The sequence below is a fragment of the Cavia porcellus genome, unplaced genomic scaffold (genome assembly GCF_034190915.1).
Source record: "Cavia porcellus strain 051 isolate PalLab524CR breed Dunkin Hartley unplaced genomic scaffold, mCavPor4.1 scaffold_26, whole genome shotgun sequence".
NCBI lineage: Eukaryota > Metazoa > Chordata > Mammalia > Rodentia > Caviidae > Cavia > Cavia porcellus.
Window position 1 is genome coordinate 15642975 of NW_026947509.1, and position 71185 is coordinate 15714159.

Below are 71185 nucleotides of genomic sequence, written 5' to 3' on the forward strand. Positions count from 1 at the left end.
CTTTCATTATTAGGACTGTTTTTCACCACTGCTGGTAAACAACAAGTCCCAGAACATCTCCTTTTGTAGCCACTTTTTTTTTCTTCTTCTTCTTCTTGAGACAGGGTCTTGCTGTGCAGTTCAGGCTGGCCTTGAGCTCACTTTGTAGCCCAGGCTGGTCTCGAACTCACAAGGATCCTCCTGCCTCAGCCTCCAGAGTGCTGGGATTACAGGCGTGAGCTACCACGCCCGGCTTTGTAGCCACCTTTTTAAGAGCTTGTTGGTATTTAGATATACAAGGTTCAGAATGTTTATCGTTAAACAGTGAAGATTTGGGTGTGGTAGTGCATCCCTGTAATTCCAGCACTTAGGCGACTAAAACACAAGGATCAACTCGAGTCTGAGGCCAGCCTGGGCTACAGAGCAAGACCCTGTCTAGAAATACCAAAACAAACAAACAATCTGGAGGTGCAGGCTGAGGAGTTTCTTTAAAATTCTCACCCGATTGAATGATTTGGGAATGACAATGTGCAATGTAGGTACCACTGTTGCCCCCTGATTATTGATGTGTTTTGAAATTTTGTTGTAGCTGTCTTCTTCTTCTCCTCTTCCTCCTCCTTCTTCTTCATTTTATCCTTGTAATAAAATGGCTTTAGAAAAAATAAATACATAAATACATAAAATAAAATTCTCACCCAGCTTGGATCTCTCCCCGGAGCCAGAAGCACAATGGGCAATTTTTCTTTTCCTTTATATCTTTTTCCCTTGTTCTGTTCTAAGAAAGAAACTTTGGGAATACGAACACTTAATGGGCCTAAGACAGACTTTACCAAGGTCCAAGCTGGGAAGGTTTTAAGAGAAACAGTTCCTCCTCTGCCATGAGCTCTCTTTAAATTTTTTCCCACCTTATCCCAATGTTTAATATCCAAGATTCCCAGCTGTGGAAACCATGGATTATATTTAACAATTTCTTGTAACATTTTTGTCAACTTGTGGGTTCCAAGTCCAGTTCCTGCCTGCTTCAACAATATATGCAACAGTGCAGTATCTCTGTTCTTTTACTGACAAATTTTACCCCATTATACCAGCTAACTGAAAAATTTCCATGGTGCCAAGTGCTTTACCTTCCACTTTCACTAGAGTGATAAGATTATATCCAAAAGATGAGAAGTATAAAACAAAAGAGGCCTTTATTCTGAGAACACAGAGAAAGAAAACCAAAACCCCGACCGCTGGAGTCCGACTTTCTCTCTGGCGTCAGGGGTATGTAAGTAGCCTCGGTTTGGGGTGGAACCTAAAGGGGCATCAGGGATGCACGGGTAGCTCATTGGTCTTGGTTTGGCACCATAGGCAAATTTCTAAGGGTGGGCGAGATAGGAGCTCCTTGGTTCCGCCTCTTAGGCTTCACTGGCTACAGTGTCCTGTCTGGTCAAACCCTTTCATATGGCATCTCCAATTTCACCCTGTACAGTCCTCTATCTCCCCCACCCCACCACCTCAATTTAGGTAGTCCTTGTTCAGGAACCAAATATCAGGGACCTGGCCAAGATCCCCAACTGCCTGCGGGAGGGATATGGTAAAGGATGAAGAAAAACAGAAAAAATTTAGTAATTCATAGAGGGGAGCTGAGAGGTCGGTGCTTCATGATTAGCAAAGATCATAACACTCCAAGATAATAATTATTTATTGGGTATGCACAATAATTGTGGGGAACCACTCAGATAACTCTCCTTGATTTCTCCTTGAAAAGAAGAGTAATTATCTCCATTTTGGATAAACTTGGTCCTTGATAGAACTGTGGGGGACCGGCGGCAGCTGAAAAGAAGTATGAAATATAAATGACCTTTATTTTGAGAATTCGGGGAGAGACACCCCTGACCCCCTGGAGTGCAGCATCTCCCCCTGGGGTTGGCAATCTCTCCGTGGAACACGTGGAGTGGAGGCATATAAGTAGCCTAGGTTTGGGGTGGAACCTAAGGGGCATTAGTGATGCACAGGTAGCCCACTGGCACTCGTTTGGTGCCAGAGGTAAATTCCTAGGGGTGGGGGAGATGGAGCTCCTTGGTTCCGCCTGAGGCTTTACCAGCTACAGTGTCCTGTCTGGGCCAAAACTCTTTCAGTCCTATCTTCATGTATTGATATATACAGAGCTGATGAGGCTATTTGACTTCAATTGGCTTTAAGCAATGTCACTTAGGCTAGCTGAGGAGCTGATGTGTAACCTCTGAAGAAAAGTGACAGGTCAGTGTTATCCCACCCGGTGACTCCCCAAACATGTGGTTGAGCCAGGCAGGATGGAAATCCATGCTGTGGGCTGGGACAGAGCCTCAAGAAAGAGGCTATGACTTCCCAGGGCAAAAAGGGTTGTACATCAGAGCTAAAGCACCGACCCCAAATTACTGATACTACCTCAGTTGTGTTATGAAGATTGCTCTCTCTGCATTTCTTGCCTTCTGCTTATCGCAGAGGTGATCTCAGACCTCCTACCTAGCCCAGCTCACATAGTTATGGCAGTCACGTATTTCCCACCACTCTCATGGTCACTGTCCCCGCACCACTCCCCTCATGAGGAATTAATAAGACCTGGGTTGGACCCTGGGTATGATCTTTGTTCCAGTGAACTACAATCTTGGCTGGACTTAGGACCCCTTGGCTCCCCATAACTGTATATATGTCCTAGTGTCTGTATTCTTGCCTTGGGTTGCACTAGAAGAGGTAGATTGGAATTAACTCGCTAGAATTCCAGTAACTTGTCCTTGGAATTACAAATATAAACCTTCCTGGACCACAAGGATGGGAAAAGGTTCTCTATAATAATCAGAGGAATAGGGCTGGGGATTTAGCTCAGTGGCATAAGCATCTGCCTTGAAGCGCAAGGTCATGAGTTCAATCCCTGGTACCAAAAAAAAATCAGAGGAATTATCTGATGGCTCAGAAGGGAGGGTGGCATTAATTTTAAAATAATGAGACTCTTGCCTTGGATCATCTTTTAGTCTTAGTCTTGGTCTTAGTAGATACGGAAGCATGGGCCACCCCTAATGAGATAATGGGAAATCTCAAAAGGGTGATACTGATAATCCCAAGTCTCTATTCATCTCTAGGGAAGTATGTAAAACTAGCTACTGTTAATTTGTGGTCCCCAACAACATACAACCCAAAATGTTGCCATTCTGTATGGCTGACAAGTACAACATTCCTTAATTCTTTCTACTGTTTGTCATAGTTGTTGTTTAGAAAACCAAGTATGTATTGCATGAAAACGTTATGACTTTTTCCTCTTACTTTAAATAAACTCAAAGGTAACTGGGTTTCTAAATCACCTTTGTTTGCTTGATATCTAGTTTAGCAATAACTTTTTATGATCTTCTGACTAAAAAAAGTAAATAAAAATATAGTTTATAACTGTTTTAAAAAATGCAATAAAAGTGCAAGAACAAATAAAATTTTAAAATCACAGATTCAAACATGGATTGGATAAATTTAGTGCTCTTAGGCAAGCGGAACCGCCTGCTTTGCCCCAATTACAAATATAGGGAAACAAATTAAATAGCGGAAGAGGTGACATAGAATACAATGGAGGTGGCACTTTGAGGTCATCATCCGAACCAACAAGTCATTTACTCTGCCTATTTCCTTGCATTTTGTGCTGCTCGGGTGGAACCTCGGGCCTCACACGGGTTGGGTGTCCGTTGCAGGGACAAAATACCCAACACCCAAAATGAAGGAAAAAAAGGTTTATTTAGCTCACTGTTTGGGGAAGTTTCAGTCTATGATAAGCTGGCTCAAACGAATGCAGGGTGGCAAGGCACTGGGGCAGCACTTCAAGGCAGCAGCCAGATCAAAAGCAGGGTGGGCACAGCAAGCCTCCTTTCCTCCTTTAGATTGCACACAGGCCATCTCCCACTCAAGGGTGGGTGTAATATTCAGCAAATCTCCTTGCCCTCCTCTTCCCCAGGATGAGGATATTTAAAAAGAACCCTAGAAAAGAGCTCTAACCCGGATATAACAGCAAGTGTGTTTAGGGGTGTTAAATAGCTGACTATATTAATGTTTTTGGATCATTGAACACAGCTGTTTGCAGTCTCTCTGTTTGAATGTCTACTTTGTATTCTTTGATACTGTGATGTGAGCAACTATTTCCAAGATGATAATATGTAATCTATTAATAGGTGATTTCTTACTGTTATTTTTTTTTGTAGTTCTGTATTATGTGTAACCTTACACCACTTTGTTTTGTTTTGTGTTTTTCTCTTTTTCCTCTTAAATAAAAAAAAAAAAAGAAAAAGAAAAAGAACCCTAGCTCCCTCCCTGCTGAGTCTTAGTTAAACTTCTAAACTTCTCAAGTTGACACAGTGTATCCCACCATAACATTGGGCCCTTGCTTTCCCATTGAGCTATACCCAGCCTAGCTCTTCTGTAAACCATGTAGATTAGACCCTCTGATGAGGACAAATGCTCCTCTATACTGCTTCTCTACTTCCTTTTCTTTGGCTTTCATTGAATAGGAGTAACTCCATTCACAGGAGCTTACAACCTAGATTAAAAATGTTTTACACACACACATAGTGCATGTTGTATGTTAAAATGTTAGGAAAGACTCAAAGATTTATGGAACTAATCTTTAGCACATTAATACCTATTGTTTGTCTAATTTACTTCATAATTCAGTTTATTTGCTTCCAATTGAACCACTGAACCTCTGAAATTATTTTTTTTGTTTTGTTTTGTTTTCTGAAACAGGGGTCTCATTCTGTAGCTCAGGCTGGTCTCAAACTCACAGCAATCCTTTTGTTTCAGTCTCCCAAGCACTAGGATTACAAGCATGTGCCATCACGTTCAGCCTAAAATTGTAATCATATCCAGGAAGGCACTGTACACTAGTTTATCATACAGTTTGAGGGATGTGTCTTTTTTATTCACACATACACTGTCCATGTAAATATTGTTGGCTTTGCTCGGGAAAATAATTTCAAATGTTGGAGGAATTATGCTGAAATTCTTAAAGCCTGATAGGACAGCACTCTTTTATTGGTGTCTTCTGCAACCTTTTCTCAGGGAGCCCCTGGGAAACACCCTCCCCCAGGACATTATCAGATTTTAAGATATGACATGATAAAATGATTTTCAAAGAAAATCCTTTGCCTTTAAATATATTCATTAGAAGTTAAGAATGATAAAGAATCAGTGAACTAAGTAGCCAATTCAAAAAGCTAAAAAGAGCCAGCTGTGGTGGTGCATGCCTGTAATCCCAGCAGTCAAGAAGCAGAGGCAGGAGGATTGGTGTGAGGTTGAGGTGAAGAGACGAAGAAAGCTCGTTCCATCTGCTGCTTCCCCTCCCCTTCTCCCTTCAAATCCAACTAGGTTAAGTTTTAACTTCCTAAAGGCCATAAAACAAAGGCCTGAGGTACTAGCTCCTGACATCCTGGGTCTTCCCTATCTGGTAGCCCCGTCACAAATTGTGTTAATTGCATCAGATTGTATTAGATTGTACATTCTTCACAGAAATAGCTTCGTTTATATCATAGTAATACCTGTAACTGTAAATGTGTGTCTTCCTTTTTCCCTGGGTAAAAGATTGATATGTTAATCAATGCTCTCTTCTGTAAAGAATTGTAAAATCTTACCCAATTGATATGTTAACCATTGTTGCCCTCTACAAATAGAAAGGTTGTGGTGCTAAAGTAAGGTAATTATGTCAGGAAACTCAGAGATAAAGTCTGCTGACTATGCTAATCAAGATTGGGAAGTATGTCAGAACCAAGCCACACAGGAGCTAGGTGACCTAAAAATAAGCTGTGCAAAACAAGACAGTTAATCAACTCTGACCCACTGGTCGCCCCTCATGATCTGACCAATCACAAATGGACAAATCACCAACTGTTCTGCTCTAACTGCTATGATTGGCTTCTGTAACAATGCTTGCTTGCTTTGCGGTTTTCATCCTTAAAAACACCAGCCTTGCCCCAACTCAGGGTTCTCCGTTTCCACCTGTTTGGAGGACCCCGTGTACACGAAATAATAAAAACCCCATTGTTTTTACATGAGAGCGAGGCCCTTGGAGTCTTCCTCGCGACACCGGTCTAACATTTTGGAGGCCCTAGCGAGATCAAACTGAGAAGAGACCTCCTCGCAGAGGGAGACCCCAACGGCACCTCTCTGGGGTAAGTAGTACGGCCAGTTTTTGTTTACTTTCATTTTGGATCGATCCGCCATTTCCTTTCGCCCCAGGCCGAACTCCGGCTCTACTTCACGGGCAAATTCTGTTCTTGGGTGATCGGGGGACGCCCCACACGGTTTTCCGTGACTCACCGTCTGCGATAGGATTTTCCTATCGATCTGGGGAATTTCATTCCCAATCTGTGGTCCGTCTGGGCCAATCTGGGGAATTTCATTCCCAATCTGTGGTCCGTCTGGGCCAATCTGGGGAATTTCATTCCCAATCTGTGGTCCGTCCGGGCCAATCTGGAGGCACCCCCTAAGGTGACTCGTTTGATGTGAAACTAATGCGTGAGAGTGTTGGGAGCCGCGTCTGTGATAGCTCGCCTTGCGCGGCGGACGTGCGGCCTGTGGTAAAGAGCAAAGCCTGAGGTAGATTACCCCTCCCATCGAATATGTTAGTTTCCTGCTTACCGCGTAAACAACCCGCTCAACAATATAGTCTGCCTGGCAACTGATGATGTTAGCCAATCAGCTTGCCTTGCTTACTTTAACATGATTGGACACTGTACCCGTATATATACCGGTGCCACCCCTGGGCGGAAGAAGAAGCCAGGTAGAAGCCCAGAAGTAAAAGCCCAAAAGGAGCCGCGGAGAGCGGACCGGTAGAGGCTTTGGGGCAGACTGAAGCACAAAAGGAGCCGCGGGGAGCGGACCAGAGGAGGCTTCAGCTGGGAGAACCCAGGGCAGGCTGTACGGAGAAGGAAAATAAAAAGAAAAGGTTGTCCACTACCAGACTTTGTCGTGTGTCCTTCCTGCCGGCCGGGAGCGGACATCGACATGAGAGTGAGGTGGCCGGCCTGTTTGTCCTGTGTGTTGTGACTGTTGTGAACGGTTATTTGTTGTGTCGCGCGTACGCTAACCACTCTTTGTCTTCAGAACACCATGGGACAAACGACATCGTCCCCATTGTCCCTCACCCTCGACCATTGGTCGGAGGTTCGAGAGAGGGCTCACAATCTCTCCTTTCAGGTTAAAAAAAGTAAATGGCAGACTTTCTGCTCGTGTGAGTGGCCCACATTCTCCGTGGATTGGCCACCGGAGGGGACTTTCCACCTTCCCCTCATCTTAGCAGTTAAGAACATCATCTTCCGCCCTGGACGAGAGAGCCACCCCGACTGGGTCACCTACATCTTGGTATGGCAGGACCTCAGGGAGGAGCCCCCACCGTGGATAAAACCCTTCCTTCCTCCGCCCTCTCCTTGGTTGCCTGTTTAAACTTGTTACTAACTTAGGGGCTTGTTGCCCATTTCTGTTGCAGGATCCATATGGCTTATTAGATTCAAGGTTCATGATAAGAAAAATTATTTCCTTTAGCTGACCAAACTATGCAAGAAGCTCCCTTTGTTTGTGTCTTTAATGTTGTGGCACCTTGTTTAATATGTAAGACTTCAATTGATTGCTTGCAACCTCAGCATGCCTTTTAAAAGGAGTATTTTTTTCTCTCTGGTGAAAATGTAAACATGTGCACATATATATGTATATCTATGGTTGTTAAGAGTCATGTCAACTTTGCCAAGTAAAAACCAGGCGATACTATATTTGAGCCAGTTAAAAGGTTACAGTTTTGTTTTTAAAATACAACATTTTTATGTGATAAAAACATATAAAATAAGCATGTTTTAGACTACTAAAAGGTGACTTCAAGGGTTTTGTTGAGAGTTTTGATGTTGTCTGAGAAGTGAAAAAAAAGGTAATTGACTGGTAATAGTAAAAAGAGGGACAAAGAGAGTGGTCTTCAAGTAAAGGTGTCTGGCTATGCCAGAATGTAGAAAAAGATTAAAGCTTAGTTTGAGAGGTATTATTGTAAGTTGTAGAAGGCTCAAGAGGATGTGAATTTTATTTGTCTTGGTTTATAGTACTACAAATAACAGGTTTGACAAAAAGTAAATGTGTTCAGAATTTGACAGTATTAGATCAGTTTTGGTAAAAGTATACATAAGATTGTACTTTGCTGCAAAATGTTTTCATTAAAATGAGATTATAGGTGATATTAAAAATAAGATACAAGTTCTTACATGTGCTGTGAACATCTGGGAGATTATACAGCACAATTTTGTTACCTATGAAAAAGCCCTTTTTGTTAAAAATATAATTTTAATAAAATAATGCCCTGTCATGTGACACCCTTGGACAAAAAAACAGTGTGCCATCCAGATGAAGCCGGCTCTCTGATCCGGAATGCCAAAACCATGTTCTCCTTTTGTGCCACCCTGACTGGACATCCAGAGGTAAGGAGGTTTCCCAATATTGCCAGTTGTTCTCTTTGTAACTCAGTCGGCCCCACATGTTAGACAAAAATTACAAAGGTTTGAGAGGTTTAAAAAAAATGCCCCTCAGCCAGTTAATAGAGATAGCACAAAAAGGTCTTTGAGAACTAAAAAAATTTACAAAAAGATAGCCAAGATGTTAAAATTGCTCTATGAGAAAAAAACTTTTAAAAAACAGACGAGAGTTTCTGGGGGCAGTTGGATACTGTAGGCTAAATTTTACTGAAAAGCTTGCCTCTATATGACTGACTCCCATAAGGGAAAAACTCAAAATTCGCTGAACTGGACTGATAAATGTAAACAGGCCTTCCAACAGCTCAAGCGGGCCTTGACAGAGGCCCCAGCCCTGGGACTCCCTGACGTTACCAAGCCTTTCATCTTGTTCATAGATAAACTCAGGGACATTGCCAAAAGAGTCCTAACTCAGGACATTGGCCCTTAAAAGAGGCCTATAGCCTACCTCTCCAAAAGACTTGATCCAGTAACAGGAGTATGGCCCCCTGCCTAAGAATACTAGCTACTGTGACAATGTTACTTAAGGAGACAAAGAAACTCGCTTTAGGCAAGTGATTTCTGTGGTAACCTCTCACAGTTTAGAGACTCTTATCAAAACCCCTCCTAAAAAAAGGCTCTCAAATGCCAGAATTCTACTGTCAAGCCCTGCTTCTAGACCCAGAGTTAATGATTTTCAAGACTTCTTCAGCTTTAAACCCAGCCACCCTTATGCCTGATGATGATCCGGAGGAACAAAGGACACCTCTCTCCATGAGTGCGCTGACATCCTCGAACTGCAGCAGAACCTACAGGCTGATCTTACTGACCAGCTTTTGGGAAATGCCAACAACTGTTCGATGAAAGCAGCTTCATCCAAAACGGCAAACGAGTGGCCGGGGCAACAGTGACCGCCGAAAAGGAGGTACTCTGGGTTAAGCGGGTAGAGTCTGGCACTTCTGCCCAAAAGGCGGAGCTTGTTGCTTTGACTGAGAGGCTAAAACTAGCCACGAAAAAGAGGATAAACATTTTTTTTACTGAAGACATCCCTTTGCTACTGTACATATACGGGGAAGCCATCTAAAAATGCTCCACAGATTCTAGATTTGCTGGCAGCTGTCTGGCTGCCTCAATGGGTTGCTATTCCTTACAAGGCTCACCCAACCAGAGATGAAAAATAACAACCACATCAGAGGGGTCAACCAAGAAAGTAACTGCTCTGATACTAGTCCTCTGACCTTGTCAGAACTAGTCTACACAAAGAAAGACCTACAGTTGGCATCTCAACTTGGAATAAAGTCTCCCACCCCAAGGGGCTAATACCAGTTACCTGATAAACAAGTACTGTTACTGGAGGCACTAGGGTGGGAGCTGTTTCACCTTGCAGAATTGTTCAGAACTCAGTATTTTATTCCAAAACTCTACAAACTGACCACCTCTTCGAGCTCCAGATGCCCACAGTGCTTGTTAGTCAACTCAGCCAAGAGCTCTGCGTTGGAGACCACCCGACATCAAGAAATTGTTCCAGGAGAACATTGGGAAATAGACTTCATAGACATGGTAAAACTTAATTTACAGGGACACCGCTATCTCTTGGTATTAATAAACACTTTTACTGGCTGGGTAGAGGCTTTCCCTACTAAATCTGAGTCAGCCTTAGTGGTAGTTAAAAGGCTATTACATGAGATCATACCTTGATTTGGCCTCCCACTATCAATGGGGTCCGATAATGGCCTGGCTTTCATAGCCCGAGTCACCCAAAAGTTAGCCCAGGCATTAAAGATTAATTAAAACTCCACTGTGCCTATCAGCCACAAAGCTCAGGGCAAGTAGAACGTATAAACCAAAGTCTCAAGGACATTTTAGCTAAGCTGTCTTCAAAAACTGGCAATAATTGGATGAGCCTTCTTCCCTTTGCACTGTTAAGAGCTAGATATACCCCATATGTTTCTAAAATTTCCCCCTTTAAAGCCATGTTTGGGAGGCCCCCGCCATTGGTTCCAAGATTGTCAAAAGACAAATTAGCTGAAATTACTAATCGAGATCTTAAGTCCCTACAGACACTCCAACCTGTGTTGGCCTGGATCCACCAGCTGTTTAGACAAAAACACTTGGACCTGCCTTCAGAGACCAAGGCCTCAAGGACTCCAGTCTTGGTTCGATGTCACCACCGTGACTCCCTTAAACCCCGCTGAGAAGGACCTTTCACCGTGGTGCTCAGTACCCCCACTGCCATCAAGGTAGCAGAAAAAACTGCGCGGATTCACTACACTCATGTAAAGCCACTGGAAACAGCAGACAACGAGGGACATACTCAGTGGACTACACAACAGACTGATAACCCTTAAAGTTAAAAATTGACTAAAACATAGTTAGATTATGCTGGTTATAAACTGTTTTAGCTTGCTTGTTTTGATTTTAATAACATTGATGCCGACCTTACATGGCGGCTTTGGTCCCCCTGTAAGCAAAAAAAAAAAAACAATTGTTAAAAATCTTTGTATGGGAGCCCCCTTTAAAAAATGTAAAACGGAATTCTCCCCTATCTCCTTCCCTTAATAAGACCATTAGTGACCTTAATCCTAATCCTAGCCATTGTCCCTTGCCTCATTAACTGGATTACCCAATTCATAAGGGGACAAGTCTCTCAGGTCAAATTAATGGTCATACGTCACCAATATGAACCCCTAGCTACAACAAACCTCTAAGATTAGAGGTCATCCACAAAAAAAAAGGGGGGGGGGAATGAAGAGACGAAGAAAGCTCGTTCCATCTGCTGCTTCCCCTCCCCTTCTCCCTTCAAATCCAACTAGGTTAAGTTTTAACTTCCTAAAGGCCATAAAACAAAGGCCTGAGGTACTAGCTCCTGACATCCTGGGTCTTCCCTATCTGGTAGCCCCGTCACAAATTGTGTTAATTGCATCAGATTGTATTAGATTGTACATTCTTCACAGAAATAGCTTCGTTTATATCATAGTAATACCTGTAACTGTAAATGTGTGTCTTCCTTTTTCCCTGGGTAAAAGATTGATATGTTAATCAATGCTCTCTTCTGTAAAGAATTGTAAAATCTTACCCAATTGATATGTTAACCATTGTTGCCCTCTACAAATAGAAAGGTTGTGGTGCTAAAGTAAGGTAATTATGTCAGGAAACTCAGAGATAAAGTCTGCTGACTATGCTAATCAAGATTGGGAAGTATGTCAGAACCAAGCCACACAGGAGCTAGGTGACCTAAAAATAAGCTGTGCAAAACAAGACAGTTAATCAACTCTGACCCACTGGTCGCCCCTCATGATCTGACCAATCACAAATGGACAAATCACCAACTGTTCTGCTCTAACTGCTATGATTGGCTTCTGTAACAATGCTTGCTTGCTTTGCGGTTTTCATCCTTAAAAACACCAGCCTTGCCCCAACTCAGGGTTCTCCGTTTCCACCTGTTTGGAGGACCCCGTGTACACGAAATAATAAAAACCCCATTGTTTTTACATGAGAGCGAGGCCCTTAGAGTCTTCCTCGCGACACCGGTCTAACAGAGGCCAGGCTGTGATACATAGTGAGTTCAAAGCCAGCCTGAACTATATAGGAGAACCTGTGTTAAAAATAAATAAATAAAAAGAAAACATACCACATTTTTCTAGAAAAAATGGAGAGTGGGAAATCAAATTTTAAAAAGTTAATAAAATTAAGGCTGGTCTTTTAAGAAAAATAAGGAAAGAGATCATCAAAACTATGTCAAAAGGAAGCATAGAAACTACTTTCAAAATTATGAGAGTATGTTTTTATTATCAGAGTTAAGGATCTACCTAAATAAAATGAAATTTCCAAAACCTTAAGAGGAAATGTTAGGTTTGACAAGTTAAAAATGTCTAAATTATGAAAGATTCTGCTGACAAAATAAGTAAACTAGAAAATATTTTTACACATATGAGTTAAAAGCAGTAATTCCCAAGGGCTGCTATAAACAAAGAAGAAAATCACATCCACAACTAAATGTATTCATTTAGTTATTTCGGTGGTATTTGTGATCAAACCCAGGGCCTCACACATTCTAGGAACTGAATTGTGAAGTCTCTAATCCCACAACCAGAGTTTTAAAAGCATAAAAGTTATATACCATGAATTTTAAATTTTACTGGTATATACCAATAAATAAAATAGCTTAGGTATATACAATAATCACATTCATCATAGAGAATTTGTACCTGTACATAATATATCTTGATTTATCTTTTTTTTTTTTTTTTGGTCTACTAATTCTTATAAAAAGGACCAGTAAACATTTGAAAGACTGCTCAATCCCCTGCTAACAGTAATCAGGAAAGTTTAAAAAAGCTAGACATTAAAAAAAAAATTTTTTTTAAAGACATTGTTTACCCCAGATTCAGCAAAAATTATGAAACACGATCATAAGCAGCTCTAGAAAGGTGAGGAAAGTCATTTTACACAGCATTAATGGGAAATGTAAATTGGTAGTACATTTGGAGTATAATTAGCTGTGTACTAAAACTGTTAACGTTTATATGCCTTTGAATCGGTTATTCCACGTTCAAAAATCTTACAGAAATTTTTATTTCTTTTTGTGGCGTACGGGATGGAATCAGGGCCCCAGGCTTGCTAAGCACCCACAATAACCAGCACCCACCATCTCCCTACCCTCCCACACCCCTATCCTCGTCCTCTGAAAGTCTTGCACCTGTGCAGTGTTAAAGCTGTTCGCTGAAGCTGTGTGTGTGTGTGTAAAAGTTGAAACATTTTTAAATTTTCTGGTTGTTTTGTTTTTGAGACACGGTCCTCTGCAGTATGCCAGGCTTACTTTAACTCGCTTTTTTTTTTTTTTTTTTTTTTTTCCGTTTTTTTATCGGTACTGGGGATTGAACTCACTAGTGCCTGCTTGCAAAACAGGCGCTTATGCCGCTGAGCTAAATCCCCAGCCCCCAACTTGCTTTCTTGTCTCAGCTTCTCCAGCAGCTAGGATCATAGGCATGCACCACCATGCCCGGCTCCAATCTTGTTTTAATAATTGTAAAGTGTATCCATTCCTGTGATAAATTTTAATCAAGGAAAAGAAGAAAGAAGTTTGGAAAGACCTTGGGCAAAGGAGTGGGAAGGGTGAGAGTAGAGGATTCTTACTCTTCATTCTTACAGGTTTTAAAACAAAATAAAACAAGTCGTCTGCACTTCTTTGTGAAATTAAGAATTTTAATACGAAAGTACACAAAAATACTCAAGATAAATGAAACAGGCCAGATTAAGACTGCTCTGGCAATTTTTCAAATGCAGTAAAAATTAAATAGGGCGACATACTGGTATTTCATCTGGTACTTTTCCAGTTCTCCTTCCTTTACAACATGACTAAGGAACTACATCAAAATAATTCCTCCCTCCTTTATGGAATACTATTACCTTAAGTTACACCTTGCAGAATGAGCTCAGAGAGTAACCGGCAGAACTTGAGAAGAGCACACGAAATTGGCAGGATGTTATTGCTGGGATTGTTTCTATTTCTTAGTAGTAGAGCCTGTCTCGTTTCAAATAGATATTTTTTAAAAAAAAACTGTCACGTATCAGCACACACACATAGCACTGTTTCTGGGGTTGCGTATGTCACCCTGGTTAGAGACGCAGTTGGCTCGGCAATGGACCCCGTACACCTCCCGAGCGCCCCTTCGAGCGGCGCCCGGGCCCAGGACGAGGGGCCCCGTGAACCTGAAAGAACCGCGTCGCCCACGAACACAGCGGCAGCTCGCGGGGCCGCGCGGTGGGGACGGCGCGGCGGCCAGGCTCGGCCCCCGCCCGAGCCTGCGCGCACTGGCGCCCTGCGCGTGCTCCCCCGGGAGCTGCCGCCTCCATTTTGTACCCTGTCCCTCCAAGGCGGGCGGAGCGGTGCTATTTCAAAGCCAGTTATGACGCAAGAACAAGGAGGCAGTGTAGGCCTGGGAGCAGCGAGCGCCAGGGGCAGGCGTGAGACCAATGGCCGCGGCGCCGAGAGGGAGGGGCGCTAGGGTGGCACCAAGGGCGCGGGCCCGTCCCGGCGCCGGAAGGACAAAGGACGCGTAGGGGACGAGGGCCGCCGAGCCGAAGCGAGGCGACTTCCGGGCCAAGGCCTGGCCGACCCCTGCCGCGGGTCCGCCCCGAAGGACAAAGCGGCGGCGGCGCGCTCGCGGCCCCACCCCTCGGCGCGCAGCCGAGCTCGTGCACGGAAGCGCGCGCGGGGGCGACGGTTAGTAATGGCGGTACGGGCTCTCCATGCCCGGGCCTGAATTCGCCGCCGCGCTCCCAGCCAGTTCCCCGAACCCTCCGGCCTGGGTGTTTCCCCAGCCCGCATTCTCCCAGCTCCCTGGCCCTGCGGGCTGTTTTCGGGCTGGGTAAAGAGTGAGACCCGTTCAGCTGAACAAAGGAGGTGGCCACCCAGCCGCCACCGCGGCTGGAGCAGAGCCTCGGGAACATTCCCTAAAATGGCTGCCAGCGCGTGGGGGTGAGGGCGGGGGTGGGGTGGGCGCGCCGAGGGCGGGGCCGGCGCAGCTTCCGCCTGGCGGCCCGGCGGACGCAGTGGGGCGCGGGGACCGCCTACTCGCGGCCATGGCTGCCGCGCCGGAACCCGGGGAGCCCGCGAAGGAGAAGGTAACCTGGCGGCGGTCGCGCGCGGCGGGGGAGCGGGGGTTGGGCCGGGGCCTCTCGGAACTTCTGTCTAGCTCACGTGTCCAACTGTTTGTCGCCGTGGGCTGGAAGCTATCACAGCCCTCCGAGTCCTTGTCCTTCCCTCCCCTCGGCATCCGTGTAGGAATCACCCGGACAGAGTGTCCGGAGCTGGGGAGGAGGGGCCCGCATGATTGATGACTTAGCTGCGGGTCGCTGAGACCGCAGACTCAATCCTGTGACCCAATTCTGCAGATAAGGATACTGCGCTGCATTTTGCTAGTGAAGGTTCCGAGGACGGGTCCCTGGTTTTTAATGATGCACGCTACATTTACATAGGGGGATTCAGTAGATGCCAGGAAATAAAAGCTTTGTTATATTCCGATAAATTTTTGCCCAGAGCATATTAGATGAAATGGTGAAGTCCGGTGTGATGGCGCACGTCCCGCAATCCCAGCATTGTAGAAGGCTGAGGCAGGAACATCCCAAATTGGAGAGGCTGGAATGGGAAAAATCAATATATATCCTGTATAGGCGCAAGCTCCCTGTAATGAAAGTTATTATGTACATCTAAAATATACCCATGAGGTTAATTTTTTTTTTAAAGGTGGATTCTGCTTGGCAATTCCCACCTTAAGGGAGAGGTATAGAAATGTATTGGTTAGTCTTTAGGTTTAGTCTCCTGTACCTCAAAAAAAGAAATGAATTTCTTAGAAGCTTTCACTGAGCCTAGACCGAGTAGGAGCGCGCGACACTGCATAACCCACAAAATGCACTTCCATCCTATAAAATGGGCATTTTCATAGTTTTAAAATTCAATCGCAGTAGCCCGTTCCTTCAAGGAACAAAACCCAGTCTTTGATGTAGTGATTAAAACCAAACTCACTCTGATATTAGAGAGGACCTCCAGTGACCCCCAGAGCCAAAGGAGGGGTTTCTTTCATCTCTGGTGCATCTTAGACAGGCTTTATCATTACTGTAGCACACCGGGAAGGTAGTAACTTTATAGTGGTCCTTTTTTCCTGGGCCTCTTATAAAGGAATCCAACTTCTCCATCCTCTCAATGTGAAGCAAGTAACCGATGTTCAGACAACAGTAAATGATAATGCAGCCAATCCTGACTGCAAATACTTGCTCACTTTTTGTTCTCTGGAGATTTCTAACTTTGGCCAGAACATCAGATCATTTTTATTAAACATAAGTAACTTGTTGGCCAGAATTATTCTGTATTAAAGCCATAACAGATGTTGGTGGGTTTTTTCTGGTTTTTTACCCCCATTTACCAACTATTTGTAATATTTTTTTTTTAATGCTGTTGTTTTGAAAGTTGCATATTTCAAGTTATACCACAAACACTAAATCCTAGATCTGGCTGTGTGATCATGGACTTGTAACTGTCCAAAAGGTTTAATCCACCAGAAATAAAAATGAAAAAATAACCTGTTTGTCAATAGCAAACAAAATCTAATGTAGGATGGCTACAAAGCTCAAAACAGCACTACCAGTGGGTGGAGAGTGCTGTTTAATGACCTACAAACAAGTTTCTCATAAACTACTACATATCAGAGATAACAAAACAGAAGCTATTATTTAACAGACTGGAATACTGTCAGTAAAGGAAGCCAGACTTATCTTTAAAAGAGGGCTTGTTAATGATCATTCCAGTAGGAGGGTAGTTTAAACAAGTCCTCAGAGAGAACTAGCCCATAAAAACTGAGGTTGGCATGGTATACTTAATCCCAGCATTCATGAGGCTCAGGCAGGATTTGAGAGCAGCCTGAGTTGCATAGTGAAAACCTTCTCAAACCCTTCTTTTATCTTCCCTCATTCTTGGTCTTTGACAAACTTTGAAGTTGGTACATGAAGGTAAATTCATGTTCAGGCAAATTCTAAATTCACTAATTTAGTCAAAACATAGGCCTTTCAGTAGGTACTAGGGATATAGGCTTAAGCAAAATAAGCAAAATCAGTCCTTAATGACCTTCCTGGGGGAATGGTACAGTAAGAATTCTATTTACTCAGCCAACCTTGCAAAGCTCCAGAGGCAGAAGCATTTTGCTGGGCAGTAACCATCGGATGCAGTCAGTGTGCCTAACTTGTACCCAAGCTGAGGAGAGATGAGGCCTAACACTGGGGCCCCGCAGAGCTGTACTTAAGGAGCACGTGGTGGTCCAAGCAGTCAAAGATACACAGATCTTGGAGGAATGAACATCTAGACACTGCTGGCAGATGGCAGGTTGGTGGTAATAACAGTTAACTTGAGAGAGTGGTTTGGTACAAGTCCAGACCTGCTGACACAGTGGGCATAGATGTGACAAAAGGAATCAAGGGTAATTTTGGGATCTTCCCAGGCAGAAGACTAGTTGAGATACCATTAAAAGGAAAGTTTGGGGGTGAAAATTCTTTTGGAAGTTCAGGGTTCCTAATTAAGTGAACAAGAGTTATTACCAGGCAGATGAAGGTTTGCCACCACTATTAGAGTATTAGGGTTTGAGTTATAAAGTGCCACTTAACGGAAAGCCTTGAGATACCTATTAAGATTACATTTCAGAGAACACAAAGGGCAGCAGCTAGGGGTTGTGGCACATGCCTATAATTGCAGTCCAGGAGGCTGAGGCAGGAGGATTGCCAAAAGTTTGAGGCCAACCAAGGCTACACAGCAAGACCCTATGTCAAAGAGGAGAAAAAAAAACATACACAGGGTCTGCAGAAGACATTAAAAACTGTTAGGAATGGCTGGTGACAGCACCTTACTTAGCTGTTTTAAGCTAACTGAACAGTTCAAAGTATTTGTCAGCCTGACATATGCTGATATGGGTAAGGTGGCTTTTGCAAAGAGGGGTGTCTCCCTGAAGGCAGTGAAGGCAAGAGTGGGGTGGGGGGGCAGCACAGGAAGACAGGGTGGCAGCAATGGGTGGGTGGGACTTCCTAGCCAAGCCCCTGGCTAGGCAGAATTCACTGCACACCTGGGGAGAGCAGCTCTAAAATAACCCAGGGTATTTTGCAGTAATATGAGCATTGATGCAGGTAGTTTTTATGTAGCTCCAATTTGACTTGGAATTCTTGAGCTTTCCATCAAAGTGAGCTGGTAGTTTTCCTCTATTTAAGGGCTAAGTTTGTGACAAGGCTGCAAGCTGGCATGACAAACGAGTGCATATTTTATGAAGAGCACTTCAGAATTTAGCCCATTAGTGAATCACTGTACATGCTGAAAGGTGGTTCACTGATTTCCTTAACTAGAGGTGAACTGTACAACATTGGCTTTAAATTTTTTTTGCATCCTTCCCAAGTAATCTATGCCCCCCTGCAGTGTTTTTCAGTAGGCTTGCAGCCTTTGAGTATAACTTCAGGGATGGGTAATGCCATTTCCATAGTGCAAGTGGCAGGTGTTTGGCACCAGATGTCCATCTTGTTTTCCTAGTGTTCTTTCAGTTCTTTTAATCAAAGTCCAAGTAAGAGTATCTTAAAGAGGCTGTAAAATTACAGGCTCCACCAGATTTCTTAACTAAATGATCCTGATGTATTGCATCAGATGGTTTTGTTTGGGGTGGAACTGCTGAGCTGTATGAGAGGTCTCTCAAGCCAAAGTTGTTACAAATCTGCTTTTAAAAATTACTTCCTCTAATGTAAGGGCTACCTGAAAGTTTCTTAAAACAGATTCCATTATCTACATATCAAGACACTGAGACTTAAAATAGCTTTGTGGAAACTTCCAGGTACCCATGTGCCTGTGTATAGCATATTGTCTGTGCCAAGAACATGAGCAGACTGTAGTAGGCCCTAGAGCAATACATCTATCATGGAAAGGGTGCAAGAACCCAGAAGCCTACGTGGGGCTCTTTGGTGGATGGTGCTTACTGTGCCATGGCCATCTGTTTATCATAGCTATGTAGCTGCATCTAAGACCTGGTAAAACTAGTGCCAAGTATGTTCCCACACTGTGGTATCCAAGTCCTAAGTGGAGGGGATGCTGCTCACTGCCCTGATTGGAGTACAGCCCAGCAAACCCCCCCCCCCCCAGTTATCCGTCTACATTAGAATCCTCCCAGGCTTTTCATGTGGAGATCTGCATTGACTGCAGAGCTTTCAAAAGCCTTCAGTGAGTTAACAGTCCCTGTGTGGGACAGGTGAAAGACAGAAGAAGAAAAAAAAACAATGCAAGTATATGATTTGTACTTTATTATGAACGAAGTCACATTTTGTCTTTGCCAGCAGATGCTAAAGCAAACATGTAGGATGAAATACAATGGAGTTATCTGTATGTCTCAACTCTTACTGTCCTTTGTTCTGTGTGCTTTCCCTCTCGTAGGCCACTGCTTTACCCTACAGACTCATCCAGCTACCTTAACGCTATTTGATGCTTTTTTAAGCCATCATGAAAACTTGGGGCTCCAACCTAAAGCCCTCCACAAGCTAGAAACACAACCCAGGCCCCTATGGGCCTTTTATTAACAGAAATACTGTCCTCAAGCCGGTGTGGAGTCACACAACTGTGATTGCAGCACTCAGGAGGCTGAGGTTGGGCAACTGCTCAGAGTTTAAAGCTGGTGACTGAGATAGTTTCAACACATTCCTGCTAGTTGCAGGCATGTCTGTCAAACTGGCAGGCCTCTGGCTGATCATACTAGGGAAAAGTCAATAAAATACAACTTAAGACAACTCATTTAAGAGGTTGGAAAAACAATCCCTTTTCATTTTAGATTAAGGCCATGGAGATAAAATGAAGTGGCAAGCCAAGTAAAACTTCACTCAGAGGGCTGGGGATTTAGCTCAGCAGCGTAAGTGCCTGCCTTGCAAGCAGTCAGTCTTGAGTTCGATCCCCGGTACAGGTAAAAACAGGGGGGGGAAAAAAAAACTTAGGATTTACATAGCTGTGGGTTCCATAAGCTACCAATCATAAAATGCAACTTCATGAGACAGGCAGGGAAACAGGTTTGAGGCCAGAGAAACACATTATCCATGTTCATGTTAACAAAAGGTTATAACTGCCAACTGATCTGATTAGCACCAAAACCTGAAATAAAGACATGGAGGAAATATTACAAGCAAACATGGTTCAAGTAACTTTTTTCATTTGCTTCCCAGATAACTGAATTTTGTTTCAGCTGAAAGACAAAATTTCCACAGAAATGTACCTAAAAGTTATTTTCAAATCAGCTGATTATGTCCGGATGTAAAATTGTACCACTGCTTAGGGCTTTGTGATCAAATTTTGAAGGCTTGTAATTATATAGGTTCAGTTGGTTATATAACAGTTATCAAAGAGTGTTAACCGGCACATCTGAGTTTATATCTTAAAATACTACACTGTATTCTTTGCTGCACTACCTTGAACTAAAATACTTTGTTCAATCTAGGTTTTTTCTCTTTTAATCTAGCCCTTTAAGCTCCTAGGAATTTTAGATGTTGAAAACATTCCCTGTGCACGGGATTCAGTATTGTATGGTTCATTAGGATCTGTTGTGGCTGGACTTGGATACTTTTTGTTAACTAGTGAGTATGCTTAGGGTTTTTTTTACACAAAATACCCCTTTTATCTATAGAAAACCATTTTTCTAGATGAAGTAACAATCATGTATGTATTTCTTATTCCTTGCTCCTTACAGGCAGAATTAGAAGATCATGTGATGTTGGAGTAGGAGGATTTATCGTGGTGACTTTAGGATGCTGGTATGTTTGCCATAACCCAAGATCACTATAGGTCACAAAGGTCAAAAGCTCATGTATTTTCCCAACAAATCTCACTGGGAGAGCCACCCTCTGAAAATCTTAATGAGTTTTTAATAGAAATCCATCTTACAAAGCAGTGGTGCTGGGATGCCTTTGCCTTTAAATATTATATATTCACATACTATACCAGGAATACTTGAATAAATCAATAAATGATAAGACGAATTCAACTGTTCCATTTTCTTTCTCATCTCATTCTGATTGTTAATGTAAATTATGTAATGAATCTCAAAATATGTAAGTTCCACAACATTTCAAACTAAGCTAAGGTGGCAGAAATTGTCATTTTATATATTATTATTTTGATCATAGGTATTGACTCTAAAACAGCATTCTAGCATTCATCTTCAGATCTTCATCCATAAGCATTTCAAAATTCTGTGATTATAAAGAATAGTATATATTAATAACAATATTGTTTGATAAGGTTCCATTGCAGGTATAATTATGCAAAGGAAAGAATCCAGCAAAGGATCGCCAGGGAAGGAATGAAAAACAAGATTTTATATGAAAGCACCCACCTTGATCCTGAAAGAAAACAAACCAACAGCAGCAGCTGAACAACCTGAACACAGAAAACCGAAAGAGAACTCTTTGAAGTCAGTGCTAGTAATGTTGGGGTCAGTTACAGAGCATTTTATACACGTGACACAGTAGCTCTCAACTGAGTAAATAAAGCACATGGAAGCCAGAGTCTGTCTTTTTCATACTTGTATGAAAACTTGCCAGCTCATTCTGGCCCTTTGCTGTCAGCGCATCAATTCGAGTTGTCTGTCAGGCATGCCTAAAGTATTAGTACAATTTATTGACAATGTCTTTAGAACTGTAAAATCCAAGGAAAAGTTTCTTAAAAGTCTTGCCTTAAAAAACATCACTAAGTTTTCAGTTGCCCTTAATGCTTTTTGAAGTATGTAGAATTTTAGTAAGTGAATTTAAAGTATATACCACATAAAAAGTTTATTACCTTAAAAAGTCAATCTACTACAGTTCTTTAAAAAAATCTTTGAAGAATAAAGGTACCCAACACCAAAATTCTATTAACTCATGCAGGGAAAACCTTCCCTTTGGCATACACCTAAGATTAAAGCAAAGATCACCTGGGTCTAGAGATTCATAGGAAGCCTGGCCAACACTGTTACAGTAGATGCTTAATACAGCAAGGGGTAAGACCAGCGTTCAGCCGCTAGTCTGATCAATTTGGTGTTTCACAGTAAGGTACTTTGTTTTTGTATCCTTTCTCAAAGGAAAGAGGCAGCTTTATCAGTTCAGTTCACGAGAGGGCATTGTATGACTGTCACTGAGGGTCAGGGTACAGAAGCCATATGGTTTACCAAATGCCACAACTAGCTGTGAATGTTGCCAAACATGCTCTAACAAGTTTTATTGATTCATATTTGGCAGCCACCAAAAAGACTTCTTACACTCATTTATTGTAAAGGAAAATGCAATTACAAAATCTGCCAACTCTTACTGGCACAGACCAACATGTAATGCAGTCTTAACATTCAAATTGGTCATGATTAAAAATGTGTTAGTCTTGCCAGGCATATTAGTCTTGTCTATGCCTGCCTGTAATCCCAGCACCTGGAGGCTGAGGCAGTAAGACTGTTCCAAGTTCCCAGACCAGCTAGCTATACTGAGTTTAGGGTCAGCCTACCTGGCAATACCCTGTCTCAACATGGAAGCTCTTAAGATGTAGCTTGAGGGGGAGGTGGGGAGCAATCAATAAATCTTGACATTTTAACAAGCTATATACACAGGACACTTAAAGAAGACTCAAGACATTTATCTGCAACATGTAAAACCACGCAAACTGGAGTAATTTCCAGTGTCTTCTAGCTGTAACATACCATAACTCCACCTTACCCTGAATAAGATAAAAGAGACCTCCCAGGTGGTAAATTTCCAATGCTTTCTTCATTAACAAGGTTAGTTCATTTTCACATCAGAATGACAGAATGACTGCACAACTGAAGGCCTGGACAGAACAAAAGTTACAAATTGAGTTGCATTACTTTAAAAATACCACTGTATACACATCACTATACAGTCCTTCCTCCTGCACATTGTATTCCCAAATGGTCTAGACACCTTGAACTGCTACTCCCATTTCCACCCTGCCACTCAACTGCAATCTTAGCTCTGGGAGACTCTACCAAACCCCCCAGCACAAACATGACCTTTCCATTAGAATCTATGGCTCCATCCAGACGCCTTACTCTACTTGGAATGCCTTTCCTCACCTGTATCTGTGAACTTCCATTTATCTGCTTAACTTCTGTGGACTTCATTCACTTGTCCTTCAGCTTCTCACCCTATCTTGTGCTTTAGCTCTTAACATTAGTTGGCACTTAAATAGTCAACTACTATATGCTACGTGTGTACCAACCCTTTATCCCCACACTGTGCTGGAGGAATTGAACCCAGGCCCTTAGTGCCAGGCCACCACCTCAACTCCACTCCCTTCAGACAGGGCCTCACTTTTCATCATGCTGGACTTAAAAATCCTCCAAGGTAGGGCTGGGGATTTAGCTCAGTGGCATAAATGCCTGCCTTCCAAGTGCTCGGTTGTGAGTTCAATCCCCAGTACTGATTTAACACTAAAATTACTGCTAATAAATAGGATCCAAGGTTGCCCCTCGTCCCATTCATATACTGCAAATCCTATTAGCAAAACATACCTTCCATACTCCTTTGTGAGCCTCCAGCACACTGCTTCCTTCATTGTCCCGTTAATTCCAAATCTCACACTAGGTGATATAGCAGTAGGTACCAGCTAAGTAGCTGACCAAAATAGAATTGTAGTTGTTAGTTTTGAAAACTTCGGGTAGCTTTTCTATAATACCTACTTTTATTAATCTTCCTAGCACTTGACATTTTCCCCTTCCCTCACCCCTCCTTTTACTTGCTTTTCCATCTCAGTAAAGGGACCTCAGGGAATTTAAATTAGCAGCTCTTCTCTAATTTGTGATTTATATTGACTGGGTTTGGCAACACGAGTTCTTGACTCTACTAGAACCGTTATTTGATTTGCAAGCATCTCTTTAGTCTACGTACCTCTAACTCCATCGCTGGTTTCCCTTTGCTTCGATTATATAATGCGAGGAGGTCTATATAATAAATTCAGGATTCCTGTTTATGCACTTTTCAGCAAAGAGGGATCAAACAGGGTTTGAATCCTCCTATTCCTAGATAAAAATCTGACGGGGTCAAGTCACCCCTTTAAAAGTCATGTTAAAATATACACTACCCTTTGGGTAAGCAGATCTTAATGAGCAAAGTACAAAAATTAAAACGATTGCTTTAAGTCTTATTTGTAGCGGTTCTCTAGAATAAAATAAAACTTTGGAAGCATCTTAAAATAGTCCAGTAAATATAATATCAGGTCAATATGCCAATATTACTACCCAAATACTGGTATTTCCATACAGCTTACTTTATACATTAAGAACTTAAAATTATTTTTTAAAAGGGAAACAGCTAGGACAAAAATTTTACTATAAATATATTCTTCAAAGTATTGCACTTATAAAGTTTGTGAGCACTACAAATGTGTTGTGAATGAGTGCTTTTCAACCATTATATTCACTAGAGGATGACATTACTTCCATCTTAAGGCTACCACTAATTACAGTAACACACAACTCTTATTCACTTTAAAGTATAAATCAAGGCAATGAGTGGCACCTCTTCTTGCACCATTTTTCTAGCAATTAATGTCCCATACACTTTAAACCACCCGTCAAAGGGCAAGGCCTTAGTTGGAATTAAAATAATCTCTGTACATATACCTTAAGTTTCCCATAGAAATGGTTCTTCCAGTATACCATGAAGACAAGTGAAAAGTATGCTTTACCACATAAATTCAAAGCTTACTTTTGCAACAAATTTTATTTCTCTAGTTTCATTAGGTTTTTTCTAGTAAACAGAAAAGGTTACGAAACCTTGAGCTGCCTGCTCTTTAGAAACCATGAGGGTTGTTGCCTTCAGAGGCCACAATGTACTAAATTAAATGTTGATACCTACAGGTATTACACCTGCACCCAAGTCCTCTCATTTTTTAATCTAAAAACGTTACTCTGGAATAGGTAGTAGGAAAATTAATTTCCTTTGAGTGATTCAAAGTCAGATTTATACAATTACATGCTCTGGACTGGCATGATCATAGCTTACACCACAAACCTTTCCCATTCCATCAGTCAAATTCCCAACTGACTTCACACTTTTAGCTCATTATCCAAAAGGAGCTTGATCCGTTTTTCAGATATTCTAAAGCAGTTTGTGTATAAATCCAGAAAAGATTTTAGGGAAACAAGGACAGAAAGTTATCCTACTGTTTTACATTATAACTCACAAGTTTTTATCTCAGATCTCATGTAAGGGAGCATAGTGTAAATACTTATACAGTTACGTGGAAGGACATCCAACTGAGAGGACGCCAATACTCGGTGCAGGTATGCAAAGGGAACTTGGAAGACTTGTTTTTCCCAGAGCATTGTCCACCTGGTTACCAATTTTCCCGTCTTTAAAAACAAATTTTATTGACAGTGATCCTAGAACCCTAACATAACAATCGTTAAATATACAATTAATTTGGAATACCTATTAGAATCACTGGAACACATTTAGTTGGGCCCTTTTACTCTTCCACACAGCACATTCACATGGACAGACTAAGGAAAAGGAGATGAAATTTAAATCAGCATGTTTTTTGCTTTATTACTTTTCACAAGAAAAAAAAAAGTACATTGGAACCTTTTGTTCTTGTACTTAACTCTTCCTTAATAGCTGTTTAGTTGCCAATAAACTATAATCACTATTAATTTATCCTATGTTTTTGCAGTATTTATAATAGCACATAAGCTAGTTGTCTACAGGCCTGTCTATTCTTGGCAACTCTAGTATTAGCGTAGCAACGTTCTGAGTGTTTACCAAGTACAACTTACTCTACCTTATCTAATATGGACTGGGCCTATCAAAGGAAACAGCAGGAAAGAATATGCTACAAATAGTTCAATCAGGTACTGTACTGTGTCAGCTCTACAGCTTGCAATCCATGAAGAATTACCACTATTACAAATAATCAAACTGAACACAAGCTTGGCAAGCAGACTGCGTTAATGGTGCAAAGAACTGAATCTTTCTCTATGATGTTGCTAGACTGGCTACTCCAGACTGTCATTATCCTTATCACTTTCAAGTACTATAAAGAACCCAGAGATTCAGTGGTTTCAAAGCACAATCTTGTGCTATCAAGACGCGGGTACATGAGTCTTGGCATAAAAATAGTTTAACAAATTTTCTAGGCTTGTATTTCAAGCAAATCAGATAATTACAAATCAAGTGTCTGTAAGTCTTCTAACCCTAATAGCATAGTACTAAGTGTCTTACATAAAATTTCATCTATCCAGTCACTCTGATAGTGACCTACCCACATAATGGGTCACAATTACAAGTGAATCCACAAAATAGGTATTAATTTTCCTAATTGTTAACTTCATGAATGTAATCCCTCCATCAATGTCCAACCTACTACTTCATATAATATTCAAGGGCAACTAATTATTCAATCCCATGTATTTCTGGTTAACTGGCAAGGATGGAAAAAGCGTTAAGTATGCAATCTTACATTACTTCCCAGTTAAAATCTGAGGTCCGGTTCACCTGCTTTGCAAATTTGGTAAGAATGTAGATGTTAAACCAAAATAAACTAGCATACATGAATACACTAAATTAAGTGCATATTATTTCAAATCAGCACTATAACTCATTTCCAAAAACAAAACTGAGTTAAGGTTAGTAAGACAGGTCTACTTCTACAAGAGTTAACTGGATCAAGTTCATTTGTCTTTCATGTACCTCTAGTGCTAATACTAAGCAAAAAAACAGGATGACTAAAACCTCAAAAGCAACAAACTGGTTAGACATACAATCGTGTTTTAATGAGTACTAGCCATGGCCAAATAATAAAAATCCCAAGCTGGAAAACGTCCAAGGAACAAAAAACTCACCGTATAAAGGGCACTATAACTTGTTTTCAGCAAGTTTAGGCAACTGATACCAAATTTTTATTTACTATCAAATCCAAAGTTTAAATTTTAAGAATTTTAGGGGAACAACTAGGGTCAGATAAAATAGTAGGTATATCATTTGGTACAAGGGGAAAACTCATGTATGGGGCACAAGCTAGGGAATAAACTGTTCTCATGCAAGTCATCCTTTTAAACATTTTAGTTTTGCGCTAGAAATTATGGCAAGTTTATTCTACTCATTCTAATCAGATTCTCAGATCTGAATTAGGTTTTTATATTCATATATACAACATTACCTAAAAAAATTATTAAAATACTGTTTTTTGTGCAGTGGAACACATTACAGACATGGTTCTAAATACAAAGCCAATTTGTTACTATGTTTATAGAAAAAACGACAAGAGCGTAATCTGTTCATGAATATCAAATTTCTAGTTGAAAAACCACTGCAACTATTAGTTTCCTAGAGTGATTCTATGTAAACTAAGGTGGCTTTTTTGTTTGGTTTAAATCAACCTGGTCAAACTGCCTCAAGTTTCATTTCAGAGCTTCATTCTGCTGTCTGGATATTATAAAATAAGCTGATGAATCTTGGAATTAAGCTAAAGGCTAGCGGTTACCCTGTTGGCCACCAGCACTAAAGAAACATGCAGTTGTGATTATTCTTATCTTTGCCTTCTTTCCTATCCAGCTGTTTGTACTAGAGGTGAGCATCCTACTTTCGTGCTATACCACAGCCACACCCAGTCACCTACGTCACCTACCTCATGTTTGGTTTAGTGTGAAACCACTTTGACCCCAAAGCAATTGTTCTCTAGGATTCATTCTGAACTAAATGTGCTTCAGAATGTTTGCCATGGGGATGAAAGGTGACAGGGACAGTAAGAAACCAAGAGTCCCCATAAACATTCTGCCTAAACTTGGCTTTTCTGGAATTTACCTTTGCTATTTAGCTTTGGGGGGGGGGGTGTTGGGGATTAACAGGTTCTTGCTATTGTAGTTCACGTTTGCCTTGAACTCACTATGTAGCCCAGGCTGTCTTCCAACTTGTGAGCTTCTTGTACCACATCCAGCCCATTTTCTGAATTTAAGTACTTCCTAAGGTTATTTCTTTCACAAATGTAGCATTCACCATGAGATTGCTTGTAACTGTAAATGTCCAGGCAGCACTTATCTATTGCATCAACCCATGTCCAAATTCTTGGGTGATCTAGGCATACTGACCTAACTAATAGTATTTGACCATTATTTTATTGTTGTAACTGTGGGTATGAATTTAAGCAAATGAGCTGAAGGTGTACCCAAGGTTTTTATAAGGCACAAATGGAAACTGTATAATATCTTAAGTGCTAATTAAGATGGGCAGTTATATGCAATCCTAATGTATTTTAAGAAATTCATGCCAGTGTTTGTCTATCAACTGCTAAAGACAAAAACCTATGGATGCTACCCTGTACTATTAAGAATTTCTATGGTAATCAGCCTTTGTTTCAATGTCAACTAGATCTACATCTTCACATCTACAAGTCAACTCCAGCTTGTAAGCAATTTAAAATTCCGATTTTCAAGGGCTAAGACAAAATTCTGAACCATAACAAATACTACAAACCTGAACTTACCAGAAGCAACCTGAAAACTGAAAACAACAAAATACTAGACTGAAGTCAAATTTTAGTTCTACAGTTTGACTCCTGATTCCTCACTGCGTAGTGAGGATCCTTCAGAAGATTAAGTGTTCTGTGCAAACCCAATATAATTACAATAGGGGATCTAATGTTATCACATAGCTACAGTTAAGTTAGCAGTGTTGTGTAGTAGTGAAATCAATGACTGGCTTGTATGATGGCTTCTAAAAGCATCTGCTCCCAGAGTTTCATGTATCATATACATGTATATAAAATTATCAGTTGAGGACAGCTGTCAGCATTTTGTAAAGATGAGACAGTGAGCGTTAACTTCTCCCAGCCAGTATACCTTTTCCCCTCAATTAAACGTTAAAAGCCGTCTGGGGGGGGAGGGGAAGGGAAGAATTCAAGTTGTTAATAAAATAAAATCTGTCAGTACACATTTAAGTTTTTAAAACCTAAATGTTCTCTAAGTACAGAGTAAAAGAATAAGCTGTCCAGAAAGCACACACTTAAAATTTCTCCTCTTGGGAGTTGTATAAAGGGATTTTGAACCTTGATGGCGAGAATCCCAAACAAGAGTAAAATGAATTCTTTTTATTGCAAACAAACGTCTAAATTAATTTCTCCACCCACTTTCTTTAGAAAGAAAAAGGAAATCAGCAGGCTAAGGAGATACCCATTCAAGAACTGACATGATTAAAAATTAAGATATAAATGGGTGACTCACAATTTCATTAGCTTACAAAGATGGTGGAGTTAACTACTACAAGCACACTAGTTATACAGTATTTTGTGGGAGAAGGGCATACAGACATAGCTAACTTCATATAGATCCCATTAGACAACTGGATTTACAACAAGTTTTTTTAATAAGAAATGGGCAAAGCCAGCTTTCTTTCAGAATCAAAATGCAGAACAAATGGAAAAATTATGGTATTTAACCTTCACAAGTTTGAGCCTCCACAAATAAATGCAACCAAGTTTTACATTTTTATCAGCCCTTCTACATACACTCCATCTTCTCCATTTCGGTTCCAAGTTTTCTCTTCATTATCAATTATGCCAATTCCGCTTTTATTGAGACAGAAAGAGCCTTTCCCAGATTTTGTAAGAGATTACTACTTAGCTTATACCCCCTCCACTACCCAAAAAACTACAGAGAGGATGGAGTGTAATATGAGCAGTACAGAGTCTTATGCAATTCATGAGGACCACTTAGTCCTTCCATGAATCTGGTTGCTAACATTTCTATTATATTGTGACAATGACTCCCGACTGTTATTCTCTGTGAGAAATGGGGGGAGTAAATTCTTAATAAAAGACACCAGGTACAAAGCAACATTTTACTTTCTTTGTGATAAAAAAAAAAGTCACATTTTACAGATAAAATGTAGAACCCTGAAATACTGACACATTCTCTTATCGTGCACAATGCTGAGGTTCTCTTACGATTCACTTTAAAACTGCAATTAAAAATGTACAAAAAAGAAAAGAAAAAAAAAAAAATCAACCCACAAAGCTTCTAAAAAAGGAACCCGCAGGCACTTCCTCTTGTGGAATGTTTAAAAAGTTAGCCTACTAAAGAAAACAGTCGACTTCTTGTGAAGGTTTTGGAGAAATATGTATCAGTTCGTTTTATTTGGGTATTCAATAATATCCTTGGTGATAATGCTGACTCCATGGCTTCTGACCCCAGAATTGCTGTAAGAGAAAATTTTTTTTTTAAAGAAAAAAACATCAATAAGCCACTCGAATTGTTTTTAGGAAATGACAATGAATCTAATTCACAGTAACTGCTGGAAATAAATTTATACTTGTCATACCTGATTTCTATTAAACCAGATTGTTTTAATAGCCCATTATTTATCAGTACACATTACAAAAGGAAATGTAACTTGGTTAGTTTACACAATTAAAGCTAGCAGTAAAAAGAAAATATATTACACATTACTTTATTATGAAAATATTAAGTTAGAACAACCTCCAATCTATTTATATAGCTACAGATATAACACAATCCACACCTTGTGCTCTTAACATTTATACACTTCAGTCCCTGAACAAGATCTTTTTCAAGACTTGCTCTTGTAGAAACTGAATATAATTAATGTACACAATCACGTAAAATTACTTACACCCTGCTGCCACTGGTTGTAGCCCTGAGATTGATTTTTGTAGCCACGATTGTTTCCTCGTCCTCTGAAGTTCTAAGAAAACAAAGAAGACTTTTAGGAACTCTGAACCCCAAAGTTTATCATGCTTTTAAAGGTATGGTGGAAGAGGGGCAAAAATAGACATGTATTAGATACTGCAGTATAGGGTGGAGGAGAAACCCTGGGCTTTCTGCTAGTGTCTCAATCATCTCAGTCTTACATTAGCAATTGCACCTTAATGGTTGCTAGTTAGAACACCTGAAAGGGGGATTCATTTTGCCATTACTAGGTTTAATTTTTCTGTCAATGCATACACTAATTCACCAAGAATCTTCAACATTAGCCTACCATCACCTTCCAGACCAAAATTCTATGGATCATCAATCCCGCCACATATCATCACCTGGTTATAGTTTCCTCTGTTGGGCATTCCACCTCTATTGTAGTTCCCTCTGTTCGAATAGCCACCTCGGCCAGGAAAAACTGGGCCACGTGGGTATGGGTAACCAATTCCACCACTTCCACCGCCACCACCACCTCTCTGAGGCATATTGCCCCTCCTATTATATCCACCACGATTCCCAGGAGCTGAAAAACAAGGAATATTTAGACTTTATTGCACCAACTTATACATTATTTGTAGTTCTTTCCAGGCCACGGCATTGTTTTTATTGGAAAATGATGAACAAAATAATGTTTAACTTTAACCACTAACATGGACCCAGGTTATGTTTATAATCCAATTATAGTAAGATTTTAAAACTTGCCTCCCCCTCTGAAGTTTCCACCACGCATATTGAATCCTCCACGCCCTCTATGGCCACCTCCTCTGTTAAATTGGTTTTTGCCACTCTTGTTTTTATTGCTCTTCTTTGAGCCAGTGTTCTGCTTCTTTTCTGGTGGAAGTGCCTTTTTGCTTTCTTCCTTATATTGCTCCAAAAGTTTTTGGGCTTCTTCCTTCTGAAGTTCAACATAGGTAATTTCATCAAAGCATTCAGCCACCTCTGGCAGAGTAAAGTTTCCTGCAGGGAATAAAGTCAAACTAAACTTCAGAACTTTTAAATATCCACAACTCAATAACTCCCAATTTCTGAAACTGGCTCTAGTTCTTTCAAATAGATTATTGTAACTATAAAAGCCTTTAGTGACATTTTCTTAAAAGACAGAACCAAACATACTCATTCACAAGTACTGTAAGTTAATGTAACTCCCCCAAAAAGTCTTGCTAGTGAACCTGTTAATTTTTTAAGATATAAATTGCAGGAAGAAACTTAAGACAATGAAAATAAATTTCATGCCTTTCATTTTGAGGACTGCATGTTCCGGCAGGTCTTTTCCCTCTACTTCTGCTTTCTTCTGTGTCCTTTGTTTATAGTCTTCATCTTTTGGGCAAACTACAACAGCTTTTCGCTGGAAGCCTGCAAACAGGCACATTTTTCTTCTCTGGGCAGCAGCAGACACATTTGTCTTGGGAAAAAATTTGAAGTTTGTAATTGCAAACATCAATTCTATACTAAATTTCATTCACATTTTTCTACTTCAAAGCTGCAGCTTACCTGATCCAGAATGAAATTCCGTTTTTTACGGGCAGCAATCTCGATAAACTTTCCCAGACACTGTGGGGCTCGCTGCAACAGCGTGTTCAGCTTTCCAGTATCTGCCATTTGCTTCTTAAAACCTGCCACCTGTTTTTAAAAGTTTAAATACTTAAAACTTTCAAAGTCTTAAGTTACATTCCATTTAATACTTGCTTATACCTTCCCGTCTTAATACTTGCTTATACCTTCCGAGACGGGAGGTGACATTTTATTTTCCATTACCACTACAAAAAAAAAGTATCTCTAGACAAGTGTTTGGCACAAACCTCTAATACCCAGCACTCAAGGCTGAAACAGGACAATCTCTGCCAGTCTAAGCCAGCCAGGATGTCACAGTGAAACTCATCTCAATAAAAGTACTCTTTCTCACATTAACAATATGCCATTCAAAAACTGTTCAATTTTTTTTTTCTTTTTCCGACTGCCTGCTTGCAAGGCAGGCGCTTATGCCACTCAGCTAAATCCCCAGCCCCTAAACTGTTCAATTCTTAACTCATGGATTCTATTTCCAGAAAGCTGTTTATCTTAAGAGGTTACTTTAACAAATTTACAGTACTTTTGCCCTTATTCCAATTTTTGCCCTTATTCCAACGTCCGAGATATCAAAACAGATATAGATGACAGATAAAGAGATTTTAAAATACTTTGTCATCTTTGGCCTTGCTGGGGACTGAACCGAAGAGGCCTCAAACCTGCTAGCCAGTCCCCTTGATGGTCTACATTCTCCCCTTCTGGTCTATGTCCAATCACATTTTACTTACCATCATTTTATCCATAATAGTATTGGTTCCAAGAATGTTGTATTTACCAGGATTTTCAGCTGCATGTTTAGTAACCCAAGTAGTTTTTCCAGCTCCTGGCAAGCCAATCATCATCACAACCTGAAGTAGGAAAGAAACATTTAACAATTTAGAAACCACATAATATTCTTTAGACATTTTTAACCTTAATAAGAAGCTAATTTAAAAATCCAAATCATCAGATCACATATGACTGGAATTTGTAGGAAGCCTAACACATCACAAGGGGAGAAATAACAAGAAAAGGCATTGCTTGAAAGCAACAAGATAAATACTAATCATTTAGCAGTTTTAAATAATCATTTCTGCCAAAAGCAATATTCAAGTGCTTCAAACTTTTCAAAAAAAAAGTTACTTACTTCACAGTCTTTCTTTTCCTCAGGGCCCTTTGGTCCTCTTACTCGATCCTCTAAGGGGACATTCTGAATGAAAGTATAATCTTCAGGTATTGGAAAATATGGCTTTTCCTTTTGACCAAAGTTAAATTCAACTGCACAGTTGTGACAGAGAACATGTGGGAAGAGTGGCCGCCCAGCAAGAACCTCCTTACTAATTTTGAAGGCGACACCAAGATCTTGTCCATTCTTAGCATAGGACAGTTCTACTTCATCACTTTCAAAGTTCTATTAAACAAAGGAAAAACAAAACATAAAAATGTACAGTAAGCATATCTTGTAGTACACATCTGTTAGCTTTTTAATGGTGGTGACACAATGAAAGACATGTATCCAGAATCCAAATAAAGGAATACTTCAACTTTATGTTCAACAGATTTTAGTCAAAATGCATCATATTTCTTCCTCAAAAATATCCTGTTATGCTCCCAGTTCACCTAACAGTCTTAAACCTAGAGCCAGGGTCTGTATCTAAACTAATCATGCTTTAAAACATTCCTCAATGTAGCTAATAACTTGTCATTTATACAGATTCTTAGGCATAACTTACTGCAAAACAAGTAATCACATCATTTTCATCAAACTTTTCACCGTAATCTTCTGTCTCACAATTACATGTTTTTATTCCTTTTAGAGAATATCCATAAGAAAATTCTTCTTCACCTAAAAAAAAAAAACTTTTATTAAGTCTGTTTAAGCACTCAAAGACTGTTCTATTTGACAGTTACTATTTCAAATACAGGATATCAAGAAACAGATACTCGAGAAACAACTGAGTATATAACCTAATCATCTTTGACTTATTATCCCTGTATCAGATGTAGAATTGATGAAAGCTTTGTGGGCTACACACACAAAAGCCAGCTTATTTGGGCAAACTACATGTCACTGGGAAGACTATTTCAACCATTTGTAACTTTGGAAACCAGGAAGGGATGGAAACTAAAATATAGCATGTGCCTGCAATACAGCTATTATTCATCTGCAGAACATTGAAATAGCTTAAAAACTGGTTAAGACTTAAAATGCTGTCTGTAATGTTATGAACCCGCAGAAGTCAAATGGAAATTTTACCAAGCAACATTCCACTTGTGGTTAGTGACCAACCAATCCGAACTTCATGTATGTCAATATCTTTTGTATATAAATGCCTTACTGGAATCTTCTCTGTAACCTGAAAATCAAATCATTCAACAATCAAACCTCAATCCAAGGAATGTAAGGCTTTCAACTCTGGCTTATTTTATTGGACCTTGTCCTAATCCTTTGCTGCTATTAATATAAGGACTCCACCTCCTTATCCTTCCAAGTCCTACTGCCATCACTTATTACAAGACCATCCAACTGACATAAGCATTGAGAACTCAAATTTGAAGGTTTAAGACTTGGAATATGAGAGACATTCTCACCATAAGGTATACATATTTTTCTCTTTAACAAAACCAAACTTAGGAGCTTTTCTTTAAAAAAAAAAAAAAAAAAAAAAGGGCGGGGGATATAGCTCAGCAGGGTAAGCACCTGCCTGACAAATGCAAGATCCAGATTCGATCCCCTATGCAAAACAAAACCAAACTTGGCTTTCCCTAGCAAAAGTACCCAAAATATAAAACCAGCTGGCTCTATAGGGCAAATTCTAATTTTACAAACTTCATTGTTTAAAAAAAAAAGTTAAAGTCTCTCTGAAACTTCAAATGAAAATTCAAAAGGATCTGGGGGAGTGTTCACAAAACTGCATTTACCTTCATCTCAAAACAGACTTTGCCTTTTGACACACCGTAAGAGGCCCTTCCTCCAGCCCAAAGAAAAGCAAAGCTCTCCATAGTAAGGGAAGAAGCACTGAGGCGATCTCTTGATATTTTAAAATGTAGATCACAATTATCTGTAACCAAATACCACATTATTCTTTTGACATCCAATGTATTATGGTACATAGACAAAACTTGGTTACTAAATTTTCACATGTATTTTTAATGATGCACAGAACTGTGTTTTACAGTCATGCTTTTCCAAGTTTTACATTTAAAATTCCCACATCCCACCAAGCCACTTCTTGGTCAATTATGAAGAGTAAACTGCCTATTAAATTAACACTTAAGAGTATGTTTCTTAAGTAAAATAATCAAGACAACGTGACATTAATACATACCTGCTCTGCTCTTTACCTTGGTTTAGAGACAAGCAGTAGAGGATAGCAGGAAATCAAAGTGAAGCATGCCAGAACCAGGTAGAATTTACCAGTGCCACAATTAAGACTGAAGTGAGGCCATGACCAAATCATTTTAAAATAGGAGCATGAGCTGTTGTGTATCTTGCACTCTGTAACTTAATACAGGAGTTCCAGATCCTCAATTCTTTTCTAAAACTAGTGAATACAACAGTCTCAACCTACAAACCTAGTGCTCTAGTGCTGTTAGTATTACTGGCACTTTAGGTTCCCCCCTTCTCCAAGCTTGGCAGTTATATCAGCTAGGGATTAACTACTTCCTGGATTATCCAAATCCAAAGCATTTTTAGCTACCTTTGGGTCACTAGCTGATTAACATGCACCTTCTCGGAGTTCTTTTCACTTGGGAAACAGCTAAACTCTAAATCAAGTTAGAATGTTTACTTTCTATTAGTGAGAATCAAATATACAACTTAAAATTCTCTATTAAGCTTTGCTACAAGTTCTTGATCACTGACAGAATTTTCAATTTGTTTAAACCCAATGGTACATTACAGACTGATATTCCTAGCTGAGTTGCACTAAAAACTGATTTAACAGTGGCAATATTATTAACCGAGTCGCTACCTGACCATGCTGCCAATTCCTAGCAGTTTTATACTTTAACTGGATCTGACCTAAAGCTCCTGAGCTACTTTTCCATGTTTTACAAAAGATTCAACCACCAACTACCTAAGCGTTTACACTTCCACACCTATAAACATAAACAGAAGCAACGTGTACAATTAAATGTAAAATGCTAAGCTTCGGCTCCTTGTGTCTAAGGAAACAGGTGACACCTCTTATTTTTCAAGCATTTATTTCTACACTGCTCTACTCACTACACTGCAAAGTTTGCATTCCGTTCAAATACTAAACCAATGTAACTTTATGGTTAAAAAACACAAATCTGACAGCCAAGGCCCATTAGAAGGTTTGCAATACTTCCTCATAATTGCAACCCAACTGGGTAAAGTAGCAGTATTTACAGCGCTGCCATTGATACCATTCGCTGCTGAAGAAAGCTAGTGGCCCAGTGATAGCCCACTGCTGCTGCCCCAGGTCTTTGGAAGAAATCAACTTATGTTAAAGCAGCAGCTACTGAACTGGAATTGAGAACAAAAGAGCAGTTATTGAAAAAATATTATTACAATCTTTTAGAATAGGGAATATACTTGTGTGCTAATGGGAGAAATTATTAAATATTTAATCCAAACAGCTCACTTAATACTTAATTCCACAAAAAACGTAACTACTACAGAAGCCTTATTGTAACAAGATAGGTACTTTTACAAGTTTCTGTTAGTCAAAACACTAGCATTAATCTTACATCCCTAAAAAGAATTCTCAAGTCATAAAAATATTCAATGCCAAAGCCTGAGATTATTAATACAAAACTGAAACCATACCAAAATTAAACTATTACTACAATCTGAACATACGTCATTTTCCTGCCTTAAACTTTAACCTACATTTTCCCCCATTAGTCAATATACTGTTTTCTAGCAATCTGGAACCAAAAAAAAAAAAAAAAACCACTGCATTTGTTAGGAAGGGAAGAATCGGCTTCACTTACAAGTATCAAGACAAACGACTGTGTCATCGAAGTGCTCATCTTCTTCTTCAACAGGTGGTTGAGGAGATTTGGCTCTGAAAGACAGAAGTGTCTCCTGATACCAGCTCGGCCGCCGACCCATCAGGAATGGGTGACAAGCGCGACTAGTTTAGCATCCTGTACCTGCTGTACTTGTTTTCCTCGATGTACTCAAAATATCCTCGGCCATGATCTTCTCGAGGTCTTTTAACCCCTCTCTTTTTATCTCCGCCTTTCTGCTCTGTTTTGCCATCTCCTATAACACACAATACCCCCTTTAAGAAGCCAAGCCGCAAACCAACCACACAAATACCAGAAATCGGAAAGACAAAAGACAAAAAAAAAAAAAATCCAAAAAGCACCTTTTCTATCTCCAAGCGGAAAAAACCTTCTATATATTGCTAAATCTTTTTGTATTAACCTTTTTATATAAGAACGAGACGCGATTTCAAAGAACAATCAGCTCAGGCCAAGACAGGAGCTGGTGACGCAGTCTAAAGACACCGCTCATTCCGCCCGGCCACTCGATGATTCCAGAAAGCCCAAGAAAAAGAGCGCGGCCGGGCCGCGGCCCACGTGCACGCCAACCCGCGCGCAGCAGGGGGAGGGGCCGCCTCCCCCTCCCCCTCCCCCGCTCGCGCTCCCCGCCGCCGCATTGTACTGATCTTCCGCCCCTCTCCGCGCCCAGCTCCTCCCGCCGGATGTGACGTCACGCCGAGCCCCTGCGCTCCTTGCACAATACCGCGGCGAGGAGCCGCCGAAGCGCGCCCGCTCCGGGACCTCTCCCCTCCCCCCTGCGAGACATGTGCCCGCACCGCGCGCACGCAGCGCGGCGGCGCCACCGCGGCCGGCTGGGCTCCCGCCCTTCCTCCCCCCGCCCCCCGCGGCAGCTGTAGTTCCCCCCCCCCAGCGACGGAGCCACATAATGGAGGCGCAGCACCGCCGTCACGCCGAGCGCTGGCCGCGCGGCTAATCCGGGATTCCCCGCGCCCCTCCCCCGCCGCCCTCCCCCCACGGGGCTCCGGCAGGCCTGGGGCATGGTCCCCACCCGGGCGGGCCTCCCGCCGCGCGCAGCCTACAACGCAGCACTCACCCGCCGCCGGAGCCCCGGGGCGACCGCCGCCTCCGCCGCCTTCCGCCTTCTTCTTACCTCCCGTCTGTTGCTGGCCCTGCCTCGCCCCGGGCGGAGCCACGGTCACCGCGAAGAGCGAGGTGGGGCCGCCGCTCTTCCCCGCGGCCTCCTTGGCGGCCCCGCGCTGCTGGGGGGGCTGGGGCTGCGGCGTCGCCGGCGGTTGAGCCTGCTGCTCCCCGTGCCCGTTCTCGTCGCCCGCTCCCTCCTCCTCCTCGGCGAGCTCGTCCTCCCCTTCTTGGAAGCCCTGATCGTCGCCGTTCTCGTCTTCCGACGCGGCCTCCTCCTCTTCCATCGGGCCCGCGTCGGCCGCCCCCGCGGCCCCGTTCTCTTCCCCTAGCTCCATCTGGTCGCCATCCAGCGCGGCGATGCCTTCCTCCTCCTCTTCCTCCTCCTCGTCGCCGCCGGCCGCGGCCTCCTGCTCGAGGCCTGCGCCTGAGCGCCCGGCCGAATCCCCGCCCAGGTCGAGGCTGCCGTTCCCGGGCTCCATGGCGGGGCGGCCCCCGGCCTCTTCGTCGTCCAGCGCGGCCTGGAGCCGATCCATGAGTTCGGCCTTGAGGCCTTTATCGGACAGGCGTCGCTTCTTGAGCTCCTCTTTCAGCTCCGACACCTTCAGCTTTTTTACATTAACAGGCGAGGAACTCATGGTGAGGGCCCCGATTCACCGCTGGGTGCTGGCTCAACCTCGGCTCCCCTCCGTCGGCCACTGGTGGCGGCTGCTCGTCGACCCGGGCGGCAGCTGCGGCTGGAGATAGGTGCGTGCTGCAGAGCGGACCCGCCTGGTGTCGAACGGCGCCAATTCCTTTCACCGAGTTCGCGAGGGAGACGCGGAGACTCGCTTGCCGCGAGCGAGCACGCAACGTCCTCTCGCAGGGGCGGTACCGCGCACGTAATATAGTCGCCCCGCCCACTGCGTGACGCCACGCTGCGCAGGAGGGAAGCCGGCGCGCGCCCGCGCTCGTCCCGCCCCTTCCCGGACTCGCCTCCCTGCCCCCACGCGAGCAGGGCGCGCTGGGCGCTTCCAATTGGGACCCAGCAAATGGAGGAAAAGGAAATGGCCTTTCGGTTAAACCGACCCGCTGCTAAAGCTATTGACCTTTCTGGTCCTTGGGCGGCCGTGCATTTTTGCCTTTGTGTTTTCCCAGCCGGCAGGCTCCTTTTCACCAAACGCTTTCAGTCCTCAGCTTGGCATTTTCGGCTCGAATCCTCCGCCTTTTCTTCCATCTTAGATTTGCTTTCTGCTGCGTTTCTCCAGCCAGTCGTTGGAAACTCCTTTAAAGACTGCAGCTCTGACTTGCAGAACTGCAGATGGCCATTGTTCCCACCCACCGGTTTTCGACCTCTTCCCTCCCCCGTCTAATATTCGGTTTAATTTCTGCAAGTCCTTGGATTGCGAAATTAGATTTTGAATTCGCGAAGGGGGAGGGCAGAGCCTTTCTTTTGTCCCTTGCACAAACCCTGGTGCAGGACCTGGGAAGTAGAAGCTTCGCTCTGATCCTCCATAGTGCACAATGTGCCCAATAATCTCATGGCTTTTACAGCTCGCGAAAAAGCCTTGGAATTACACCTCTTAAATTTGCTCTACCTACAAAAAAACAGTCTCCTTTTAAGACTGACTCTTGCCACCTTTGGCCGTGGCTGTTTGGTTAGGCGGTCCCAGAAGCTAACACTGAAGGTGAGACCAGCCAGGTTATGCACTTTTGATTTTCTTCCTGGTTTTAGGAGGTTTTTTGGTTTGTTTTCGAGACAGACTGGCCTCGAATTCACGGTCATCTTCCTTTTTTTTTTTTTTTTTGGAGACAGGGAGTTGCTGTGAGTGGCTTTGAACTGTCTAGTCCAGGCTGGCCTGGAACTTGTGATTCTCCTGCCTCAGCCTCCCCAATGTTGGGATTACAGGCCTGTGCCACTACTCCCGGCTGTCTTTTTGTTCTTGCAAAAATTCTCTTGACCAAATCATAGTGAATAAGCATCTTAAAGCTCACCAAGAAAAGGCTGCATCATTTAGTATCACTCCTTAAAAGAAACCTATTATGTTGTCTGTTAGTCTGTTTAATTTTTATTTATTAAAATAAAAAGTGTGCTTTCTTGAACTTTCAGGTAACTGTCAGAATTTAGATTTGTGACAGAAGGGACATCTCACCTCAGGGAATATGCATAGTGCACAGCCAGTGCTCCATGACCTGACTAAGGAGCTCAGTTATGCCTGCTGTTTGATGCTTCTGCTGGTGCTTGAAGTAACACTGGGCCCCACTGATAATCTGAAATTCGGAAGTATAAAAAAGTGAAATTCCGGGTCTGGGGGTTTAGCTCAGCGGCATAAGCGCCTGCCTTGCAAGCAGGCAGTCGTGAGTTCGATCCCCGGTACCGATAAGAAAAAGGTAAAATAAGGAAAAAGAAAAAAAAAAAGTGAAATTCCTTTCATTGGCTACTATGATTTAATTAATATAGTGTATTGTTAAGGGATTTTTTTCATTAGTTTTATTTATTTTTTTTTTTTTTTGAGGCAAGGTCTCCCTATGTAGGTCAGACTGACAACTCACTATGTAGTCCAGGTTGATCTGGAGCTCAAAGCCATCCTCCTGCTTCAGCCTCTTCGCTGGGATTATAGGCCTGCACCACCACACCAAGCTTGCAGCAAATATTTTTTGAGCTGCTTCATGATAGACATCAATAGTCTAACAGAGTTATACCAGTTAATTTAGAGAAAGTTAGTAGAGGGGAAAAAATACGCAAAGGAGAGGCAGGGAGTGATTAGGGCTCAAGGTAGGGATAGTGAGTTTTTCATATACATGGAATGACTAGGCAAACCTAAGAAATAAAGCAACACTGTACTGTTCTACAGGATAAGGTCCAGATATCTGCTATACAATTGCTTATAACTAACAGTAAAGTGTTACACACTTAAAAATATGTTTACACAGCCAACCATGGTGGCACATGCCTCTAACACCAATACTTGGGAAGCTGAGGCAGGAGGATCACTGCTAGTTTGAGTGGGCTACATGCCTGGGCTACATGGTGAGTTCCAGACCAGCTTGAATTACATAGCAAGACTGTCTGAACAAAAATAAAATGGGAAGGATCAGGAATGTACCCCAGTGGCACAAGTGCCTGCCTGGCAAATACAAGTCCTGAGTTTGATCACTGGTACCTAAATAATAGATAAGTAAAATGGGAATAGAGGAGAAACAAGCAACAGGTAAGCAAATACCTAGAAGCAATGCAGGGATAAACAGATGCAGTGCCCTGAGGAGGAGGACAAAAGAAGGAGATGGGGGGCAGTGGCCAGCAGCCTTGTGGAGGCTCTGTGAGGCCTCTGCTGTGGACTCTGTGTCCACACAAGATCCAAATGCTGAAAACTAAACTTTGGATTTGAAGCTAGCATCTTGAGTGTGGATGGGGTTGTGAAAGCAAAACCCTCAGGGTGGGATTAGTGCACTTTTTCCTAGGATGCAGCAGGAAGGCAGCTAGGAGAGTGGAACCTGAGGAGATGCTGTGTCTGCTGCTGCCTGCACCCTGGTGGGCTTCCCAGACTCCAGAGCCTGAGAGACCAGGGTCTCTTGTTTATAAACTACCTCCTCTCTGAGGTAGACATGCACTGTATATCGATACAGGTTTTTTTGGTTTTTTTTTTTTTTTTTTTTTTTGGCAGTTCTGGGAATGGGACCCAGGGCCCAGCCCATGTCAAGAAAACTGCTCTTTGGTCATTTTGTTACACCCAAGTAGATTCACAAGCTCCAATGAGAGGAAAGTAGCTGAAGGATTATTAGCAAAGATATGATGTGAACTGATAAAAATGCTAGAGTAAATGGACTCCTGGTGCTGTTCCATTTAACCTTGTTGTTTGTTTATGTTTGAGACAAGGTCTCACTCTGTAGTTCATGCTGGTCACGAACTCACTATGTAGCCCAGGCTACCCACCTACTCTCTGTGATCCTCCTGCCTTAGCCTCCTGAATGATGAGATTACAAGGGTGCACCACCATGCCTGGCTAATGTGATATTTTTTTTTCTATTTTTTATCAGTACCAGGGATCGAACTCAGGACTATGCACTTGCAAGGCAGGCACTTATGCCGCTGAGCTAAATCCCCAGCCCCTAATGTGATATTTTTGTTAGGTCAATCAAGGCCAATCTAAATTACTGAAAGAAGCAGGAAATATGTTGAAATACATTTTCCAGTGTATTTTACAAAAGATGTACGATATTAAAGGACCTCTAAGTTACTACGTAGTAAAGGTAGACATTTAAGGACGTGGTGGCTCATGCCTGTAATCCCAGCACTTGGAAGGCTGAGGCAGGAGGTTCACAAAGATTTCAAGGCCAGCCTGTATTACATAATGAGCTCAAGGCTGGCCTGCACTACAAAGTGAGACCCTGTCTCAAAAAACAAAAAATTAAAATAAAATAAAGCTAGACATTTTCACATAGACAACAAGCTGTAAAATCTCTCCCAGGACTTGGAAGGCTGAGGCAGGAAGATATGCAAGTTTGAGGCCAGCCTGAACCATATAGTGAAACTGCCTCAAAAGAAACCCCAATAAATGAATAAATAAATTATAGATACAGTCAAGAGCCCAATAAATGTTGGTCCTCACTACATAGACTTGGCAATGTAAGAACATTTAGAAACATCTACTATTAGGTTAATGCTAATTCCTATTAAGAAAATTCTGACTCTACACCAGTGATGGAGAACCTTTTTGAGCTTTCAGTGACACCAGCAGCAGCCCGCTGTGGCACGTGTGCCACAGGTTCACCACCACTGCTCTATGCCTGTACCTTGTCAGTTGTCCCTGGCTTTGTGTCAGTCAGGGAGAAACTGAAACAGTCTAAACTGGTACAAGCAGACTCCACTTCTAGGCCCAGCACTGTCATAGTAGCCAGCTGTGTGACCCCATGCAAGCTGCATGGCCTCTCTGGATATTAATTGTCCTCATCTATAAAGCAAGCAGTACAGACTGGAGGATTTGTAGATGCTTCTCAGGGAGAACATCGGCTGCTTCTGACTCCAGGACTGTCGATGGGGAGTACTATTAAATTTGGAAGTAACTTATTGACCTTCAGGTTTTACTTGTCGTACTTGGATGGGGGCTGGGAGAGGCTAGGAGCAGGCTGGGGATCAAACCAGGGACCAGTCCTGGCTCTGCCCCTCTACCTCACTGCCAGCCCTATGTGCTGTTTCCACATTGTCCCCCACTAGATGGTAAACTTTGAAAACAAGACCCTGGCTTGCTTTTCGCTGGCTCCCAGCACTTCCTGACTACTACATTTGTGATTCATTTTTCTTTTTTTTTCTTCTGTACCACAACCAAGACATCTGCTGGTATTTGATTTTTAAAAAGAGGACTTGACTGAGTGCAGTTCACACCTGTAATCCTGAAATTCCATCACTTGGGAGGCGGAAGTAGGAGAACTGGATGAAGTTTGAGGCCATCCTGGGCCTCAGAGCGAGTTCTAGCCAGCTTGAATTACAGAGCAAGACCCTGTCTCAAAAACAAAACAAAACAAAAAAACTGAAGAAAGTGCTGTCTTTGGCAGCACATTTACTAAAATTGGAACAATACAAAGAAGATTGGCATGGCCCCCGAGCAAAGATGACACAAAAATTCATGAAGTTTTCCATATTTTTGTTTAAATTGAAGAAGAAAGAAAGAAAGAAAGAAAGAAAGAAAGAAAGAAAGAAAGAAAGAAAGGGATCTTAGGCAGCTCAGGAGTTCAGTGATAGTGACTCAGTGGCCAGCAATGTAGCTCAGCATCCCCCACACACACGGGCATACATACAAGTCTCCCATATCAAGTAAAAGCTCTGATGATAAATTTTATCAACCAAAGCATCTCCTCCAAAAAACTAGATCTCTTGCTGTGTTGTCCAAGGTGGTCTTAAACTTCTGTCTTGAGCATTCCTCTTGCCTCAGCCTCCCAAGGGGCCAGGACCACAAAAACATATCACTGCAGCCTGCTGGAGCCTCCCTGACGTAGCACCTGTAAAAGGAACAAATAAATTACAATCCCACATCAATCTCATGAGTGAATACCATCAAGGCTTAGTAGTAGTCTTAAGCGAAACTCTTAGAGCTGCAAAATAAGTATTTATGGCACACATATGCATATATATATATATATATATATATATATATAAACATTTATTATTTATTTTAATTTATATATTTTTAATTGTTTTAGTTCAAGACAATGTCTGGCTACACAGCTCAAACTGGCCTCAAACTAGCAGCAATCCTCCTGCTTGAGCTTCCGAAGTGCTAGGATTACAAATGTGTGCTACCATGCCTGGCTGAACGTTTGTTTTATGAAATGTGTGTATATGCATGTGTGTGTGTGTGTGTGTGTGTGTGTGTGTGTGTGTGTGTTTTCTCCCCTACATCGATAATGTATTGCACAGTCACTTCCATCTAGTGAAACAGGATTGTGTCCTAAACTGATTTCAGCCTGGCACAGTGACACACATCTGCCATCTCAGTGCTCAGGAGGCCAAAAGCAGGAGGACTGATACAAGTCTGAAGCAGTCTGGGCAACACAGTGAATTCAGGACCATCCTGGGATACATAAAAAACCAATACCCTGTCTCAAAAAAGTGAAATAAAATGAAATTCGAAGTCAGTTCCTCTGCCAGGGCTACAGTTCAGTGGCACAGTGCCTGCCTGACAGGGTCCTGAATTAATTCCCGGTACTCAAGTCAGTTCCTCAGCCACACTGAGCAGATGGCAAGTCCCTGTGACAGCCACACGGTAGATAATGTGGAAGAGGGTCATCGCATCGCACAGAACGCCATCAGGGCTTTTTGAATGTATACCTTACACCAAGGAAAAACTGTAGTCTGGATGCCACTCAGTGGGCAGTCTACATGGAAGGTGAACCCCAGGAATGGGAACGAAAGTGCATCAGGGTAGATATTGAGATATCTGGGTGGTGTGTAGATCTATACAGTCAACTCCTACCTCATCCAGTTATGCATGTGGCAAGTATTTAATGACACCAGGTACCATGCAGGACAAACAGATACGGTTGACACAGCCTGTGGCCCCTAGGAATTTGCAGTTTGGAGCAAAAGGTGTACCTCATCCAGGGTGCTAGGAGATGCCATCTTGACCAGCTGCTGAGTCCTGGTCACAGGGTCCCTTGAGGTAGGTTTGTCCACATGCTCACACACACACTCAAGAAGCCAACTGTGTACTCAGCTAAGATATCCAATGTCATATTCATCATTCTGTCTACAGAGCTGCCTGTCACTTCCAGACTTTTGCCAGCTGGCAATTAAATAAATTCTTCATCCAAAGCTGTTGAGAATTGGGTGTGGTGGTGCACATCTGTAATCCCAGCACTCAAGAGGCAGAGGCAGGAGGATCACCTGGGAGTTGGAGGCCAGTTGGAGGTCAGTTAGTTCAAAGCCAACCTGCATGACACCTTGAGACCCTGTCTTAAAAAAACAACTGTTGGGGCTGGGGATTTAGCTAAGCGGCATAAGTGCCTGCCTTGCAAGTGCCTGCCTTGCAAGCGCGTGGTTGTTGAGTTCGATCCCCAGTACCGATAAAAAAAAAAAAAAAAAAACTGTTGAAAGTGGAGGAGAGGACAGGGGTGGGTGGGTTCTTAGTGGTAGAGCACCTACTTCTCTCATGTGTAAGACACTGGGTTCAACCCCTAACACTGGAAGGAAAAAATAAAAGGTTTTAGGGAGGGAGGAATCAAAGTTCTGCACACTGCCCTAATGGCCAATATCCTGACAATTCGGACATGGGGAAGAACTGTAATCTTCTTTTTATTATAATTATTTGGTTTTTTAAGTCTGGGTCTCGATGTGTAGTCTAGACTGGCCTTGAACTATGAAAATTTGAGCTGTCCTCAAATTTGCAAAGCTCCTCCTGCCTCAGCCCCATGAATGCTGGGATTTTCCATTTTCATTTTGCTCCTTCCAAGCCCAGTTTGCCTGGGCTAGCTTTCAATCACCATGTATTTAGCTCCAGTCTACTTATTTGTGGTATGAGCAGCAAATAATGGAGTGCCTGCTGTGTACCAGCCACCGTGCCAGTTATTCTATACTGAGCAATGCAGTCCTCAGAGCAGTCTTGCAAGGTACAAATTAGCAGTCTCAACTGTGGAAGCAGAATCAACACCATTCAGGAACTTGGCCAAATTAATAAACTGTGAAGCTGAGAGGCCAAGTCGGGTCTGCCTACTTTTCATGCACAATCTCATTTTCCTGCACCAAGAAGATCAAAGCATGGGAGGTAGAGTTAAAAGTGGCACCACTCTCTGGTACAGCAAGACCTCTGGGTGCTTCACACAGAGGAAGAGCCCAACCAGCAATCAGGAAGCAGGGTTAGGATAGTTCAAGCTGCCTTGAGCTCACTATGTAGCCCAGGCTGGCGCTGGACTCGTGGGCTCAGCCTCCCAAGTGCTGGCATTAGCTGTGTGTACCACCACGCTTGGCTGTTGCGGTAATTATCTGCTTCTGTGTGTCTCTCTCATTGGCAAATTTTCTCAAAAAGGGCACTGCTGTGTGACTACTTGGTTTCATGTCCTCTTGGAGGTACGCACTCAGGACAGGAGGCGATGGAATGAGTGTGCCCCTGTGGATCCTCTGCAGCTCAGCAAGAGGGCTGCTGTCCTCCCCAGCTGGGTCACCCCAAGCAAACCTGCTCTCCCTCCACAGCACCCTTCTGTAAAATGACAATCACTGTGACCTATCCACCTCGACAGGGTAAGAATCACATATGTGAAATGCCTCAACTATAAAATCATATAGAAATGTATATAGGCATCTAATTATTATCTATATATCAAACAGATTTTAGAGGTACACGCCTGTAATCCCAGCACTCAGGAGGCTGAGGCAGGAGGATCACCATGAGTTCAAGGCCAGTCTGGACTACAAAGTGAATTCAGAGCAGCCAGAACTGCATAGCAAAACCCTGTCTCAAAAAAAGACAAACAAAGCAAAATAAAAACAAACTATATTGAATGTCATGTTTTCAAATGTGAAGCTAACAGTGCATCGGGCAGGACAGCTAAGTAACATCGGGCAGGACAGCTTGCTTTCTTTTGGGTCATCCATTCTCTCCAGGGACTGTACAGAGGCCCCTTTGCTGTCACAGGGCCAGGGCGAACAGCCCTGGACTTTGGAGGGGCTTCCCCCCATCCGGGTTCCCCACTGTGGCCCTTACATCTAAAAGCCCTGCAGTCCTGTGACAGAACAGACAGCCGGGATCCAGGCAAGTTCTGCAGTGTAACCGACCCCACCTCCTGGGTGAGCTCATTAGGTGCTTTGTAAACAGATCCTCACTGTGCAGGTCTGGAAGCCCAGCAACTCACCACCACTCCTGGGACCGCGCAGGAGCAACAGGCCAGTGCAGAGGCAGCAGCTGCATTCCTCGGAGCCGGAGCCGGAACCCAGCGCGTCTTTCCAGCGAAATCTGAAGTGCCCGCTGATCCACCGATGATGGCCTGGTTTACACTTTTCTGCCCTCTGCTAGGTCCCTCGTGCCTGGTTCTGCCATTTGCTTAAAGATTTGGGAATTCCAGCACAGAACCCTCGCTGTGAACACAGATTGGCCAGTAAAAATGCTACCGCCCCTGGATCCAGCTTGTGTGTGCCAGAAGGCTGGGGACAAACGCAGCACCCTTCCCAGGGCTCTGGAGTGACTGCTTCTGAAGGCCGCGCCTCAAGCTCTAAGCTTTTCCCTCCGTGTGCTGGGGACCGGGCAGGAACTCACCACCTTCCTTTGGGAGGTGGCATCTGCTACCATCAGTGCCCAGGGCCTGCCACTGTGTCATTTTTGTGGTGGGGATACTTTTTTTGTTGGGTTTGGTTTGGTTTGGTTCTCTGAGCAGGGCCTCCATATGTAGTTCAGGCAGGGCTTTATTTAGCTCAGTATGTAGCTGAGCTTCCTCACTGACCTGAAACTCACAACGATTCTCCTGCCTCATCCTTCTGAGTGCTGGGATTACAGACGTGCACCACCACATGCTGATCTACCTTAGTTTTCTACACCAGTCTTCTTACAAAGCATAGGAGTAGGTAAAAAGACTGTATAGTAAAATACTACAATGTGTCACAAGGCGTTGGAATAGCAGAGTACCAGGTTCATCAGTGACGAAGGGTACAGCTGGTTATCAAGTGTGATCCAAACGGCAGTTTCCTTTCCGCCAGAAGAGGCCTGCTTAAACCCGATTTTCAGTAACAGGTAAAATGCAAAGAGGTGGACAGGCAGCAGCAAAAAGCCTCTCCTGGCCAGAGTGAGCCCGTGGGCCTCGCAGAGGTTGAATTAGAGAAGAAAGTTACACAGCAGCTCAGTGAGGAGCGGATTCCCCAGCCTGCAAGGAAGTACCCAGGTTCTCTGCTTGCTCTGCTTTGTGAAGCAGGGTGCAATTCCCAACTCCTCCAGGCTTGCATCCTTATCTATACAGTGAGAATAAGACATAGCTTTATGAGCTTTAAACAAATACTTTATGAGCTTTAAACAAAGCACGTAAAACAATTCCAGCCTTGTATGAAGTCTTATATTAATGTTTGGCAAGTAAATAAAATTGCAAACATAGTTACTCATATCTTAACACCTTGTAGTTTACAAATCAACTTTTAGGGCTTTGTTTTGCTTTGTGTTTGCTTTTCTGAGACAGGGTCTTGCTCAGTAGCATGGACTGGCCTCAGACTCATAGCAGTCCTCCTGCCTCAACAGGACTTACAAATCAACTTTGCTTTGCTTTATTACCTGCATTTTAAGGATCAAAATATAAAGTTTCCTGGGGCTATGAATGTGGCTTAGTGGTATAGCAATGTTCAAACCCCAAACTGACTGGAGAAAGGAGAGGGAAAAAAAGGAAGAAGGAAAGAAAAAAACAGAGAGAAGAGAGGTGTGATGGCTCATATTTGTAATCATAGCACTCAGGAGGCTGAGGCAGGAAGATTACTGCAAGTTACAGGCCAGCCTGGGCTACATAATGAGTTTAAGAACATTCTGAGCTACCTAGTGAGACTCTGTCTCAGAAAATAAAAACAAAAATAGAGTTTTCTAATTTAACATGTTAAGTTTATGGCTTGGGGACAAATTTGATAAAAAAGAAAAATGAGTATTTTTTTTTTGCATTTCAATAATTTTATTGAAATTAGTACCAAACCATGAGTATTTCTTTTATGTCTAGCTTTCCACAAGGGAAAAGGGCCAACACCTGTTTTTCCTATTTCTATGGCAAAAAGCTCAATGGTCAGAGAACTGTTTAATCATATGATGAGAAGCAGAACCTTAAGCTGAAATAAAACCTACTCGTATCTGTATCATGCTTCTTTTTTTTTTTTTTTTGGTACCAGGGATTAAACTCATGACCTCATGCTTACCAGGCAGGCACTTTTGTTGCTGAGCTATATCCTCACCCCCTGCATGTCTGTATTTAAGAATGCTGTGCGTAAGTCACCTGTGCATAAGTCCTTTTTTTTTTTTTTTTTTTTTGGTCTTTTTCCTTTTTATCGGTACCAGGGATCGAACTCACGACTGCCTACTTGCAAGGCAGGTGCTTATGCCGCTGAGCTAAACCCCCAGTCCCTGTGCATAAGTCCTTTATCATCAAGAACTTCTAGAGAACAATTCTAATTCCACACACATGAGTCTTAATGGAGACTGTTACATATATATTCAGACTTCTTGACCTCCAAATTAGGGTGTGTTTCTTGTTTTTTCCACTACTGGGGATTGAAGCCCGGGAGTGTCAAGCTATGTCCCTGGCCATGTATGTATATATGTTTCCCCCTGCCCCTCTGGAACTGGAAATCAAACTTAAGACTTGTGCTTGCTGGAGCTATATCCCCCACCCCATCCCTATTCCTTTAAAAAAAAATCTTTTTTTTCCCTTAACATTTTGAGACAAGGTCTCACTCAGTTGTTCACTGTGGGCCTGAGCTTGTGATCCTCCTACCTCAGCCATCTGAGAGCTGGTCCCCAAGGCCCGGGTGTGGAAAGCCAGGTCCCCAGCCTCACACTATGGGGAGGTGGTGGAACCTTTAACAGATCGGGCCATCGGGAGGAAATGAGGTAAAGGGAGCCCGGCCTTGAAGGGAATAGGAAGCTCAACCCCTGCTGTTCTCAGCTTCCTGGCTGCCATGGTGTGAGCAGCTTCCTTCCCTATTATAGTTAGTTGTTTTTATATTTTTTCTTTTTGTCTCTTAAAAAAATGAGTGTCTAGCTAAGGGTGGTGGTGCATGCTTGTAATCCCAGCACTCAGGAGGCCGAGGCAGGAGGATTGCTGTGGAGTTTAAGGCCAACCTGAGCTACATTCCAGATCTAGAAATCCAAGAGATTTGCAGGTAGACTTTCATGTGCATAAAACAACCAGCCTGAATGAACTACGTGGTGAGACCCTGGCTCAAAGCAAAACAGACAACACTGAAAAGAAAAGTGCTTCCTGGCAAGGTGTACTGATGGGCACTTGTGTTCACAGCAATTTAGGAGGCAGAGGCAGGAGGATCACATATATGAGCGCATGAGTTCAAAACCAGCTTGAGTAGCATAGCAAAACGTGCTCCTTGGAAGCTGAAGAAGATGTCTGCTACTTGTCAACTGGTTTCTCCTGTGTCCCCAGAGGCCTTAGTGAATTATTTATACTATTTTTTTAGTATATATATTATATTTATATTAGGGTTCACTGATTGTAATTTGCTTTATTTTTAAATTAGGGCATCAGTACCAAAGAGCTCTTGGGATTACGGGGATGCACCTCCATCCCTGCCCTTTGGTGTTTGTTTTGAGACAGGGTCTTGCTGTGTAGTTCAAGCCAGCCTTGAACTTCTAGCTCTGGGCTGGTCTCCAAGTCATGGCAATCCTCCAAGTGACAGCATTAACAGGTGTGCGCCACCACCTCCAGTAGTTCCTGAAATATTGTGGTCCATTCTTGTTTGCTGGTTCCCCCCTCACCTGTAACCTTGTGTTTTTCCTTTCTTTTTCTTTTTTGAGACAGGATGTGTCACTATGTAGTGCAGACTGGCCTTCAACTTGCTTAGGTAGCGCAGACTGGCCTCAAATTCTAGGTGATCCTCCTGCCACCACCCTCCAAGTGCTGGGATTACAATTATGTGTCACCATACCTTTCTCTTTGCTTCTTTTTGGATGCTGTCTTACAGTGTTGTCCAGGATAATTTTGAATTTTTAATCTTGTTTCAGCCCCCTGAGTAGCTGGGATTACTGGTGCCCATCACCATACCCTTTGTACCCTTATTTTCTTCAGAAACAGTTTTTAGAAGTACTCAATTCCAAACCAGGTATACTGGCATATACCTTTAAATCCCAGCACTTGGGAGGCTGAGGCAGGAGGGATTGTTGCAAATTCAAAACCAGCTTGGGTGAGCGCAAGGCCAGCCTGAACTGTATAGTGAGACCCTGTCTCAAAAAGACCTCCTAAAAAAAGAAAGAAAGAACTCGATTCTCTTATATAGCACTTAAATCTCACCACAACTTCAATCTTGATTCCCAGATATACTACCTTTATAGTCAAAAAGTTATAAAAATCATTGTATTTCTTTTTTGGAGGGAGGGGTATAGGGTAGAACCAGGGCCTTGTGGATGCTGGGCAGGTTCTTTACCACTGAGCTACACTCCCAGCTCTTTTTTTTTTTTTTTTTTTTTTTTTTTTTGTCTTTTTTCTTTTTTATGGGTACCGGGGATCGAACTCACGACTGCCTGCTTGCAAGGCAGGCACTTATGCCTGCTGAGCTAAATCTCCAGCCCCTACACTCCCAGCTCTTTAAAGATCATTTTCAACAAAGCAAGCAGGATTTACACTCAGTTCGTCCACTTCACAGTTTGGGGTTCTTCCTCTATGTCTTCCTGCTCCAATTTAAAGCTTGTGTTCTTCTGCATGAAGCAGTCTGTGCTGCATGGACCTAACTAATACCCGGGTCCTAGTCCTTGTGTCCTTGCACTTACCTGTGATCCAGGGGTACTAGTAGCAGTCCCTGGGGCAGACTAATGCACTTGCTGGAAAGGGAGTGAGTTTGGCCTAGGCTGGCCTTGAATTTGTGGTAATCCTCCTGCCTCAGCCTCTCAAGTGATAGGATTACAGATATGCACCATCACAGTCTTTTTTTTTTTTTTTTTTTTTTTTTTGTCTTGTTGAGACAGGGTTTGACTGTACAGTTCAGGCTGGCCTCAAACTCATCTTGCAGCCTAGGGTGGCCTCAAACTCTTGGTAATCCTCCTGCCTCAGCCTCCCATGTATTGTGGTCTGTCTTTTGTTGTTGTTGTTGTGGGAAGAGTTTTTTTTTTTGTTTGTCTTTTTCCTTTTTATCGGTACCAAGGATCGAACTCACAACTGCCTGCTTGCAAGGCAGGCGCTTATGCCGCTGAGCTAAACCCCCAGACCCATGGGAAGGGTTTTTAACCTGAGGCTTTTCCCTGAGCCAATACCTAGACCTTTTCTACTTTTTATTTTGTGACAGGGTCTTGCTATATCATTGTTATCCGAAGTGAGTTTGAAATTGTAATTATCTTGCCTCAGCCTCCCAGAAATATTCAACAAATTAATATAGTCTCTATTATCTCACCTTCCCACTCTATTTTTTTCTTCTTTTGTTTATTTATTTTTGTTTTTTAAAACTGGCTCTCGCTGTGTAACTCAAGCTGGCCTTGAGCTCACTTTGTAGCCCAGGTTGGCCTCAAACTCTTGGTGATCCTCCTGCTTCAGCCTCTCAAGTGCTGGGATTACAGGTGCATACCACCATGCATGGTTCTTATGCTATTTAACTTCATTCGTTTAATTCCTTGTGTTATTATTACTGTTTCTTTTTGTTGTTGTATTTGTTTTTTGGTGTTTTGTTCTTGGTACTGGGAATCAAACTCAGGACCTTGCACTGGCCAGGCGGGCGCTGTGCGACTGAGCTAAATCCCCAGTCATTACGGTTTCTTGTCACACTTGTCTACTGAGCTGCAAACCCCTGCCCACCATCTCTCCTCGGTGCATCACAGCATGCAGTCACCCTGCTGGCTCCCTCTGTCCCAGCCCCAGATCCTTTCTGAACTGGTGTTGTCTCGGTGGAGCAGCGGTCCTGGACCCTGCCCTCCTCACTTCTGTTCCATCCTTCCTGACTCTGGAACCCACCCTGCACTTTCCTGGGCTCCCCCCTCAGGGAGGAAGGGTGCACAGGAAGTGAAAGGAAGTGTATTCCAATGTGGGAGACAACTTCAGTGACTCCCTTTGAATGCAAAACAATTACTGTGACTTTGATTATTTGGAGACTCATTTCCTTATACTGATATGTAGAGAACTGGCTGTAGTATTGCCTTCTCTCTTCAATTGGCTCTAAGCATTGCACATAAGGCTAGTGAGGATGCTGGTGTGTAATTTTTTTTTTTTTTTTTTTTTTTTTTGTCTTTTTTGAGACAAGGTCTCTCTATGTAGTTCAGGCTGGCCTTGAGCTCACTTTGTAGCCTAGACTGGTCTTGAATTTGCAATAATCAGGTGTGAACCACCACACCCAGCTGGTATGTAATTTCTAAAGTCAACAGACAGTCCTGTTTCCTTGCATAGTGTTCTCCATACAGAATAGTACAGGATACGAGCACCCCAGATGTTAAAGCAAATAGCTCCGGGAATGTCAACTGGGTAGATTCTCAAGATAAGAGGCTATGATTCCCCAGAGCACAAGAGTTTGCATATCAGAAACCAAAGCCCACAGCCTCCCAACAAAATTCCATTGCTACCTTAATTGGCTTATGTAAACTGATCCTTCTGTATATCTTTATCTATGCAAGTCCCCCACCTGACCAGCCAGCTCACTTACTCCCTGTAATTCCCACCATCCTCATTGCCCTGAGCCACCCCCCTTTTTCATAAGATAATAAATGCTGGGAGAGGCCTACGATGGGGCCTTTGTCCCAATGTCCTCACAAGAATTGGATTTAGGACCCCTTGGCTGCCCTTAACTTGGAACATGTCTTGGTGTTTTTACTCTGGCTGTGGGTTGCATTGTTGGTGGCAGATTGGAATTAACTTGCTGGGATTGCAATGATGTCTCAATGGGATTACAAGTATAAATTTTTGGATTGTGAGGAAAACTAGGAAGAGGATCACAATACTTGGATGACTGAATTCGGTATTTGGAGAAGGAAGGCACTCTAGATGGAAAAACTGTTTTTTCATAAAATATTGAAGGCCTTACTCTGTTGTCTGCCAGTTTCCAAGGGTGTTCTGGAAAATTACACTGCTATTCTTTTATTGTGTGTGTGTGTGTGTGTGTGTGTGTGTGTGTGTGTGTGTGTGTTTTGAGAGAGGATCTCACTGCGTAGTTCAGACTGACCTTGGACTTACTATGTAGTTGGAGCTAACCTTGAACTCATGGTGATTCTACTGTCTTAGCCTCCTGAGTGCTGGGATTACAGGCGTGTGTCATCAACACTTAGCTCTTTTGTCTTATAAATTTTATAACATTTTTATTTTTTAAATTTCTATTTTTATTGGTATGTGTTTGCAGTATGAAATGATTATATTCCTTATTGGGAGTCAGTACATGTATATAACGTATCTTAATTCTTTTTTTTTGGTACCAGGGATTGAACTCACAATCTTGTGCTTGCCAGACAGGCTCTTAAGCCACTGAGCCTTTTTTCTTTCTCTCCCCCCACCCACTGCTGTTCTCATCTGTAATCCCAGGACGCAGGAGGCTGAGGCAGGAGGAGAGCTGTTTGAAGTCAGCCTGGGCAATATAGACAGGTCAATTCCCTTCCTCCCCCAATTGAATCTATGCTGAACACAGACTTTTTTCTCATTATCTCCAACCAGCACAATATAACAACTATTCTACAACATATTAGGTATCTGCACAACAATATCTTCAGATTGTACAGACATCACTGGTAATCAGCAGGTGATTATAGCAAACTATGCAAGAGAATGTTGTTAGATTGTATGCAAATACTATTCTGCTTTTTATAAAGGATTTACTCCTCCTCCTAGGATTTGGGTACCCTCAGGGGTCCTGCCATTGTCCTTGGCAAATCTAAGGCTCCAGCGCCCATCCTTTTATAGAAACTTGTAGTCTTTTTTGTTTTCTTTTCATGTGTGCATGTGATATATTTAGATCTTACACATTCTCCCCATGGCCCGCGTTTGTGCCTCCCTTCTCAGGTATTTTCCTCTTATATCTGTGGTACTCTGAAATATTATGAGGATACAACTTACTTAGATCATTCCATTCATTTTCCAGGTAGACCTTTTAAATCTAGAGGCCCAGATATCTATTCTGAGAGTTTTTTCCTATTATTTCTTTGATAATTTCTGCTTCATTGCCTATCTTGAATTTCTATTCACCATTGGTATTAGACTACTTGGATTAGTCAGTGTTTTGTTTTTTGAGACAGGGTCTCAACTATGTACAGTGGACCCCTGAAATTCCACAGGGGTTACATTCCTAAAGCACTCATGAATTGTGAGAAAACCACAGATTTCAGGTATGGTCATAAAAATGTCTATTTTTTACAATTTAGACCCAAAATATGCTATATCTCCTGCAGTTATGCAATTTAATTGAATAAAATATTGCATTAATAATGCCTTAGAAGGTACTGGGTGTTTTGGCAGCACCTTAGGGATTTTAGGGCTTTAAAAAAAACAAAACCGAGAACACTGGAGACAGCTACACTGGTATAGCTACCTGTCAGGATGAAGGAATGCTGGTGTGTCTGTGGGAGAAGGGTTACAGAGCAGCAGCCAATCAGCAGCAAGGGGAACTGAAAAAATGCTCTAAGATTGGCTGTTGCCAAACCTCCAGCCAAAAGCAATATTTGTGCTGGATATTTACGTTTTCAACAAAACTGTGGGAGTTTTCACGAACAATTAATTAAGTTCTAAGGAAAAATCTATGAGCAACTGACATAGCCAGCTCTGAACTGCAACTTCATAGGGGCGTACTGTAGTCCAGGAGGGCCTTGAACTCACTTGGTTGCCCTGGCTGGCCTCGAACTCAGGGCAGTCCTCCTGCCTCAGCCTCCTGAGTGCTGGGATTACAGATGTGCACCACCGTGGCCAGTTTATGAGTTTTCATCCTTCCTTTATTTTCATTTACTCCCCTAAGTGGTTATTTTTGTTTCTGTCTTTCATCTGAGAGGCCTCACTCCGATGTCCAGCAGTGTTTGCCTGGCTATTAGTTCACACTACACAGCCATTCTCTGCAGGGCTGGAAGGGAACCCAAGAAGCCTCACCCTGGAGTGCAGGGCCATCCCTCCCCATTCTGCTAGTCAGTGTCATAGTCTCCCCAACAGCAGGGGTGGCCCGCAGAGCCCCAGGTGGGACAGCTGCAGGGGACATCAGCTGTTGCTTGGCTGTACCCCCTCAGGACAAGAGTCACTACTGAAATCAACTTCTGGTTGAAATTGGGCAGGGTGGTGCTGGCATGGGCACGGGAGCCTCCCCCTGCCATGTGCAGAGGAGGAAGGAGGCAAGGGGAGGTTGCCCCACCTGCCGCCCATTCCTTGCTGCCTCATTCGGCAGACTGAGCCTTCTTGGGATGTGGTGAGTCCTGCTCTGACCTCTGACTCTTTGCTGTGGGGCTCTTACACTTGATCTGATTCCTATAGTAACATCCTTTTGTGTACTTTACCCTTTTAGATTTAGACCAATGTTTCTTTACTTTTTTCTTTTCCTTTCTTTGTTTTGTTTTTTTGAGAAAAGTTCACACTATATAATTCAGGCTGGCCTTGAGCTTCAACCAATCCTTTTTTTAAAATTACACTTATTGGTACATTTTAGGTATACATAATGATCACATTCATCATAGGGAATTTTTTTTTTTTTTTTTTTTTTGAGACAGGGTCTCTCTATGTAGTTCAGGCTAGCCTTGAGCTCACTTTGTAGCCCAGGCTGGTCTTGAACTTGCAAGGATCCTCCTGCCTCAGCCTCCCAAGTGCTAGGATTACAGGCGTGTGCCACCAGGCCCAGCTCATCATAGAGAATTTGTACCGTTCATGACTCAACTTTTTTCTCCCATTACCCTCCGTTCCTCTCAATCCCTTTCCCCTCCTTATTTTGAGGTGATCCTTCTGCCTCGGCCTCCCTGCCCAGTTTAGACCAGTTCCTCTTCTGTCGCTGTAGCAGTACTTCTGGAGGTCACTGAGATAAACACACCTGTTGACTGTGTTGTGAGCAGCTGTTTTTGCAGCACTGGGATGGAGCCCAGGGGTCACCATGATAGGGAAGTGCTCCACTACTGAGCTGCACCCTAGCCCCTTTTGTACAGTTATTGTTGTTACCAAATGAAACCTTCTGTGCCAAAGGGCTCTGCAAACTCTATACTGTCATACCAATGTGATGTACTATCATTTGATCCTAAGGTACTTGGATGGATTTTTCTACTGTGATTTTCCTCTCCTCCCACCCCTAACCCATGCTGGCCTAGAACTTCTGAGTTCAAGCAATCCTCCTGCCTCAGCTTCCCAAGGAGTTGGGACTGCATCTGGTTCCCTCTTCTTACTTTGCATAACACAAGCCCTTCAGTGATAGCAAGCAACCATGTGACAAAAGCCTTAAGATTTTAATCAAGAGGGGCTGGGGCTTTAGCTCAGCGGCATAAGCGCCTGCCTTGCAAGCAGGCAGTCGTGAGTTCGATCCCCGGTACCGATAAAAAGGAAAAAGACAAAAAAAAAAAAAAAAAAAAAAAGATTTTAATCAAGGTGAAAGTAAATAAAATATGTGGTCTACGAAAGAAGTTGGAGGTGGCACATGCCTCTAATCCCTACACTTGGAAGGCTGAGATAGGAAGGTCACCATGAGTTCAAGGCCAGTTTGTGTTACTGAGTTCAGGGTCAGCCTGAACTACATAGTGAGACTCTGTGACTAAAGAAGTTGGATGTAGAATGTTTCTTAGCAACCTGAATGAAGCACGTCACACTAGGAGTTCAACTGAAAGTCTCTCAGCTGCCACTCAGGGCATCTTCTTCTTCCGATTGAGTGAGTGTCCCCAGATCTGTGGGTGCCTATTCCTGGGGCCACGTGCACCATGCCTTCACACCCTTTCCCCCATGGCGGTGGCTTGCTTTTCACTGTACACTCTGAGAACAGGTCATGTCCTAATCACGGGTTCATCATCTACACAGAGCACAATATCTGGTATACAGCAGTTCCTACGTGTGTGATAAAGTGAAACAAGGCACCTTGCCAAATAGTCTCCTAGGAGAGATAATCCCAAGGGGTGACCACTCATTCCTTTATTTATTGATAAGGTCTTGCAGTACTGACTAGGTTGGCCTCAAACTCCTGGACTTAAAGGATCCTCTTGTCTCAGCTTCCCAAGTAGCTGGGATTATAGGTTGGTACCACTGCACTTGGCTGCCCCACTTTCAATATTAAGGTAACAAAGACTGGAAATCTGTTCTTCCCTATAAAGACAAACACCGACATTATGGATCTATTTCACAGGTTGCTTCATCTTTTCGTGCAATAGGAAGTGGAGGCTACAGAAACACAGCTACAGCCCTGAAGGCAACAGACAGCCCAGACACTGGTGCTCGGCGCAAGGCAGAAGGCGGCGTGGATCCTGGCAGCTCCAGGCCTCCACGAAAAACACCTGCTCTGCTGGCAGCCGGGAAGGAGAGGCCCAGAATAGCTCAGCCACCCACTCCTGGAAACACAGGAACCACCCCCCATTCCCCGCCGGCTACTGCAGGCAAGGAGGGAATGTCAGGAGACTGGCTGAGGGAGGCCTACTTGGACGATTCACCCAACACTATGAAAAGGCCTGGAAGGTCCCTACAATGGGAAGAGGGCAAAAGGTAGCACCTGTCAGTCTTGGAGGCTGTGCAGGGCTCCTGGCAGCACTGGCGCATGCGTGGGACTCGTGGGCGGAGCCTCAGGCCAGGGGCGGGGAAGGAGGTGGAGACCCTGGAGAGGAGCCCTGGCTTCCTTAAAGCACGCAGAGGCCGGACGGGGAAAAGTTTGATGAAGACTGGGTTGAGAGTGAAGGTAGCAACCACTGAAGCAAGCAAGGATGAGGAAATGGAACAGAGATGAAACCTGAGCCGGGAAGACTGGTCATTAACCTGCCTCCATGGCTCTCCCAGGTCTTCATCATGGACGTGTTCAACATGGCACCCGACGTGGCCCTTTTACAAAGGGACCTGTGGCCAGGAAGACTGGGAAGTACTGCCTTGGGGATTCACGAGGAACAGGAGCCTCTGGGAGGAAAAGACAAAGCAAATCCATGTCTGGATTTCCCACACACCTTTCTTCAGGTAAGGGCTATGGACACCTGGTGGTACATGGGCCACAGAATGGCGGCTGCAGACCTCCCCAGGCCTTGACTCGACGCCTGCCTTCATCCATCGCATGGCTTCACAATCTTAGAGTGAAACTTTTGGTTGTGATTGTAAAGGTTCATTGGTTGAATTTTTTTTTAATGATACTGATATTAAACCTGAGACCAAAGATATGCTAGGCAAGAACTTTACTCCTGAGCTCCAAGACCATCCAGTGCAAGTTGTAAATTTTTAAAACTCCTTTCTGCAAATAATGTAGCAATGCTGAATCCACATTTTTAAAATGCTGTTTTGTTTTTCTAATTAGCTATATATATATATATTTTTTTTTTGTCTTTTTCGTTTTTTTTTATTGGTACCAGGGATTGAACTCACGACTGCCTGCTTGCAAGGCAGGTGCTTATGCCGCTGAGCTAAATCCCCAGCCCCTAATTAGCTATATTTTTAGGAAATATTTTAATTTTTTTCTTCCAAATCTTTTTTTGTTTGTTTGTTTTCCTGATACTGGAGATCAAACAACCTCGTATTTGCCAGGCAGGCGCTTATTCCACTGAGCTAAATCCCAGGCTCCCCCAATCCGTTTTATAGGAAATATTTAAAAAAATATTTTGGCAGAATTAGTAGAAAGTGTAGGAAGTGGCCATGACCTTTGCTTCTGTCCCTGTGCATCCTCCCTGGGTCAGCCTGGACCACCTCAGTAGTGCATACGCACAGTGCGTGAAGGTGCATCTACACTTCAATACCCAAGCTTTACAGTTTACAATAAGGCTCATACGTAAGCCTTACCTATGCTGTACATACTGTAGGCACTATGGGTTCTGACAAGCATATAGTGACACATATCCACCATATAATACCAAGAGAGTTTTACTGCTCTAAAATTCTTTTATGCTCTGCCTACTCACCCCTCCCTCCCCAATGCCACTGGAAACCTCTGCTCTTTTTGTCTCCATAGCTTTATTTTTTTGTCTTTTTGAGACAGGGTCTCTCTATGCAGTTCAGGCTGGCCTGTAGCTCACTGTGTAGCCCAGGCTAGTCTTGAACTCGCTGGCCTGGAGCTCACTGTAGCCCAGGCTAGTCTTGAACTCGCAACAATCCTCCTGCCTCAGCCTCCTTGAGTGCTGGGATTACAGGCATGAGCTACCACGCCTGGCTTTTTTTTTGTACCAGCGATGGAACTCACGACTGCACGGCTTGCAAGGCAGGTCGCTTATGCCACTGAGCTAAATCCCCAGCGTGTCCCCATAGCTTTTTGTGTGTGTCTGTGTATGTTTGAGACAGGGTCTCACTATGCAATCCAGGCTGGCCTTGGGCTCACTTTGTACTGCAGGATGGTCTCAAACTCGCAACTATCCTCCTGCCTCAGCCTCCTTTGAGTGCTGGGATTACAGGTGTGTGCTATCACACCTGGCTTGTCTCCTTAGTTTTTCCCGAATGTCAGTTTGTTGTTAAATATTACAGTAATTCTTTGCAAAAGGAAGAGAGCAAGAGAGAGGCAGTTAAGCAGGCAGGCAGATGGAGCAGTCTTTCCATTTCCATGGCTGTCAAACCACTGACTCATTCTTCACCTTACAAGAGGGTTTCTCCATCTCATCACTGCTGACCCTGTGGACCCAGACAGTTCTTTGTTGTGTGTGTGAGGAGTTCTGTATGATGTTTAGTACCATCTCTGACTTCCACCCATTATGTGGGGAGAACCAACCGCTCCAAGTTGTGACCATCAGAATGTCTGGCTTCCATCCAGATTTGTCCAGATTTGTTATTAGGCTTACTTCCCACATGAGAGGTTTTCCTGCTTTCTCCTCTGTTGATCACTACGAAGTGGTTCTGAGCAGGATTTAAAATTAACTAATTGGCTTTCTATGTTTATCTGTGAGTCTGTCCTAGGCCTCAGCCCCTTGCCTGGCGACAGGAGGGGATTCATTGTAAGTGAACCTTATGAATCACTGGTCCTAGCTGAGGTCTGTAGTGGCCTGTGAGGCCAGAGATACCTCAAAGGGCAGGACAAGGCCACAGCTGTGGATGCTTGGCTCAAACATCAATTAAGTAGACAAAGACTGCAGCTGCAGGAATTACTCCTACTGTCTCACTTCTACCATGTCTTCATGATAAGACAGTGCTGCTGAATTGACTTCATTCATTACTTCAAGATGTCCTTAAAGTGACTTCCAAGGTCCTGCTTATTGCCTGCTCTTTAGGCTCAGTTTCCCTGCCTTTTTGTTTTGAACCTAATAAAAATGGGCGGTCCAGAGAAGTCTTTGTCCTAGCCCTCAGAGTCTTGAGCTCAGCTAAAGGGTTTTGACCCTCCTAGAGCTCTAAAATCATATCACTTATCTCATTTTATTTAAGCCTTTGCCATACACTCGTTTGGGAGATTGAGGATCTAGGTCAGGACCCAATACTCCCCATCATCTCCTTCTCTGACTTCTTCCTCCATCTGAATTCTTGTGTTTCTTTTCTTTTTGTCTTTTGAGAAAGGGTCCCACTATGCAGTTTAGGCTGGCCTTGGGTTCACTTTGTAGTCCAGGCTGATCTTGAACTTGTAGCAATCCTGAGTGCTGGATGACAGGAGGCTGCCACCACACCTGGTTGAGTTCTTGTGTTTCTTAACACTTTTCAGTTGGCAGTCATACTCTTGATTTCCCTGTCTCCTTGCTGTGCTTGGCAAAGCTAAACAAATCACCAAATCATAACAGGACACTAATAGCTTCTTGTTGACAGATTGTTAGGAAATTTCTTCCTGAGAAGAAGAAACCTGAAGAACAAGAAGGAATCAGTTGGGGGTGAGAATGTAGCTCAGTGGTACAGTGCTTGCTTAATATCCTAGGTGTGAGGTCCTGGGTTCCATTTCCAGCATTCCAAACCAGAAAAAAAGGAAAACTGGCAAAGAAGCACGTGGAAAAGGAGTTTAGCACCATTAGTCTCTGGGGAAATGCCAATCAAAAGCATGATGAGATACCACTTCACACCCACTGGCAGGGCTATAATTAAAACAAAAGGGAATGGGGAGGAATAATGAGTGTTGGCAGAGATTGGGTATGGAGTAATCAGAACCCTGTGCTTGTAGGAACGCAAAATGGTGTGGCTGCTGTGGAAACAGTGTGGCAGATCCTCCAAAAAGTAAATCTAGAGCTACCATATAATGCAGCAATTCAACTCTTAACTGTATATTAGGGAGAACTGAAAACATACAATGCATGTTTTTGTACAAATGTTCACAATTTAAGATGTTAAAACAAAAAGGGAATTTCACTTTGCAAGTTATTTATTTATTTATTTTTTATCTTTTTGAGACAAGGTCTCTCTATGTAGTTCAGGCTGGCCTTGAGCTCACTTTGTAGCCCAGGCTGATCTCGAACTTGCAACAATCCTCCTGCCTCAGCTTCCCAAGTGCTGGGATCCTCCTGCCTCAACTCCCAAGGCATGAGCCACCACGCCCAGCTGCAAGTTATTTTTTATTGAGGGAAATTCACATAATGTAAAACCAGTTTTAAGGGTACGATTCGGCAGCGGTTAGTGCATTCGCAAAAAATGTGAGAAAAGCTACATTTATGTGTTATACATGGAAAGGAGTTAAACTGCAATTTAACATTTCCTCAGAACTTCCCAGAAAGATTACTGCCTGGATCTTTATTTTGCTTGGGGGTAGGGGGTGGGTATGTGGCCTTGTAGTTATTAATCTGTTTGGAATGATTTTCCACTGTTAGGAGCTACATGATCTTTTGCATATCAGGAGGAAGGGTGAGGTCACTGTGTCAGTCAGCTTTCCATCACTACCATGAAACACCTGAGGGAATCCATGTACAGAGCAGGAAGGTTTATTTGGGTGCACAGCCTTGGAGCTTCTGGTGCCCCAGGGCTGTGCGAAGCTGCACTGTCAGGCAGGAGCATGTGAGGCTCAAAAGTGCACCCAGCGCCAGCCAGGGTTGGAAGTGGCCAGAGCATCATGGTGGCATCATGGTGACCTAGAGTTGCCCTTTCGATTGTGCCTTTAACTCGGGGAGCTCACCATCCACACTGGAGCTGTTTCCATCAGCTGAAAAGCACAGCGAGGCCAAAGGGCCCAGCTCATTGCATGAAACACCAGTCTCACAGGCGCACGTGCGAGATACACGGTGAACAGAGGGTCACTCTGATCCTCGGAACCGCCTGGCTGACTGCTAGGCTGGAGGCTGAGACAGCTGCATCCGTGGAACTTCGTTGCTGTTGCCAGACAGAAAGTCTAAAAAAACAACGGCTTGCGTGAGCTTGTGACACAAGTTATTTAAAAAGCTCATTCTCTAAGAGAAAAAAGGATCCTGAAAAAATAAGCCTTTTGCTTTGTCAAGCACTCATAATATCTGAAAGGCAGTTTGGGGGGATTTGCATATTCATGGGTGGGTGACCTCTGTCCCACACAATCCATAGATGCATTTCTCAAATTGAATAGGGTCTTAATTTCCAATTAAGGATTTTTAAAATGCCGAATTAGTACAGTATTGTGGGTGAACAACAGGTCCAAGAAACCACGCAATCTAATTTGCTGTCTTGGTTGGGTGCTTTGTTTGCTTGCAGTTAACTATTCCAGATACCACCAGCGTGGAAGAAGAGCACAGCCCAGGCCTTCAAGCAGTTGCCTGGATATGGTTGGTTGGATGCTCTTTTACCATAGCGAATTATTGTTGCTTCCCTGTTCCCATTTCTGCTTTTGTAATATGGGACAAATGTAACTGAGAAAAAGGAGCAGGGATTCTCTGAATTAATTTACAGAAAGTGCTCGTAGAACAAGGGCACACACAGTGGACCCTTTAAAGATACTATTTTATTACTACTGTAACAAAAAATGCCTCCCAGCCAGTCTACTTCAGTTTCTCAGTTGCCCAGGTAATAGTTCCTATTCAGGTTGCTTTTGGTCTCTTAGAAACAGCTGCTCACTGTGAGGCATAGCTGTTCACTATGATGCACATTGTATATTTCCATTTTCCCATATAAGCCTTAGACCACCAGGGATCAAAGCCTGATATTCTGGTAATGATTCTGATCACTGCCTATTGATTAAAATAAACCTGCCTCCAAATCTTGGGTGTCATGTCAGTGTTTCTGCTTGCTGTGGCACTACTACTATTAAAATGCATACAAAGGACAATTCATGTAAAATATTCAGTGCTTTCCATAATGCAATGCTATTTTTAAAATAGTCATATATTTTTGTTTGTTTGTTTTGAGACAAGATCTTGCTTTGTTGCAGTTTAAGATCTCCTCAGATTCACAGAGCTCCTGCTTCGACCTCCTACATGCAGGAATTACAGGCATGCACCACCACACCTAGTCCAGTATATGGTTTTTCTTGATGATTTACAAGGTCTTTGGATATTTCAGTGTGCTGGGTTTTCATGGTGAACACTGAAACAAAACAAAGGAATAAATTGGCTAAATATAAATCCTTACAAGAATAATTTCTGGCCAGGTGTGGTGGCTCACGCCTGTAATTCTAGCACTTGGGAGGCTGAGGCAGGAGGATCTTTGCCAGTTCGAGACCAGCCTGGGCTACAGAGTGAGCTCAAGGCCAGCCTGAATGCATAGTGAGACCCTGTCTCAAAAAGACCAAAAAAAAAAAAAATAATAATTTCTGATGGGAATGCTGGGGTGGATCCAAGAGACCCTGAAGGAAAGGTGGAAAATAGATTGCAGGTCCAGTTGTGCAGAACCACAGTGATTCAGATACATGCAATTCTCTTTTTTGTTGTTGTTTTGTTTTTCCTGACAGGGTCTCACTATGTAGCCCAGACCAGCCTCAAACTCACTGCAGTCCTCCTGCTTTATTTCCCAGGCGCTGGGATTATAGGTGTGTGCCACCACATCAACTAGGAACTCCTTTCGAAGGAGTGGAGATAAGAATCCAGGCACCATCACAGCAGATACTGAAAGTGGTGATTGGGTAGTATTCTATTATTTCTATGGGGAGATTTAGATACTGAATAAAAACTTGGTGAAATGGAAAAAAAATCAAAATAGTGATGTGGACAAAATCTCATCTTGTTGGAGAAGGCCCAGTGGAGACAGCACAGGGATTCTGGATTTGGAGGGGGCTTTGGAGGAAACGGTCTAATGGAGCCATCCTGCTAGCTATCAACAGGCAATTCTACTGTCTTGAGTTACAAAAGGGAAAAAGGAGGAAGCACTAAAGTAACCTTTAGAAAGAGGCCCTTTTAATTGTCAGGCCTGCGCTGCGTGGATACGGTCATTATGTCCTCTTCTGCTTGACTGCAGTTATTTGCTAACTTCTCACCAGATTCTCTTGGACTTTTGTTGACAGTGAGTTAAATATGTCCATTAACTCAGAGAGCCCTGATAGAGAGTGCTGCGTCTTTTCTACTAGAAACAGGGCAGGCTCTCCCACCACTGGTCTTCAGTGTGTATTAGGAGAGATTTTAGTTTTCTTCCTAAAGTTTGCTTACATTTTTTATTTTGTTTATATGTTTAGTCGTTTGTTTGTTTATTTGTATTTTTAGACAAGGTTTTGTCATGTAGCCTGGATGGCCTTGAACTTAGTGATCCTCTTGCCTCAGCCTCCTAGCTGCTGGGATTACAGGCTAGTGCCACTAAGCCTGGTTAGTTGATATTTTGAATTGGCTATTATATTTTGTAACTGGTAAATTTAAAAAATCAATTTTTAATATTATATTTTTTATTTAAAGGAAAAGAAACAAAACAGTATAAGGGTGCAAATAATACAGAATTTCAAAAAAAAGCAGTAAGAAATCACTAATAGATTACATATTGTCATCTTAGAAATAGTTCAAGTTACAGGATTAAAGCATACAAAGTGGACATTCAAACAGTGAGACTGCAAACAGTTGTCTTCAATGATCCAACAAAAATTTAGTAAGTCATCTATCTTAACACACCTAAACACACTTGCAGTTGTATTCTTTGGAGCACTTTTTTTCCCCTCTCTTTTTTACAACAAAATTTACACATTTTGGGTTTTATTACTCCTATAATTCTTATTACTTTTCTTTTTGGAAGAGAATAAAACCAAATATGACAAAACAAAGCTGTCAGTCAAAACCAAAGATAGACATAGCACATGATGTAAAAATAGAATACAAGGTTATCAACAATGGTTACCATAATGCCTCTTGCTTCCTTAAAAAGAATTGCCTACATCATTAGGTATAATAAAATTGAACAAAACTGTACAGAACAAGACCAATAAACCTAAACATTGGAAACATTACGGGACTTCAAAAGAAGATAATAGTCAAACCAGAATGGGCATCATAGTGAATCTTATTGCCTTCAAAGTAGTTGCCTATACCCTATTCTTTCTTAACATTTCAGTTGATTTTCTTTGGCATTTTTTTTTTTTTAGTTTTTTGAGACAGTCTCACTGTGCATTTTAGGCTGACCTTGAACTCACTTTAGCCCAAGGCAGGCCCACTGCAATCCTGCCACAGCCTCCCGAGTATTGGGAATACAGAAGTGTGCCACCACATCTGGTTGGCATTTTTTGTTCTTCTGGACACTGAACCCAGAGTCTTGTTGCTAAGCATGAGCTCTACCACTGAGCCACCCCCTCCATTCCTGGAGTTGTGCCTAACCAGACACAACAACTGCAAAAAAGAAAATGAAAAGTCATCTAATTTTCCAACACTTACATCATTTTTCTCATCATCTCTATATTGGCTAAAACTACTAGAACAACACAGAATAAAAGCAGTGATTAGGGAACATTTTAAAATTTCATTTCAGTTTCTTGGATGACATCTGGCTAAATTGCCCAGGCTGGCCTGGAACATGCAATCCTGCCTTAGCCTGCCCATGATTGTGGTCAAGGGTGTGGGCCATCATTTTTTTCCAGCTGTTCCACACTTTTTTTTTTTTTCAGACAGGGTCTCACTTCATAGTTCAGGCTAACCTTGAACTCACCGTGTAGCCCAGGCTGGCCTCAAAGTCATGGCAATTCTCCTACTTCCAACTCAGAAGTGCTCGGATTACAGGTATATCCCACCATGCTCAGCTGTTCCACATTCTTAAATGGAAGCCTAAGGGTTTTTACCATTAAGTACTATGGAAACCTTTTTGTTTTGTTTTTGTTTTGGGTTTTTTGAGATCAGGTCTCACTATATAGCTTGGGCTGGATTTAAATTTGCCATAATCCTCCAGCTTTAGCCTTGAGGCAGGAAGATTTAGCAAGACCATGTCTCAAAAAAATAAAGGGGATGGGGCTGGGAATTTAGCTCAGCAGCATAAGCACCTGCCTTGCAAGTGTGCAGTCATGAGTTTGATCCCTGGTACTGATAAAAAAAATAAAAATAAAGGAGATATACCTCAGTGTGAAAAAAAGTTGCTTCTATTTTTCATTTTTTAGCTGAGGGGTTTCTAGTTTGTTCTTTACTACACTTCTGTTTATTTTAAGTGCTTCCCATAAGGCCCCAGGCATCTCCTTTGGTCAGAAGCCTGTAGCCTTACTTCAAGTTAATGTGCATTAATTGAATTAGCAATTAGTAATGGATTTGACTGATCATTAAAACCTGAAAGCTGAAGTCCCTTTCCATTAATATGGTGGTGTGGGGCAGGGGATTTAGCTCTGCAGCATAAATGCCTGCCTGGCAAGTGTGAGGTCATGAGTTCGATTCCCCGGTACCACAAAAAAAAGAAAATTGTCTTTTCCACATTAATATGGTGACAGTGAAATCCAGGGAGGTTGCAGGGTATTAGCTCAGCGGCATAAGCGCCTGCCTGGCAAGTGCGAGGTCATGAGTTCGATCCCCGGTACCAAAAAAAGAAAGCAAACAGAAATTCAGGGAGGAAGGTGCTCTTGGGATTTGACAGCCCAGTGTTTCTCCCAGGGACCCACAGCCTTCTGAGGTGATCGGAATTCGGAGGAGCAGCCCCTTCGGGCTCCTGCAGGAGGGGCAAAGAGACCATTTTGGGAAACTGCAGACTCCCTATCCTTACAGTTTAAAACCCAGAGCCTGGGACTTGGGATATAGCTCCAAGGCAGACCATGTGCTTAGCATGCACAAGGCCCTGGCTTCAGGAGCCAGGTGTGGTGATGCACATCTAGATTTCCAGTACTCAGAAAGCTGAGGGAGGATTGCTACCATTCTGAAGCCAGCGTAGGCTACATAGAGAAACCCTGTCTCAGAAAAATAAGGTTAACAGAGTGATTGTCACTTCAATACATATTTAGCTACCAACGGTGGTGCACATCTGTGGTCCTAGTTATTTAGGAGGCTGAGACAGAATTGATACACGGGAATGAAACTCCCGACCTACTATGTCTGCAAGTTTGTGTTCTCTAAAATCAAAGAATGAATTTTAGGAATAATGGAGAGCAGAATATATTTACTGAGAGAAAGAAAGCCTCTGTCTGAAGAGAGACAGAAGGGGACCCAAGTGGGTTATCAAGGACTTTGTCTTTTCTGGGGACATTTATAGAGCAAAACCATGGGCTGAGCCAGGTTCAAGGTGGGAAAAGACTGGGAACTCACAAAGCAGATGGGCATAACTATAGTTAGCCAATGAGATTAGTAGTTCAGGTAAAATTGATTAAATTGGGGACAAATGGGGAAGCGAATCATGTAGATTGCGGGCATTTTTTTTTTTTTTTGGTCTTCTTGAGACAGGGTCTCTCTATGCAGTTCAGGCTAGCCATGCGCTCATTTTTACTCACAATGATCCTCCTGTCGCTGCCTCCCAAATGCTAGTATTACAGGTGTGAACCACCATCTGTTCCAAAGCAGGCATTCTTAAGGAGCAATGACTCTTCCCCAGGGGGATGGGATGGTGACTTCAGGCTTCCTCAGGGTGATAAGGAACTATTTAGAATATCAGTGCTCAAGATATGGGTGCATTTGTTTGGTCTTTTGTCTTTTTTTGTTTTTGGGGTTTTTTTTTTGGTCTTTTGTCTTGAGGCCTGGCCCACAGCAGGAGGTGTGTCTCCCCAACAATTGCAAACTATCTGGGCTTCTGCACTGGCTCCATGGGGGACCTAGCCCTGTCTCACTGTCTATATTTCTAACTAACTAAACTCCCTGAAACAGAATGAGTGCTTGAGCCGGAGAGTTCCAGACCATCCTGGGCAATATGGCAACACACTTTATGAGGAAAAAAGATTTTTTTCTTAGGAGGCAGGGTATGCTATGTAGTTCAGGCTTGGCCTCCAACTCACTACATAGCCTAGGTGGCCTCAAATTTGCTGCAGTCTCCTACTTCAGCTTCCCAAATGCTAGAATTGCAAGTGTGCACTAGCACACCTGGTCAAAAAAAAAAAAAAGATGTTAAAAACTAAAATGTAACTCTGGCCTGGAGTGGTGGCACATTCTAATACCTGTAATTCTAGTACTTACGAGGCTAAGGCAAGAGGACACTTTGAGTTGGAAGTCCACCTGGGCTACATAAGCAAGTTCTGAACTACATAGTGAGACCGTGTCTCAAAAAAAAAAAGTAAAACTCTGCCACCAATAACAAAGAACAAGTGAAACATGGACCATTCAGAGAGAGAGAGAGAGGAGGGTATTTGAATTTAGCCTTATGGCGACACAGCCATGTTGGTAGCCGCCACAAATGGCTCAGTCCTGTCTTGCCATCTTTGTCCAGACATGCTGGGGGCCATTTCTAGGAATTCCTTTTACCCACTGGCTTTTCTAACTGCCATCCTGTCTCCAGGAAGGAACTGTTTCAACCCCATAAACCCCACATTTATCCGTTCTGGGATGTCAAACATTTTTTTTTCAATATTTTTATTAATACCTATTTGCAGTATGTAATGCTTCCGTTCATTTTAGGGGGTAGGTACGTGTACTTACTATAGCATAGCTTTTTTCATTTCCCATGCCCCCTGCCCTCAGTCTCTGGAACTCTTTCCCATTTGCAAAAACATCTATCTCTCTCTCTTTTTTTTTTTTTTCTGTTTCTTTTATTTTTTAAGTTATTCTTTGAGTTTCTTACATAAGGAAAATTCCATGATATTTGAGCTTGTGAGTCTGATTCAGTTCACTTAACATTATGGTCTCAAGGTATATCTATTTTTCTATAAGTGATTCAAAATTTATCCTTCTTTATAGCAGAGTAGTATGCCACAGTGTATAAATAACACATTTTCTTTATCCATTCATCTCCTGATGGACATATAAGCCACTTCTAACATCTAGCTATTTTGAGTTGTTCTGCTCTAAATATGTATGCATATGTATGAATCACTGAATTAGGGTGTCTTTAACTCTTTTGGAAGAATACCAAGAAGGAAAATACCTGGGTTAAATGAAATGTCTGGTTTTACTTTTTTGGAAGAATCTCCATACTGATTTCCATAGTGGTTGTACAGTTTACATTCCCAGTAACAGTGTAGAAATAACACCCCCTACCTCTGCATCCTTACCAGCATTTATTATTGGTTTTTTTTTTATAGTAACCATTTTTTCTGAAGTGTGTAGAATCTCATTGTTGTTTAACTTACATTTCTCTAATGAAATGACCAAAGATGATGAATATTTTTTCATGTATTTATTGGCCATTTATACTTCTTCTGAGAAATGTCTGTATTTATTTCAATTCCTCACTTTTTGATTGGGTCTCTTATTTGGAGAG

General features: G+C 42.7%; 2 protein-coding genes, 1 long non-coding RNA gene and 1 other non-coding gene across 8 annotated transcripts; 2 read left to right on the forward strand and 2 right to left on the reverse strand.

The window, feature by feature from the left end:
* The first annotated feature begins 14688 nt into the window (after positions 1 to 14688).
* LOC100725137 (cytochrome c oxidase assembly protein COX20, mitochondrial) lies at positions 14689 to 21519 on the forward strand. Its single transcript, XM_003474257.5, has 4 exons — positions 14689 to 15083; positions 20477 to 20591; positions 20705 to 20768; positions 21256 to 21519. The coding sequence occupies exons 1-4, from the start codon at positions 15042 to 15044 to the stop codon at positions 21386 to 21388; spliced, it is 354 nt and encodes a 117-aa protein (XP_003474305.1). The 5' UTR covers positions 14689 to 15041; the 3' UTR covers positions 21389 to 21519.
* Hnrnpu (heterogeneous nuclear ribonucleoprotein U) lies at positions 19261 to 39239 on the reverse strand. Of its 5 annotated transcripts, none has more exons than XR_010043324.1 (16): positions 38325 to 39239; positions 37376 to 37487; positions 37214 to 37287; positions 35174 to 35313; positions 34509 to 34608; positions 33985 to 34097; positions 33399 to 33662; positions 33001 to 33120; positions 32198 to 32326; positions 31940 to 32108; positions 31409 to 31663; positions 31045 to 31229; positions 30624 to 30695; positions 25431 to 25501; positions 23510 to 23612; positions 19261 to 22806 (listed from the first exon to the last, which is right to left on the reverse strand). XR_010043324.1 is itself a non-coding variant. In XM_003474261.5 (14 exons), the coding sequence occupies exons 1-14, from the start codon at positions 39004 to 39006 to the stop codon at positions 30136 to 30138; spliced, it is 2469 nt and encodes an 822-aa protein (XP_003474309.1). In that variant the 5' UTR covers positions 39007 to 39237; the 3' UTR covers positions 29068 to 30135. The 5 variants fall into 5 exon arrangements, 2 of the variants coding, with proteins under 2 accessions (XP_003474309.1, XP_003474308.1); XR_010043325.1 differs by having other exon boundaries at positions 23886 to 25501; XR_010043323.1 differs by having other exon boundaries at positions 23510 to 25501.
* Positions 39240 to 43884: 4645 nt separating this feature from the next.
* LOC111758187 (U6 spliceosomal RNA) lies at positions 43885 to 43991 on the forward strand. The gene has a single exon (XR_002792411.1). It is a non-coding gene; the product is annotated as a U6 spliceosomal RNA (small nuclear RNA).
* On the reverse strand, positions 43973 to 48000 carry LOC134473109 (uncharacterized). Its single transcript, XR_010043221.1, has 2 exons — positions 47690 to 48000; positions 43973 to 44344 (listed from the first exon to the last, which is right to left on the reverse strand). It is a non-coding gene; the product is annotated as an uncharacterized LOC134473109 (long non-coding RNA).
* Between the last annotated feature and the right edge of the window lie 23185 nt (positions 48001 to 71185).

Bases quoted from the DNA above. Each gene is read 5' to 3' on its own strand.
- LOC100725137 (XM_003474257.5), top strand. From the start codon at position 15,042: ATGGCTGCCGCGCCGGAACCCGGGGAGCCCGCGAAGGAGAAG. The intron at 15,084-20,476 runs GTAACCTGGCGG...CTTTTAATCTAG, and splicing joins GGGAGCCCGCGAAGGAGAAG to CCCTTTAAGCTCCTAGGAAT. The intron at 20,769-21,255 runs GTATGTTTGCCA...TTGTTTGATAAG, and splicing joins GTGGTGACTTTAGGATGCTG to GTTCCATTGCAGGTATAATT.
- Hnrnpu (XM_003474261.5), bottom strand. From the start codon at position 39,006: ATGAGTTCCTCGCCTGTTAATGTAAAAAAGCTGAAGGTGTCGGAGCTG. The intron at 37,488-38,324 runs GTGAGTGCTGCG...TGTGTGTTATAG, and splicing joins CCCCGGGGCTCCGGCGGCGG to GAGATGGCAAAACAGAGCAG. The intron at 33,663-33,984 runs GTAAGTTATGCC...TTTGTTTAATAG, and splicing joins ATGTGATTACTTGTTTTGCA to AACTTTGAAAGTGATGAAGT.